Source organism: Eschscholzia californica, unplaced genomic scaffold, assembly GCF_041429995.1.
Source record: "Eschscholzia californica isolate CP2 unplaced genomic scaffold, dmEscCali1.0.p SCAF_3, whole genome shotgun sequence".
NCBI lineage: Eukaryota > Viridiplantae > Streptophyta > Magnoliopsida > Ranunculales > Papaveraceae > Eschscholzia > Eschscholzia californica.
Window position 1 is genome coordinate 6,566,067 of NW_028238420.1, and position 66,375 is coordinate 6,632,441.

At 37.0% G+C, this 66,375-nt stretch overlaps 1 protein-coding gene and 2 pseudogenes across 2 annotated transcripts; 1 reads left to right on the forward strand and 2 right to left on the reverse strand.

Annotated features, from left to right (window-relative positions):
* Positions 1-11,163: 11,163 nt before the first annotated feature.
* LOC147548026 (tetrahydroberberine oxidase pseudogene) lies at positions 11,164-18,170 on the reverse strand (annotated as a pseudogene).
* Positions 15,415-17,023, reverse strand: LOC147548027 (uncharacterized). Its single transcript, XM_086671215.1, has 2 exons — positions 15,959-17,023; positions 15,415-15,662 (listed from the first exon to the last, which is right to left on the reverse strand). The coding sequence occupies exons 1-2, from the start codon at positions 16,914-16,916 to the stop codon at positions 15,628-15,630; spliced, it is 993 nt and encodes a 330-aa protein (XP_086527341.1). The 5' UTR covers positions 16,917-17,023; the 3' UTR covers positions 15,415-15,627.
* A 22,349-nt stretch (positions 18,171-40,519) lies between the features above and the next one.
* On the forward strand, positions 40,520-42,253 carry LOC147548028 (tetrahydroberberine oxidase pseudogene; annotated as a pseudogene). The gene has a single exon (XR_015238581.1). The product of XR_015238581.1 is annotated as a tetrahydroberberine oxidase pseudogene (transcript).
* Positions 42,254-66,375: the final 24,122 nt, after the last annotated feature.

Consider the following 66,375-nt stretch of genomic DNA (forward strand, 5'->3'; position numbering starts at 1 on the left):
TGAATGGAGATGACCTAAATATTATATTCTTAGTTGTTAGAGTGTTCATTTCCAACGTGGGATTATTCTCACAGTAAGCTTCTGCTGATCTTTATGATGTTGTTTTAACTGGAGCTGGCTCGTCTCAAAAGCATGGCCAGTAATGCTACTACAGTTTCTTTGAACTACTACTCTCAACAAAAGAAATTGTTGTAAATTGATTATATTAATTAGTGTGTGATTTGAAAGTGTAGGTTCTAATAACCATTCAAGTGACTAGTTTGGTTTACTTGATTAGTTTGCAAGATTAAAATTATTAGGATCACCCGATCCATAGTCCACCCGATGACACACCATCAGCCGAGACCCACACAAGACTTGGTCAAATGGGAACAATAGTTGGATATGTATAGTTAAGATTTTATGTATATTTTGTTAACAATACTTAGGGTTTCTTGTATTACTATAAATACTTGTATTACCTTCACATGAAATGATAAGAGGGAATATTAAATATTCAAACTCATCTTGTTCATCCTCCTTCTGTCCCTCTCGGTTACTGTTCTCTCTCTTCTATCTCTCGGTTCACTATCACTAATCAAGAGGTTATCACCTCTCTTTATGGTATAAGAGCCTAAATCTCCATTTTTTTTTAACTCATGGCTGCCTCGGCTGACACTTCTTCTGGTACTACTTTACCACCTGTTTCCACTCAATCATCACCGGTGTTCGATGTCCACCATTCGGACTCACCAACCACTGTCCTCATCACCCCTCTCCTATCCGGAGATAACTACTCGTCTTGGGCTCGTGCCATGAAAATGGCTTTACGAGCAAAGGACAAACTTGGATTTGTTGATGGTACCATTCCTCAACCATCATCTCCTTCTGAACTTCATTCATGGAATCGCTGCAATCACCTTGTTGCGAATTGGTTAATGAACTCTGTATCTGAAGATATTCGCTCGTCCATTTTGTATGATAACAATGCAGCCGATATATGGCAAAATCTTCACGATCGCTATTTCCAGACTAATGCTCCGAAGATATTCCAATTGAAAAGAGATATCTCTTCCCTCAAACAAGAGGGATCCGATGTTTGATCATACTTTACTCATTTGAAAACATTACAGGATGAACTTTACTCTCTCATGGTCATCGAACCATGTATATGTGGTCACGGGAAGTCCATCTTGGACCGTTCAAATCAGGGACGTGCAATGGAGTTTCTCCAAGGATTGCATGATCGCTTCTCGGATATTCGTAGCCAGATTCTTTTGATGGACCCTTTCCCATCAATCTTACGTATCCACTCACTCGTGAAGCAAGAGGAGGTGCAACAAAACATTTCTGTTCCTCTTCCCGTAAGCAACGAAGCTGCTGCCCTCGCGGTTAGTCACCATGATGGTCATCCTTCTCGGTTTGACAAGTTTGAGAAACCGAGACCTAAACGAGCAAGACCTTACTGCGATCATTGCAAACAACATGGCCACCACATGTCCACGTGCTATCAGTTACATGGTTACCCGAATCAGCAAGGTCCTCGTACACGATCACGATCAAAACCCGAGAGTTTGCCTGCTTCTGTTTCAAATGAAACTAATCTCCAGCAGGTGCCTTTAGCAACTTCACTTACTCCAGACCAATATCAATCCCTCCTTACAATGTTGGACCAGCAAAAATAGACTGGAGGCACCTCCACTACAGGCACCAAGGCTCCATTCATTAACCTAGCAGGTATGACGTTTTCTTCTTCTTCTTGGGTGATAGATTCAGGAGCAGCGAAACACATTTGTGTTTCCCTTTCTCGTTTTTCAAATTATTCTAAAGCACCTCCCAATTACTTTGTTAAGTTACCCGATGGTTCACGTGTTCAAGTGCTTCACATTGGTTCTGTATTTTTTACTAATACGCTTTATCTCACAGAAGTATTACATATACCTTCGTTTCATTTTAATTTACTTTATGTTTCTCAATTATCTCGCTCACTTCATTGTACCGTGACGTTTGATTGTGGCCTTTGTGTCTTTCAGGACCGTACAACGAAAGTGACGATTGGACATGGTGATCTCTCTGACGGTCTTTACTTCCTTCGCACGGACAATCAAGTTTTTCAAGTTTCTAGCTTAGTTGATTCTAGTTCTAGCAATGTTTCTCTTAGTGTATGGCATTGGCGTCTAGGCCATCCATCCCTTTCTCGCTTTAAATATTTTAGTTCAAGGATTCCATGTATGAATTTTTTGAATTTTAATGATAATAAGACTCCGTGCGATATATGTCCTCGTTCAAAGCAAACTCGTTTACCCTTTACTTCTAGCACTTCTTCTTCTTCTCATTGTTTTGAACTTGTTCATGGTGATTTATGGGGACCCTTTTCGGTCCCGTCTACTTCGGGTTGTCGTTATTTTCTTACCCTAATAGACGACTACTCTCGTTGTACATGGTTGTTCTTATTACATTCCAAATCCGAAACCACTAAAGCACTCATTAATTTTTTTCACATATGTTAATACACAATTTCACACCACCGTTCAAAAATTTCGTTCCGATAATGGTTCGGAATTCGTAAATTCCAATTTTCAATCTTGGCTACTTGATCATGGAATCATACACCAAAAAAGTTGCCCGTATACTCCTCAACAAAATGGAGTAGTAGAACGGAAACATCGTCATATACTTGAAGTCGCACGATGTCTCCGTATTCAAGCCCATCTCCCTCTTTCTTTTTGGGGAGAATGTGTACTTACAGCAGTATATTTAATAAATAAACTTCCGACACCTATCTTTCATGGATTATCACCTCATGAACGTCTTTTAGGTTCTCCTCCGGATCTTTCTCATTTACGCGTTTTTGGTTGTTTGTGTTACGCACGTATCACATTACCAAAAACAAAAATGGACCCAAGGGCTTCACCCGGTCTCTTCATCGGTTACCCACACGGACAAAAAGGATACCGTATATTTGATCTCAAATCACATCGCATATTTGTTTCTCGAGATGTAGTGTTTAGGGAAAATTACTTTCCTCTTTCGTTTCCTGCCAACACTTCCTCACCTTCACCACCGCCACACATTCCATTCGTGTCCATTTCCGACGATGGATCTTTCGTTTTTCCCACACCTCAATCAACAAGGACTCGGTCTCCCCCACTTGCTTCTTCGCATCCAACTGACCTCATGCTTCCGCAACAGGAGGTGCCTATAACGCCTCCTACTGTCCTTCCGGGTGCGCCTTCAGATGACCCATCTCCGTCTCATTCTCTGTCGGAACCCACTCAATCTTCCCCTGGTTCATCAGCCGAGATACCTTTAGATCCGACTAAAGGCTCTACAGGTACCACCACTCTTGCCCGTCCACAACGAACCAGGAAACAACCGGACCACTTGCGTGATTACGTATGTTCCAGTTCTTCTTTTGTCGTATACCCTCTTGAACACACTTTTTCCATCAATTCCTATTCGGCTCCTCATAAGGCCTTATTAACTTCCATTCTTTCTTCTAGAGAACCTTCAAATTTCTCTGGAGCAATGACATCTCCTCATTGGCGTGAGGCAATGTCCAATGAAATTAAAGCATTAAAATCGAATAAAACGTGGTCCATTGTCCCATTACCTCCAGGAAAACGACCCATTGGCTGCAAATGGGTGTATAAGATAAAATTTAGGTCCGACGGTTCTATTGAGCGCTATAAGGCTCGTTTAGTTGCTAAGGGATACACTCAGATTGAGGGCCTCGACTATACTGACACTTTCGCTCCTGTCGCTAAACTAGTAAAGGTTAGGGTTCTATTATCAATTGCCACCATCAAGGGATGGTCCCTTCACCAACTAGACGTAAACAACGCTTTTCTTCAAGGCAATTTACATGAAGAAGTCTTCATGAAATTACCCCCTGGTTTTTCACGACAGGGGGAGTCATCTGTCTGTCGTCTCCATAAATCATTATATGGCCTTAAACAAGCCTCTAGACAATGGTTTTCTGAGTTTTCTTCTGTTCTCCTCCATAAAGGATTCAAACAATCCAAATCGGATTACTCTCTTTTCACCTTCACCTCTTCCACCACTTCTATTTTCGTCTTAGTATACGTGGATGATATCATTATTACAGGAAATAATGATTCAGCAATTTCCAAACTTAAAAGTTACCTCGACCACACCTTTTCTCTTAAAGACCTTGGTCCTCTTAAATATTTTTTGGGTATTGAGGTTTCTAGATCCTCTCATGGACTCTTTTTATGTCAACGGAAATACGCACTAGATATTCTCAAAGATTCTGGTTTAACTGCTTCCAAACCATCTCCTTTTCCTATGGAACAAAAACTCCGTCTCAAACCCACTGATGGGGATCCACTTCCAGATCCTTCTGTTTATCATCGTCTCATTGGTCGCCTTCTCTATCTAACTGTCACTCGACCTGACATTACTTTCGCAGTAAATAATTTGAGTCAATTCATGCAACATCCAATGACTACACATCTCGACGCTGCACATCGAATCCTTCGTTATATCAAAGGCTCCCTTGGTAACGGTATTTTTTTATCATCTTCCAATTCTCTTCACCTTACGGGATACTGTGATTCTGACTGGGCTAGTTGCCCTTCCACACGAAGATCAACTACTGGTTATTTTACCATGTTGGGCTCTAGTACCTTGTCCTGGAAATCTAAGAAACAACCGACAGTTTCGAGATCCTCTGCTGAAGCAGAATATCGTGCCTTAGCAGTACTATCTTGTGAGCTTCAATGGCTCAAATACCTTTTACTCGATTTCGTATTGATCACTCTCTTCCGATCACCGTCCATTGTGACAATAAAGCTGCACTCCACATCGCCGACAATCCTGTCTTCCATGAACGTACGAAGCATATTGAAATAGACTGCCATCTAGTTCGTGAGAAGATTAAAGACAACATCATTGCACCAAGATTTACACCTTCAGAAGATCAACTTGCGGACATATTTACCAAACCTCTTGGTGCAGATTCTTTCAAGAAGATTGTTGGCAAGTTAGGCGTTACATCCTTGCACGCTCCCACTTGAGGGGGAGTATTAGGATCACCCGATCCATAGTCCACCCGATGACACACCATCAGCCGAGACCCACACAAGACTTGGTCAAATGGGAAAAATAGTTGGATATGTATAGTTAAGATTTTATGTATATTTTGTTAACAATACTTAGGGTTTCTTGTATTGCTATAAATACTTGTATTACCTTCACATGAAATGATAAGAGGGCATATTAAATATTCAAACTCATCTTGTTCATCCTCCTTCTCTCCCTCTCAGTTATTGTTCTCTCTCTTCTATCTCTCGGTTCACTATCACTAATCAAGAGGTTATCACCTCTCTTTAAAAATATGTTTCCTTAATTAAGATGATTAGGTGTGAGAAATTTTATTCATCCCTCCATTTGGTCCCTCCCACAGCCCTCCGCCTGATGTGGCAACATATCATTTTTTTTTTATGAAAAGCAACATATCACTTGAGTGTGGAGTAAATGGAGAGAGAATGATAAGAGTACATGGTGCAGTGAGACGTCACCACATCAGACGGAGGTCGGGGAGGGACGAAATGGAAGGATGAATAATATTTTTGTTAGGGTGTAGCTTAGTTTGTGATTTTGTGAATATGTAGTGAGAGCACATTTCATCACATCTTTCAATTCTTCTCCAGGTTAACTTTTTGAAACATCCTATACATAGACAGAAGCATACTATCATTTACTCACTTGTGGGTTGTGCATTTTCAGTTTTGGTAATGGAACTTATTTAACTTGCCTATCTCATATTTGATATCTCATTCTATATCTTAAAGAAAACATGAATTCTTCTCCTTGCAGAAGAAAGCTGGATAAATTTGAGGCTGGAAGGGAACAACATATTCTACAAATGTATGGCCGATGATAATTTCGTTTAGTTTTGGTTATGTTCAAATTGTTCGAACTATACTGTTATTAGTTATATGTCAAGTTTGTGGTCATCTAACTCAAAACTAATTAGCAATGAGTAGAGAGTACTTAGACATTATATTATTGGTTGCTAAATAGCCGTTCTCCTATGTAGGACTATTCTCACACACTCCCTAGCGTGTGGCGTGGTTAACCTAGCACGTGTTTTTTAGGTGACGTGGAACATGTGTGGTCTTTAAGCCTATCACTTCTGGCCTTAGCTCTGATACCATGTTAAGTTTGTGGTCATCCAACTTAAACCCAATTGACAATGAGTGGAGAGGACCTAGACATTAAATTATTGATTGGTAGATAGCCCTTCTTCCATGCGAGACTATTCTCACAATATGTCTAGTAGTATTAGTAGTAATTACGTTTTTACATTATGGTTCTTCGTTTTCCTTGGAAGATCAAGTTTTTTTTAGCAAGGATTGTTCTTCTCCTCATATAGTTTCGTCATGGAACAAGACCATCCGGATGTTTATGTGAGCTTCGGGGACCACTCAGAAATCGGTCAAACTTTAGTTTTTTTTATGAAAGGAAATAACATTAAAAAAACAAACATACAAGGTCTCTAGTGTAAAACAGTAATGAACGAGGGTACAACATTCCAAATTTTCCTATGCCCAAATCTACGACCCCATTTCGCGAGCGCATCCGCCTGAGCATTGTAGTCTCTATGAACAAAGGTGAAGATGATGCCTCAGAATTTGTCTTTAAGGTTCATAACTTGTTGCATGATTTTAATGGATTGCCAATGAAGCCCTACACTTTTACCGTTGATGAAAAGGATTAATGCTTGATTGTCACTCTCTACATGAACGTTGGTGATGTTCAACTGAATAGCCCATAATATACCGGAGAGAATAGCCAAGCTTTTGCATTCTTCCGCGTTCTGGTATCGCACTGAGTCAGCTGCAGCTATGATAAAATTGGCCTCTTCATCTCGAATGATACATCCTATCCCGACCGGTTTAGTGAAAGTGGAAAATGAGGCGTCGACGTTTAACTTCAGGAATGGTGTCGATGGAGGTCTCCATGTTTGTTGCTTTGTTGTTACCCTGCATTTGTTAGTACTAATGGATTCAATATTGAGTGGAGTGGTCGAGGTATTGTTGATCCTCTCTATCATTTATCTCGGATTTTGCTTATTCGTGGAAAAGCAATTTTCACACCTTGCTTTCCAAATGAACCATAGTATTTTGGCGTATAGATTGGTAGTTTCTTCGTCTAAGGTTTTACATTGTTGTATCCATTGATTAACTGTAGTTAATTGATCCGTTCGAACCCGAAAGTGGAACCAAATTGCTTTCGCGAAAGTACAATGAAGCATCACATGGTCTAAAGTTTCGTTATCATTACAGATGATACAGGAGTAGGAGTTTCCAATAAATTTATCAATTTTTTCTTTAACTGGTAGACTATTCGTACAACATTTCCATAAAAATAGTTTGATGCGAGGGATCGTGTTCATGTTCCGGATAAAAAACCAATCGTTCTGGTCCTGCATAGAGTTAGCACTACCTGTTCTTAGTAAATTATACATAGATTTAGTTGCCAATAGAAAAATAAGCCAATTTTTTTTTATTTAGGTTATATTAGTATAAGGGCAAGTGAAGCCATACCAAGGAATCAAAGGAAAAGGAAGAACCGGAAGTGAAGAAGGACACACAAGAATAAATAAATTATATACATAGCTTATCAAGCAATTTAGATTCACAAAAAGGACAGTTCTAAGTTAATCATGTTTCAAGACAGGTAGCTAAACCTGAGTAAGTCTTCGAAGCTTCAATAATAAGAGAAATAAGATATTTGGAAAAAATGTAGTAGTTTTGATGAAGTGGAAAATGATATCTTTGTTCTTGAAGATGTTGAGTATAGCTGTATTACAAAGGTTGGTAAATAATACCTATATCGCTACAAAAATGAAGATTATTTCTGATGACACTAAACCGTCAAAAAAGAGCGAAACTCCATCATACAAAGTTATTTCCTACGGTTTGTTACCATCAGAAAGTCGTTGAAAATAAGGGCGAAGATAAGCTTTTTCCGACGAGTTTCAGCTGTCAATAATTGCGGTGGTATAAAATAGGGAAATCCTACTATTTCCGACAATACATGTAAGCAAAAACAGTGGGGTATATATTTCCGACGACATATATACCGCCGGAAATATATATATATATTTTAATTCGGATCTAGTTTCGTCGCTACAACAAGCATTATCGATCATACAAATTAAACCTGCTACGTTATAACAAAAACATCTGGTTTAGCATATTCCGGTATCAAAGAAAACGCCCAAATAACAACCAAGAATTAGTGTGTATATGAAGCGAAATAATAAAAGAAAAGAAGCTTAATTAGAGCAATGCACAAGACCCATTTGCACAGAGAGGAAAATAACACCAAAAAAGGCACATATACAAGTCAAGAAATCAACCTTCAATAGTTTTAGCACCTCATGGTAATTTATCAATCCAATCACGATAGTTATAGCTAATTGACTAAAAAGGTCATATTTAAACTTTCCAATTTTACCTCTTGTTTTTTGTTTTTCTTTATTTATTTCAGCTTTAGTTGTTTTTACTTTTCTTTTTGATTTTTTTGTTTTCATCTTCTTTCCTATCTCTCCTCGTAAGAAGACTTCCATTAATGGAGGTCTTCACGCAAAAAACCTAAATTGAAATTTCAAAGAAGCTGAAAGAATTTAGATGAAGAGATAAGAGAAGAAGAAGATATAACAGAAAAAATCAGTTACAGTAACAGAAAACAGAAAATAACAAACTTTCTTGTTTTCATTTTAGGTGGCTGCCTTTAGCAGAAGTAGAAGAATAGCTTGGGCTAGACTTTTATTGACGGGTTCTTTAGGTCTTGACCAGTCTTTAAATGTTGACCGTATAACAACTTAGTTGCCCTAATCTTTTCATATTATCTCTTCAGAAACCCTAGTTCTCACATCCCCCCTCAAACCGATCGTGATGAGGAACGAAATACTATCAGTTTGCTTCGAAATTTCTTGAAGAGATCTTCTGGGAGTCCTTTTGTGAATATATCAGCAAGTTCATCTGCAGTAGAGATGTGATTTACCAACACCGAGCCATTTGAAACCAAATCTCGAACATAGTGGAAGTCTACCTCGATGTGCTTTGTTCGTGCATGGAAGACGGGGTTGGAGACGAGATATTTCGCACTAATATTGTCACAAAAGAGAGATAAAAGGGACGATTCAGTGGGAAACGAAGTTCATGCATAAGATATGAAACCCATACTAACTCAGTAGTCGTGTTTGAGAGTGATTTATATTCTGGCTCTGTGGATGATTTAGCCACTGTGGCTTGTCTCTTCGAACTCCAAGAAATAAGATTGGATCCCAAAAAATACAGTAACCCCCAGTCGATTTTCTGGAATCAGGACATCCAACCCAATCTGAGTCAGGATACGCTGTGAGGGTTGTTAAATCACCAGTCGACAGTGTGATTCCTGACCCCCCATCGAACCTTTTAGATATCATAATATTTTCTTAACAACGATTAAGTAAGTTGTTGTTGGTTTATGCATGAACTGAGCTGTATAATTGACGGCAAAGGAAAATGGTCGAGTGAGAGTTAGCTACTGCAGAGCTCCAACCCGACTTCTGTACTCAGTGGGATTTGAAAGATCATCACCCTCTGTAAGTGAAACTCTTTTTCCACTTCATACTGGCAGCTTAGATGGCTTTGAATCTAAAAGATTGGCTCTTTGTAGTAGTTGTAATGTATATTTGTTTTGAGTGAGAAGTAGCTATCCCTTAGCAAGATTAGTAATTACTTCTACGCGCAAAAGGTATGCCAAAGGACCCAAGTCTTTCAACTTAAAGCTTCTGCTTAAGTCTTGTATAAGAGTTGAAATCTGAGATAATGAGTTGCGCCTGTTAGAATTAGATCATCAACATATAGTAGAAGTACCATTGTGGATGAGATTATGATGAAAAACAAACATTGAGTGGTCTGGCTTGCTCTTCTTAAAACCATATTCCAATAAAAAAGTTGCAAATATCTTGAACCAGGCCCTTGGAGCCTGTTTTAAGCCATATAAGGCCTTGTGTAAGTGACAAACAAGCTTTTCTTTGCCTGATTGAACAAAATCAGGTGGCTGAATCATGTAAACAGCTTCATCTAAGACCCCATGTAAAAAAGGCATTTGATACATCAAGTTGTTTTATATGGCATGATTTTGTGATTGCTATAATGAGAACCATCCTTATAGTATTTGCTTTAACAACTGGAAGGTTTCTTCATAATCTACCCCTTCTTGTTGATGGAAGCCCTTTTCCACAAGTCTGGCTTTATATCTTTCTATTGTGCCATCACTATTTTGCTTTAACTTGAACACCCACTTGCACCCAAGGACATTCATGTTGCTAGTATAAGGTACTAGAGACCATGTTTTATTATCAAGTAATGTTTGATATTCTTCATTCATGGCCTTAATCCATTCACTATGCTTTGCTGCCTTTTTATAAGTTGTTGGTTCAGTGGGTAGTTGTAGAATAGATAAATAAGCAACATTTAAAGTGTGAGGGATGAATAATGTGTCACAAAATCAGTGGGTAGTTGTTTACTTTTGATAATACCGTTTCTACCTCTTATTGTAATCTAAGTTGACTGTGAGGGATGTCATGATGCTAGCATTTGTTAGGGTCCGTGAGGCAGTTTGAACCTTGCCTCTTAACACATCCCTAACTAACGTTGTTCGCCTTTTGTATATAGGGACATGCTAGAGTGCGCAGCTCGGTGCCCAAAAGGGTGCCCAGCTGACGTGGAATTCACTAAAAGACAAAGTTTTTTCAAAGTTTCACTACGGTGGGGACCGCTTTTGTTTCTACATGAGGAAATTTGGGCATTTTACTGGGCATTCTAGCTGGGCACTCTATCATTTCCCTTGCATCACTTGCCATCCATAATTTCTGCAGAGAATGTTGAGGGCTTCGTTGCGGCAGTTAACAGTCACATCATTGCTATCAGTGAACCACGGCTCAACAAATTTTAAAACAAAAGACTGAAGTTAACGTCAAGATTTTGGAAAATACTGAAGTGAAAAAATTTCGAATTAGAAAAAGGCTAGCTAAAAGATGGATTAATTTCTTTGAAATTTTTTATATAGAGTTTGTGAATTGCATCAACGATAAATCTACGGCTGTTACAGCAAAATAAGAAAGGTCGGAATGAGTTAAACATTGTTTTATTTATTTTGCTAAAGAGGGGGAATGCTCTGCTCATTTCTGAAGTAGTTTTCTGGATCAAATTGTCTCTTAACCAAAGCCAATCTTCTAAAATTACTCTTGAAATACTTGTATCCCCAAGCACTAGCTTGTAGGTAGGTTGTGTTAGCACCTTCATTCTTACCCAAATCAAGATCTTTGTAGTTGACATAAGCAGCTCTTGGTGAACTTGTTACATATGGAGTCATGTACTTGTAAAGACTATTCATCCATTCTGTATGCTTTTTTGATGCTTCTGAACCTCCCTCTTTCCACTTCACAAGGTACTGTACCAAGGTTCCTTTTCTATGTGGAAATGCAATTTCGGTCTCTGAAATCTGTCCCATCTTCGCACCGGAAGGATCTATGATCACATACACATCATTTTCCATCAGCATTCTTTCCCAAAGTCCTTCCCATCCAGCTTTAGGAATGGGTTTCTCAATATAATCGGATTTTCCCTTGTAGAAGTTTGGGTCTGAGTTAGTTCTGTTGAGTAGAATCTCCGAAGGTTGATCCATCCGGTAAGTGGCGAAGTACACAACAGACTGAATCCAACTCATTTCAGTGCAGTCTGTCGCCGTTAAACCCAACTCAGGGAAGCTTTTCTCCATCAATTTGAGAAGGTCTTGAGTACTTCCAAGATACATAGAGTTGAATGAAGCTGCCACTGTTTTCTTGCCTGTTTTTTGATCTGAAACAATATTACTAACAATTCTTATGAATAGATCCTCATGAAGCTGACTCGAGATCGCTTGCCATTTTTGAACAAGTTTTGTTGCTCCTTGGCCTAAAGTTCGCTGTGGTGAAAATACTGTCACTTTCGGAGGAACTGAAACCAACTTGATTTTCCATGACAGGATGACTCCAAAACTTGCACCTCCACCTCCTCTGATGGCCCAGAACAGATTTTCTCCCATTAAGTTTCGCTTTAGGGTTCTGCCCTTAATGTCAATCAAGGTAGCATCAAGAATGTTATCAGAAGAAACATGTGAAGAGTATGAACTCTTACTGATATTGAGACCTAGATAACTTAGCTAATGAAACTAAAACTATGAATGTAAATAAAAGCTAAGAGACCATATGAGAGAACTTGTTCTCTGTTGTTGTATTTTCCATTAAGTGTAATGGGGTATATATAGGTTACATATTAGGGTTTATCAACAAACAACTAAAGAGATATACATGGAGAAAGAGATATATACAATCCTAACAAATTGGTTAAATTCAAATAAAGATCTTCATGATCTTCTTGGCGGGAAAGTGGAATGGAGGAGATGTGGGTCTCGGCTGTGTGCTGTCTCGGGTCTTCATGGGTCCGTCGTGCATGGCCCTTCATGGTCCAACGTGCATGGTGTGCATGGCCCTTAATACTCCCCCTCAAGTTGGAGCAGAAATCGAGATGATGCCCAACTTGCCAAGAGTTGTCTTAAAAGTGTCTGCACCAAGAGGTTTGGTGAAGATATCTGCAAGTTGGTTGGTAGTTGACACGAAACGGGGAGCGATAACCTTCGTCTTAATCTTTTCTCGAATAAAATGGCAATCGATCTCGATGTGTTTCGTTCTTTCATGAAAAACGGGATTGTCGGCAATATGTAGCGCAGCCTGATTGTCACAATAAACTGACATTGGAGATGAGTGATTGATTCCTAGATCACGAAGGAGATATTTCAACCATTGAAGTTCACATGTTAGGTTTGCCAAGGCACGATATTCTGCTTCAGCAGAAGATTTGGCAATAGTGTGCTGTTTCTTTGATTTCCAAGAAAGAGGACTGGAACCAAGCATGGTGAAATAACCGGTTGTGGATCGTCTGGTGGTGGGACAACCTGCCCAATCAGAGTCGCAATAACCTGAGATATGAAGAGAGCTATTTGCAGAAAGGAAAATGCCATGACCAATGGATCCTTTGAGATACCTGAGAATGCGATGAGCAGCGTCTAAATGGACAGAAGTGGGAGTTTGGAGGAACTGACTGAGATTGTTGACCGCAAAACTTATGTCAGGACGGGTAACAGTAAGATAGAGTAGGCGACCAATCAAACGACGATATATTGTCGGATCAGGTAGTGGTGTTCCATCTGTCGGACTGAGGCGAAGTTTCTGTTCCATCGGAAAAGAAGAAGGACGACAGGCAGATAGACCAGAGTCCATAATGATGTCTAGGGCATACTTTCTTTGGCATAAAAAAATACCCTTTGAGGAACGTGATACTTCAATACCAAGAAAGTATTGGAGACGTCCTAGATCCTTAAGGGAAAAGGTTTGATCAAGAAATAGCTTGAGTTTGGATATGTCATCATCATTAGTTCCTGTAATGATAATGTCGTCCACATAGACAAGGACATAGAGGGAAGCTGAAGGAGAATGATGTGTAAACAGGGAGTAGTCAGAGAGGGACTGTTTGAAACCTTTATGAAGAAGGACAGATGAGAATTTAGAAAACCATTGGCGCGAGGCCTGTTTGAGACCATATAATGATTTTTGAAGTCGACAAACTTTAGGTTCCCCTTTTGCAGAAAAACCAGGGGGAAGTTTCATAAAAACTTCTTCGTCAAGATCACCTTGAAGAAAAGCATTATTGACGTCCAACTGGTGGAGAGACCATCCTTTGATGGCAGCGAGAGATAAAAGAACTCTGACTGTGACTAGTTTTGCAACTGGTGCAAAAGTGTCATGAAAATCAAGGCCCTCGATCTGAGTATATCCTTTTGCAACTAGACGTGCTTTGTAACGCTCAATGGATCCATCAGATCGAAATTTTGTTTTGAACACCCATTTGCAACCAATGGGATGTTTACCAGGTGGTAGATCAACAATCGTCCAAGTATTATTGGATTCTAGAGCTAGAAGTTCTTTTGACATAGCATCTCGCCAATGTGGAGATTTGACTGCCTGAGAGTACGAAGTAGGTTCAGATGTAGATAAAATAGAGTTTAAAAAAATACGATGAGGTGGTGAAAAAGCATTGATGGAGAAATAGTTTGTAAGAGGATAGGGAACGGAGGGAGATGAAATATTGGTATTATTACAAATGAAGTCTTTGAAGTGAGCTGGTGGTCGTGTAATGCGTTGAGGTCGAGTGTGTGGCGTTATATTTTCCAGGCTCATTGAAGAAGGAGTGCTCACAGATTTATTTGCGGAAGGGGTGCCGATAGAACTCGTGACTGAGTTCGGCGGGAGAGATGGAGAGCCTGTTGGACTAACGTGAGCGCCCACAGAAAGATGAGGAGATGTCTCGGCTGTGTGCTCGGCTGAGGTGCCTGCAGAAGAACCGAGATGTGGTTCGGCTGGAGTGCCTACAGAAGATCCAGAAGCTGGTTCGGCTGGGGTGCCTGCAGAGAAATCAGAAGATGATTCTTTTAATGTTGGACGAAAATCAAAGGAACCATTGTCCGGAATGGAGACGAATGGATGACAACGAGACTCATGTGGAGTAATGGTGGATGAATTTGTGATAAATCGATTCTCATGAAATGAAACATCACGAGAGACGATGATCTTTCGAGAAGAAATGTCATAAATACGATAACCCTTTTGATTGGGAGGGTAACCAACAAAAATTCCCATCGAGGCTCGTGAATCAAGTTTAGTCTTGATGTGTGATGGTGGTCGACGGACGTAACAAATGCAACCGAACACCCGTAAATGGGAGAGGTCCGGTTGTGAACCTAATAATTTTTGGTGGGGAGAAAGACCACGTAAAAGAGGTGTTGGCAGTTTATTAATTAAATAAACTGCAGTGAGGACACATTCTCCCCAAAAAAGAAATGGGTAAACGTGCTTGAATCCGAAGAGAACGAGCCACTTCTAGTATGTGCCGATGTTTCCTCTCAACAATTCCGTTTTGTTGAGGAGTGTATGGGCAACTTGTTTGGTGAACGATGCCTTGGGATTGAAACCAAAGTTGAAGTTCATGATTTAAAAATTCCGTTCCATTATCGGAACGAAAAGTTTGAATTTGTGGTACCGGAATAGTACCATCTCCGGAGTTTATTTGAGAAATTTGTGTGTGAAATTGAGTGGTTACAAATTTAGAAAAATTCATTATAAAAGTTTTGGTATCTGATTTGTTAGATAGTAAGAATATCCATGTACAACGTGAGTAGTCGTCTACTAAAGTGAGAAAGTAGCGACATCCGGAGTGAGATGGTATGGAAAAGGGTCCCCACAGGTCGGCGTGGATAAGTTGAAAGGGTTTAGATGAAACAGAAGAACTAGATGAAAACGGTAATCTCGTTTGTTTGGATAAAGGACACACATCGCACGGTGTTTTATTAATTGAAATAAACTTTAAACAAGGAACAATAGATGTAAAATATTTAAAACGAGAGATGGACGGATGGCCTAAGCGCCAATGCCATAAACTAAATACATCTTTATTCGACCTAAGACTAGAAGAAACAGAAAAACAAATGCTCGGGTCCGTGCGATAGAAGTAGAGGCCATCGTGAAGATCACCAAGTCCAATCGTCTTGTTCGTGATGGGGTCCTGAAAGACACAAGAATGAGAACTAAAAGTTACTAAACAAGCAAGAGATTTAGTAATGACGGAAATTGATATTAAGTTAATCCTAAAATCAGGAATATGTAATACATCATGAAGTGAAAAATTAGTGTTAAAGAATACGGAACCAATATGTCGAACCCGAATACGAGATCCATCGGGTAATTTAACGAAATAATTTGGCGGAGCGACGGTAAATGTTGAAAAACGAGAGAGGGAGCAGCATATGTGTTTTGCCGCTCCCGAATCAATGACCCATGGTGGTGAGTTTGACCGTATACCTGTTAAATGAGACGAGGGATCCATGGTGTTAGCTATTGGGACAGAGGTGCCTGCAGAATTCTTTTCTTGTTGGTCCAGGAGGTTGATAAGGCCCTGGTATTGCTGCTGGGTCAGCGATGTGGCTGCTGGAGGCACCCCCACATCCTCTGTGGGTGCCGATAGAGAAGCGGCAAGGGGGGCTGTTCTTGGACGTGAACGGGCTTGAGAGCCATGATTTGGTGGGTACCCATGTAACTGATAGCAAGTGGCCTTTACGTGACCAAGGACCTTACAATGATCACAATAAGGGCGCTGCCTTTTTGGACGTGGACGGTCAGCCATGTCTGACCGAGAGTGGTCTGGCCGATAGTAGTCTGACCGAGAATGGTCAGATTGTCGAACAGCTAGAGCGGCAGCCTCGGTTCCAACATTTGTAGTAGCCATGATGCTTTGTTGCACCTCTTCTTGTTTAACAAGAGAGTGAATGCGCAAAATCGAAGGAAACGGATCCATTAAAAGGATTTGACTTCGGATTGCCGAGAAGCGATCATGGAGACCTTGAAGGAACTCCATAGCACGTTCCTGATTGGTGCGATCAAGAAGCAATTTTCCGTGTCCACAAATGCAAGGATCAACGGCCATGAGCGATTGAAGCTCGTCTTGGAGAGACTTAAGATTGGTGAAATAAGAAGACACATCTAAACCATCTTGCTTGAGAGTTGATATAGCTCTTTTCAATTGATAGACCTTAGGAGCATTCGTTTGGAAGTACCTATCGTGAAGGTTACGCCAAATGTCAGCCGCATTGTCATCATATAGGATCGAAGGTCGGATATCGGGTGCAACCGAGTTAAGGATCCAACTGCCAACAAGGTCATTGCACCTCTCCCACGAATGAAGATCAGCCGGGTTGGTTGGTTTCGAGATCGAACCATCAACAAAACCGAGCTTGTTCTTGGCTCGGAGGGCCATTTTCATGGCTCTCGACCAAGAAGAGTAGTTGTCCCCCGATAAAAGAGGAGTGATGAGGACGGTCGTGGGTGAGTCCGAATGATGGACATCGAATAATGGAGAGTTGAGTGGTGGAGAAGATGGGGTGTACTCGGATGAAGCTTCAATTGGTTCGGCCATGTAGTAAAACCGAGAGAGATATTAACCAAAACAGAAAAGAGAAAACCGAGAAGGATGCTTAATCGAAAAAATTGAAAAACAAAGAACTAAATGATAAACAAGGCTCTGATACCATGTGAAGAGTATGAACTCTTACTGATATTGAGACCTAGATAACTTAGCTAATGAAACTAAAACTATGAATGTAAATAAAAGCTAAGAGACCATATGAGAGAACTTGTTCTCTGTTGTTGTATTTTCCATTAAGTGTAATGGGGTATATATAGGTTACATATTAGGGTTTATCAACAAACAACTAAAGAGATATACATGGAGAAAGAGATATATACAATCCTAACAAATTGGTTAAATTCAAATAAAGATCTTCATGATCTTCTTGGCGGGAAAGTGGAATGGAGGAGATGTGGGTCTCGGCTGTGTGCTGTCTCGGGTCTTCATGGGTCCGTCGTGCATGGCCCTTCATGGTCCAACGTGCATGGTGTGCATGGCCCTTAATAAAACACCATATTTTCTTAGCAAAAACCCAACCCCACCTCCACTGAATTGACCACCAACACCAACTGTAGGACAATTCCCTGCAGGGAACCCAAGTGTTTTACTCTTCTCAGCAATTCTATAGTAAAGCTCGCCGAGAGTAGCACCAGCCTGGACCCACGCACTTCCATCTTTAACATCAACTGTGATTGATCGAAAATTTACAAGATCAACGATAACGAACGGGACAGCCGAGATTGAAGAGAGTCCTTCATAATCATGCCCTCCACTTCTTACTCTGATTTGTAAGCTATTTTTTCTACTACAGACCACAGTTGCTCTGATCTCTGATTCACTGAATGGAGTAACAATGAATTGAGGTTTGGGTGTTCTTGTGGATTCATACCTGAGAGTTTTATGATAAGAACTTAAGAGAGATGAATATGAAGATGTGTTTGGGGTGTGAATTTTGGTTATTGAGGTATTATTAAAGGTTGGAGAGTTGATATACATACACTGAAGAAATTTGTTTTGGAGTGATTGTGATGCACTAGTAGTAATCCATGTAGCTGAAAGGAGGAATAAAGTGAGTAATAGAAGGCCGTTTGAATAACTAGATGAACTCATTTTTGCTCTCTAATACAATGGTTATAGAGCTTTTTATAGGGGAGCAACAAGATAGGTGACTGATCAAGAAGACGAAGATCCTAGGGTTAACAAGATATTCAGAGTATGAAGATCCAGGTAATCTGGTTTCCTGCATTTAATATATTTCTTGTAATTATAATTAATTAGTAGGGTATATTAGTTATGTTACTAAGAGACAGATTTCATATTACTTTTTTTAACTCTTGCAATTTCGTTTGTTTCATTTCTTATAAATTATTATTTTATTTATAAGAAGAACACATTTTTATTGAGAGAGAGATTTCAATTTCCTTTTATTTGACCCTTACAATATCTTTTATTTTATTTTTTTCCTTAAATTAGTTATTTTGTTTCTAAGAAATACACAATTTTTGTTTTTAAATGAATTATTTTATTTCTAAGAAGGACTATACTTATAAATTTGGGGAGGGCTTCTAGACAATATCCTACATTAAAAAGAAAAATGTTTATCCCTTCTATTTTAGTACTAAGCTATATCCCGTGTCCTAGGGCGCGAACAGTTGTATCAACTAAATTTAATGATTTTCCATGTTGTTGTTTTTTTTTTAATTGTTCAGCGTGTGCCTTGAACCCTTGACCTCTAAGGTGGAAGATTATACCTCTTACCACTCCAACCAAGGGTTGTTGGCGATTTTCCATGTTTATTATTGCTATATTGTGGATACCTAAATTATTTGGTATTCTAGTTATTGTTTATTTTTTTTCTTTCCTTTTTTTTCCTTATATTAGTTATCTTATTGAGAGAGAGATTTTAATTATTATTTTTATCCTTGTAATATCTTTTATTTTATTTTTCTTAAATTAGTTATTTCATTTCTAAGAAGGATACAATCATTTTTTTTAAATAAGTTATTTTATTTCTAAGAAGTACTGTCTTTTAAATCTGGGAAGGGCTTTTAGAAAATATCCTTCATTAAACAAGGTTGTTTGTCCTTTATTTAGAAAAGATGTTTGTCCAGTCAGTATTTTTCCCTTCAGTTTTATTACTAGGGTATATCACGTGTCATTGGGCACGAACATTTTTATCAATCAAATTTAATGATTTTCTATATTTATTATTGTTATATTATGGATACTCTAATTATTTGGTATTCTGGTTATTGCATATTTTCTTATCTTTTCTTTTTTCTGAAATTAGTTATTTTATTGAGAGAGAGAAAGATTTCAATTTTTTTTTTAACCCTTGCAATATCTTTTATTTCCTTTATTCTTAAATTAGTTATTTTATTTCTAAGAAGGATACAGTTATTTTTTTTAAATAAGTTATTTAATTTCTAAGAAGTACTATCTTTTAAATTTTGGAATGGGCGTCTAGATGTTTCTCCCCGTCAATTTTTCCCTTCTGTTTTATTATATAGATATAGATATAGATATTATCTACTTTTCTAGTTTCGATTAAAAAAAAATTAAGAAGCTGGGATACCATAAGTCACTCTATGAATATGAGTTGCGTCCTAGAGTTTCATTCATCCTGACATGTCTGACCAGTGTAACGAATTAATCTGACAATTGTGGTGATTATTAATAAGTCTGTTAATTGTTTTTCTTGGATGTAAGTCGAGTTATGCAGGAAGATCTTCGATTGAATCACGTTAAATTATCGCGTCGGCTATTTTAACTTATGTATCCTATCTAATTATCACATAATTGTGAATTTAACTAGGAGTTGCTTTGTCTAGGTCCATCTTATTAGACTATTATTGTATATATATTTTTTAAATTCAAGTGAGGAAGTTATCATTCACTTATTCCGATATACATATCTATATATGTAGGATCGTGTAAATGTGCATTCTAGATTTCATTTTGTTAGGAAAAATAACCTAATTAACTTGTTCAGGAATATGAAGATAAACGATGTGAATGTAAAATCAGAGACACAAAGATTATTTAACGTGGCAAAAAAACCCCTCCAAACTAGAAGGTAAAAAATCACGGGACCTAGTCCAGAATATTCCACTATGATTAAATAATGGGTTACACAATTCTTCACCAAACTTATGGTGGATAAACCAATTCTTCAAGATGTGTAGAAACACTCTTGGATAACAACTTTTCACCAAAACTATGGTGGATAAACTGAACAAAGAAACAAAGAAATAAAAATCTCTTACTCCTTAGGATTTGTTCAAATCCTAAGTTACTAAAGGTTGAAGAAGATAACCACAAACTAAATTGCTTCACAAGATTAATAATCTTCTTTTCTTCAAACCAATATTCTTCTCTTTCAATCTCTCTTGAAAGAACCACTTCAGAAATCTCTCTTTCTCTGACTTCTCTTTGTTCTGGAAGTTGTTGTGTATAATCTCTTCCCTTTCATTCCCTTTTATAATGATAAATAAGGAGGTTTACCAATAGAATTAGGAATTCCTTTTTAGGCTTGAAAAAATAGAAGTTTCTATTTTTTCCCCAAACAAGGAATAAGGGAAATCCTATTCCAACTAGGAGTCCTGGAAGCATCTTTGGTCTTTATGGCATATGCCCAAACTTTCCTGGAAGCATCATCTATAAAAGTAACGAAATACAAAGCACCACCAAGTGTTTTGACTTTTAAAGGTCCACAAACGTCAGAATAAACGAGCTCCAAAACACTGGATTTTCTTTCAGATGCATTCCTTTGAAAGGAAACTCTGTGTTGCTTTCCTACTAAACAATGAGAGCAAGTACTGTTTAAATTTATATCTTTCATGTTCGGTAAGTCTTGTCGTTTAGCAAGGATTTAAAGTCCCTTCTCGCTCATGTGCCCGAGTCTTTTATGCCAAAGATCAGTGGAAGAATTTTTTTTTCAACTGCATTCAATTCTCCCTTACACAGTTTTACTTGAGTCCTGTATAAAGTACAACACTTCTTCCCCCTTGCTATCACCATTGACCCTTTTGTGAGCTTCCACTTTTCATCACCAAAGTGACTGTGATACCCTTCATCATCTAATACTCCGGTAGAGATTAGGTTATATCGAAGATCTGGTATATGCCTCACATTCTTCAGAATCAATGTACTCCCTGTGCTCGTCTCAATTTTCACTTCTCCAATTCCTATGATTTTTGAGAAACCTAAGTTTCCCATCCTGACTTTGCCAAGGTCACCAGTTCTGTAAGAGTTGAAGAATTCCTTACATGGAATAGCATGATACGAAGCACCTGAGTCAACCAACCATGTTGTTTCTGGTTCTGACTCAGCCATACTTAACCAAGTGTCTCCACAACCTGAGAGTAAGATAATGTCATCACCTGAGGCAACTGCCGCAACATTATCTTGTTTTTCATCATCCTTTTTATTTTCCTTCTTTGGTTTTCTGCAATCACTCTTGTAATGACTCATTTTTCCACAACCAAAACATCTAACTTCTTTCTTTGGTTTTGATCTCCCCCTTGACTTATCACGGTTATGAGGTTTTCTACTTTTACCTCTCCCCCGTCTTTCTGTAACAAGTGCCTCTGAATGAGACTCGTCTGACGATGATTTCCTTCTTGTTTCTTCATTCAACAAACTACCTGTTACGTGATTCATACGCATTATGCCATCAGGAGCAGAATTGCTAAGAGACACCACCAATGTCTCCCAACTATCTGGTAAAGAATTTAGAAGAAGTAAGGCCTGCAACTCATCATCCAAAACTAACTTCATTGCAGAAAGCTGATTTACTAGACTTTTCATCTCATTCAAGTGTTGAGCAATTGAGGTTCCTTTTTTATATTGTAATTTTGCTAGCTTTTTGAACAACTAAGCCTTTTTGGCAGCTGTCTTCTGATCATATAATTCTTCTTATTGTCGAATAAATCCAACAACCTTACGATCTAATACCTTCCAGTCTTATTCATCTATCTTCATCGGTTTTGTACCGTGATTTTCAATGGGTGCAGCTAGGTCTTTGCAGTATAACAAATCTTCCATTTTTGCTTTCCACATCAAGTAGTTTTCTCCATCTAAACTAATCATTCGATTAGTATTCACTTCCATATTTCTGAACAATAAATCCAACCTTAGCTCTGATACCACTTGTTAGGAAAAATAACGTAATTAACTTGTTCAAGAATATGAAGATAAACGATGTGAATGTAAAAGCAGAGACACAAAGATTATTTAACGTGGCAAAAAAACCCCTCCAAACTAGAAGGTAAAAAACCACGGGACCTAGTCCAGAAATCTTCCACTATGATTAAATAATGGGTTACACAATTCTTCACCAAACCTATGGTGGATAAACCAATTCTTCAAGATGTGTAGAAACACTCTTGGATAACAACTCTTCACCAAAACTATGGTGGATAAACTGAACAAAGAAACAAAGAAACAAAGAAATAAAAATCTCTTACTCCTTATGATTTGAATAAATCCTAGATTACTGAAGGTTGAAGAAGATAACCACAAACTAAATTGCTTCACAAGATTATTAATCTTCTTTCTTCAATTCAATATTCTTCTCTTTCAATCTCTCTTGAAATAACCACTTCAGAAATCTCTCTTTATCTGACTTCTCTTTGTTCTGGAAGTTGTTGTGTATAATCTCTTCTCTTGCATTCCCTTTTATAATGATAAATAAGGAAGTTTACTAATAGAAATAGGAATTCCTTTTTAGGCTTGAAAAAATAGAAGTCTAGTACCACTATTGACTATACCAACAACACCAGTGAAGTGGATTGGAAACCAATAGGAATGCACATCCCACGAATAAAACTTTTCTTCTCGAAATGTGACACAGGGGCCTTCCCAATTCGTCACGCCGCATAGGTAAAATATCGGAAACCAATACGAATGCACATCCTGCTTATGTATATAAACTATGGATCCGACTCTATTACATTGCTTCTTTGCCAAAAATATTTTATTCTACTTTTATATTATGTCTAACTATTATTTCATCTCTTGTAGAATGGATTATCTCATGGAAAGATGAGATAAAACAAAATAATCACAAATTGATCTCCCATTATGTTACAATCTTAAGGTTCATTTGGAAAGTTCGATGCGGTCGATGCTTTCAATGTTCAATTTACTCACCCAAACGAGCCATCGAACAAATTCAAGCATTCTCCAAATTAAGGACTATTCAAATTTCAACCAAAATTACTAGAAAACAATGTAAGTGGGCACCCGCAGTTTACCCGTTCGTTAAAGTTAAAATTAATGCATTTTTCACAAACAATAAAGAGAAGATTGGAATACAAACAATCATTCATGATCCTAACGCTAACTTCATTACAGCTAAAACAGTCAATCTCAAAGCTAGCACAAGCGAAGAAAGTGAAGCGAAAGCAATAATAGAAGGGATCAAATGGGCTTTAGAATAGAACTATAAGTTCATTTACATTGAAAGCGACAATCAAAATATCATTCACTGCTTAAACAACATGAAGACGACCATTCAATGGCAAACCATTTCCCACATCAAGCAAATTCAACAGCTTAGAACGCAATTCAACTGCACTCGATTCGCCTATATCTCTCGATCAAGAAACCGACATGAAGATGTGCTAGCTAAAATGGGAGATCACACACGCAAAATACTATATGAAATCAGAAATGCTATTTGGGGCGAAACCTCAAACCTACACAAAAGCTACCCAATGAGGTTACATGGCGGGTTTCACAATTCACGTAGGTTGGTTGAAGCGTTTAGAAACTTCGCACTTCAGTCCATGGTTCAAGCGTATTTTGACTCCAGTCTCTCCACCCCAAGAAGATCAAGACCGTTGATTCTTCCAACGGTCCGGATCATAAGAGAAAAACTCTCCCTCAAATGACTCTACCCTCTCTCTCTCTCTCTCGACACAACTGACTATTTTCTCTCTCTAAGAAACTCAACACCACTAATGCAAAACCAACCAAATTTTGGATTGAAGGATCAAGAAGCTGAATTCTGGCAACTATCCCTATTTCTTCCTTTTGGAAAAAATCTTAGGATTACTTGCAAATTGCATTGGAGAATACAAAGCCTTTGCATATGCTTCTATTTATTCAGAGTTATCTTCAAATCGAACACCATAACAAGAGGCCAAATACACCCAGATTAACCAATTTCTTTTGGTGCTAAATTCCAACTCAAAAATAGTTTTGGAAGCAGTAGTAATACTCACAATTGAAAACCCAGAAATTAATGCCTCAACAAGCCTATGTATAAAACCCTCTGAATTCGGAAACAACTTCACCAATTGGTTTATAAGAATCCAAGTTCCTTCTTAAGCTAATAGTAATTTCAAAATTCTTGGAAACTAGAGATGAATTCCAGAAAGAGGGAATGAGCGTTGGGCCCAAAACTGGGCCCAAAATATAAACCCAGTCCATTACTGGGTAAATATGCAAACCCAGTCCAAAGGGTCAGACACACACTGGAAATTACCGTGAACCCCTCGGTTTTCCATCAAATTTACGGAAGTTGCCACCCAGAAATTTACGGAATTGCCACTCTGAAAAATCACGGGATTCTCCACTCCGCGTTTTCTCTCTCTACTCTTTTACTTTCTCTCTCTAATTCTCTTTCCAGATTTATTTCTCTTTACTTATTTAACTAAATCCTAATTTCTCTCCTAATTTAACCAATTTCTAATAAATTTAGGACTTTTTCTCTCTCCAATTCCTATTCTATCTCCAATCTCAACAACTTCTTCTCCTTTTAAAATTGGGTTAATCCCGTTTTGGCCCCCGATTTGTGACCAACTGGCCGTTTTGGCCCCCAATTGTGTCCGGCAGTTCGTTTTGGCCCCAATTTCCTGTTTGGCCCCAACATATTTTTGTAAGCTTCTCCATTCTACCCTTATGGTAATTTTGTAAATTAAATGTATTTTCTTTCTCTTTGTCCACCTCACTAAGCAATTGCCACGTCATATTCGTCCACATAAGGTCGCCGGAAAATGTCGCCAGCGACATCATTTCCGGCGACCACCATTTTTTTTTTTTTTTTTTAACTTCTTCTTCTCCAACCATCTCCTTCTTCTTCTCCAACCATCTCCTTCCTTCTTCTTCTCTCTCTCTCCTTCCTCTTCTCTCTCTCTCTCCTTCTTCTTCTCTCTCTTCCCCTCTTCTCTCTCTCTCCCCCTCTTCTCTCTCTGTTAGGTTGGAGAAGAAGAAGGAGATGGTTGGAGAAGAAGTTAAAAAAAAAAAAAAAAAAAAAAAAATGGTGGTCGCCGGAAATGATGTCGCCGGCGACATTTTTCGGCGACCTTATGTGGACGAATATGACGTGGCAATTGCTTAGTGAGGTGGACAAAGAGAAAGAAAATACATTTAATTTACAAAATTGCCATAAGGGTAGAATGGAGAAGCTTACAAGAATATGTTGGGGCCAAACAGGAAATTGGGGCCAAAACGAACTGCCGGACACAATTGGGGGCCAAAACGGCCAGTTGGTCACAAATCGGGGGCCAAAACGGAATTAACCCTTTAAAATTCTCTCTCCAATCTCAACAAATATTTCTCTTTAAATTTCTCTCTCCAATTGTTTCAAAATTCTTTCTTTTTTTTTCGCTGATTTGTTTCTTATCTCAAATTTCGAATTTTTTCAGATTGGTTCAAATTTCGAATTTTTCCAGATTGGTTCAAATTTCTATTTTTAACTCCAACTTTTCATATTTATTAATTCAACCAATTCCTAATTTCTCTCAAATTTTAACCAATTTCTAACTAATTTCGATTTTTCTTGGTTATCTAGTAAACACTTTTGTAGTGAGAATTTTCTTGTATACCGGAAATTGTTTAATTTACTGGAAATTTCTTTTGTGTACTAGACATTTTTGTGTTGGAAAATTTCTGGTTTACCGGAAACTGTTTAATTTACTGGGCATTTTCACAAAGAATAGACACTTTTGTGCTAGGAATTTTCTGGTTTACAGTAAACTGTTTAATTTACTGGGAATTTGCTTGTGCACTAGACACCTTTGTAATACGAATTTTCTGGTTTATCGGAAACTGTTTAATTTACTGGGGATTTTCTTGTGTACTAGACACTTTTGTACTGCGAATTTTCTGGTTTACCAGAAACTGTTTAATTTACTAAGAATTTCTTGTGTACTAGACACTTTTGTGCTAGGAATTTTCTGGTTTACCAGAAACTGTTTAATTTACTGGGGATATTCTTGTGTACTAGACACTTTTCGAATTTCTCTTTAGATTTTTCCTATTTTCCCTCTCTCTAAATTTTATTCCTTTTTCATATTTTCTCTCCAGAATTTTCTCTCTCCAATCTTACTACTTTCTTTTTCTCAAAAAGATAGAGATGGCAAGAATATAAGAGGTGAGAATATAATCGATTTCGAAATATTTATATAGAGAGAAAAAATTTACAGAAAATTTACATATCTTCTTCCTCTGTTTTTCTAAAAAGAGAGAGATATTAGAAGTTAATAAAATTTTAGAAAGAGAGAGAGGAAGAAGATAATCAACTTCCTAAGATTAGTTTAGACAGAGAGGGGGAGAATTTTTAGAGAGAGAGGGAGGGATGCTTAATTTTCAAAAATCTGGCAGGAGGCTTAATTACTTTAGATGAAATCTTTCACAAATTTGGGCGGGAGGCTTAATTTTCGCCAAAACTTTATCTAAAATTTTCAAAATTTGAACGAAATAGGGAAGAATCTTCGGTTTTGAGAAGGTTTTAGAGAGAGAAACAAAGGAAACAGAGTATTTTGTGGGATTTAGAGATATTTATAAAGATTTTGAGAGATTTGGGGATTTAATTAACGTCAAATCCAGCCTGGGAATTAAATGCTCCCTCTCCATCACGCTGACAACACGTCAGAAAACAACAGGAAACAAGAGTGTTTCCATTGGAGGGGCAAAACAGGTATAATTTTTTTGAAAAACAGAAAACTCTTAGCTGTCCCTGACATTTGGACCTAAAACGCATTTCTGTCCGAGTTTGGGCTGAACGCATATTGATGGGGCAAAATTTGGACCATTCCTATTCCAGATTCTTTACTTATCCTCACTATGGGGTAGGTAAGAGCAACCCACCTTGAATCGATGAAGAGAGAGGGAAGAGCGACTCCATATTACATGATTGAATTTCAGTGAACTATCTGATTACTGAACAAGATTTCTTCTTTCCTTCAATTTTACTTTTTATGGCATAATAGGTTGTCATATTTTGTAATAGTGTGTCTTATTTTATAATAGTTGAACGTGGGCATCCTACCGAGAGCGTGAAAGCTCGTATAGGTCAAAGTCGAATGGCGGTTGATGAAAGCCAAGACCCTGTAGTTGCAGATCTTTCAGACCCTTATTCAGAAGGTTCGTCTGATCGATCCTTGTTGCAAGGATTCAAGAAACACATAAAATTCCAAATATGAACTAAACTGGTAAGTGTGGTGTGAATTAAGTTTGTGATTAAATATTCTTGTTATGTTATTTTTTTTATTTCTAGGATAGAGCAGATGCTGATACTACGCAGTCACGCTTTTGTTGTTCTTACTGTACTATTTTGATCCAAGAAATATATGATTAGAAGAAAGATCGAGAGGGCTCTTTTATTCAAGAAATGGTTAAGAGTACCGAACTGACTCACATTGCCAAATACTCTACCAGAAGTTGGATCAGATTTTAATTTCCGCATTTGTTGAGAGGTGGTACGAGGAGAAAAACAGTTTCGTAAGCGCCCCGAAAATATATCAAGGAGATGCGCCTATAGGTGTCGGGCTTGACCATGGAATTGACTGTAGTCAATCCTACAGGGAGACCCCTACAACAATTTAAAGAGGCGCCTATAAACGCACCTACACAACATTTACGCTCCAACCCCGTTGTTAGATGCTATGTTGGAAAAGTCAGCAAGGGGTACTAGTCGGCGGACCTAGGACTTTGATGGGAGCGCTCTTTTATTCAAGAAATGGTTAAGAGCACCGACCGACTCACATTGCCAAATACTCGTACCAGAAGTTGGATCGGATATTAATTTCTGCATTGGTTGAGAGGTGGTACGAGGAGTCAAACAATTTCGTAGGCGCTTCCGAAATTTATCAAAGAGATGCGCCTATAGATGTCGGGCTTGACCATGGAAATGACAGTAGTCAATCCTCGCGGGAGGCCCCTCCAGCAATTTAAAGAGGTTCCTATAAGCACACCAACACAACATTTATGCTCCACATCCGTTTTTAGATGCCATACTTACTCTATTTTTTCGGAAATGGTATTCATGGTCAATATAATGAATTTAAATGACAACGTGTAGTAGTGGTGTATCGAGATGACCACTCATTTTGTTAACGATGTCATATAAGACTTAACAACCCTCGAGTTGATTGTTCGTCTCAGTAGATTAATTATCTAGTCATATTATATACTAGGGTATAGCCCGTGCCTGTAAGGTACAAATTGTTTTATAAACATGATACGCGAGTAAAAATGAAATCATAATTAAATAAAATATTGAAATAAAAATATGTGTAGAATTTAGAGAATGATACGATTTTTATTAGAGGCAGAAGAAGAGATCGGTTAATGGAGAAATTTAAGAAAGTGGGTACTTGCTCCGACTTCACAAATCAAAATAATATCCTTATTTCAACTATTTTGAATTTAACATGTTTCTTATTTTTTGATAAAGTAAGGGTAAAAAAATTGAAGGGTAGTTTGAGGTGGTGAAAAAAGTCAATCTCTCATAATTTTTCACTATATTATTCTCTTTCACCCAAGATTTTCTTCTATACATATGGTGAGATAGATTAAATGTTTTTAAGACAATAGTTAAGATTTACAGATGATAATTGATTGTCGGAGATTTATAGATGCAAATTATGACATGACAAAAAAACCTATGTCATTTGTTATATAAATTTGGCACAAATATTAATGTTGGGGAACTAAATACTAATTAATATTATATTTATCTTGGGAGTAGACTGAGTAATATAACTACGTTCACCTTATACGGGTCTTATGTGTTTGCTATACAATAAATAGTTTAAGTCATAAATAAGAGAATTCTTTGTCATTATGGTCAAAGACAAAACCAAAATTTTAAGATCTAAAAATGTGATTATTTTTTTTAATTCTTTTGAGTAAAACACAACTATTATTAAATGACAAATTGTTCGGTTACAGGCACACACTCGCCAAGCGTGCGAAGGATTAATTTGTCACAAAGTTAACTGCCTAAGGGTTAAACCGCGAAAGTTCACGGTTGGGGGGAAACATGTTAGCGGCATACATATGTGCCACTTGATTAGAACCACGTCGTCAAAAGCTATATGAAACGTGGAAGGACAAACCCTTCACACCGTAACCTCTCCAGATCCACTATCAGGCACCACAGGATAATTGTGAAGATCACAACCCACGAGTGATACCGTGAGGAGAGAGATATAGCTTAGAGAGAGATAGGGCCGAGATAGGGAGAGAGGAAGAGAGATGGTAAAGAGAGAGCTCTTGGTAAATATTACTTGTATTAGATTAAACATCACTTTACATGTATTTATACACAAAGTAGAAATCCTAAAGCTATACAAACTAGGATATATATACAAAATACATGTGATAGTTATCTAATAACTATCCTAAAAACCTAATGCTTAACCGACTGGATCGAGGAAATCCATCCGGGTCAGGTAGCCCATATGACTACCCATAATACTCCCCCTTAAGTTGGAGCACGAATGGTAATGAGGCCCAACTTGCGACTATTTTCTATAATGGTTCAGCTCCAAGCGGCTTCGTAAGTATGTCTGCGAGTTGATCAGAAGTCGGCGTGTATTGAGGAAGAATAAGATTTGATTTGATTTTCTCACGAACTAAGTGACAGTCAATCTCGATATGTTTGGTACGTTCGTGAAATATCGGATTATCAGCAATATGCAAAGCTACCTTATTGTCACAATGCACAGGCATTGGATCAAGATGTGAAATCCCGAAATCATGTAAAAAAAACTTGAGCCATTGAAGCTCATAAGTCAAAGTGGCCAAAGCCCTGTACTCGACCTCAGCGGAAGAGCGAGCAACAGTATGTTGCTTTTTGGATTTCCAAGATGAGGGGCTAGATCTCAACATAGTAAAATAACCCGTAGTAGAACGGTGGGTGGAAGGACAACCTGCCCCGGTCCGAATCACAGTAACCGGATATCAGAAAAAAATTGGAAGCGGAAAAGAAGAGGCCTTTTCTGATGGAGCCCTTAAGATAACGAAGAATGCGATGAGCCGCATGTAGATGGACGTCCATTGGAGATTGTAGAAACTGACTTAAATTGTTAACTGCATAGCAGATGTCTGGTTGAGTTACTGTTAAATAAAGTAAACGACCAATGGGCAGCAATATGGGGAGGGATCGCCCAATGGACTGCCATCAGAACTGCTTAGTCGAGATTTTTGCTCCATTGGGAACTGCTTAGCCCTTTTGCTAAGCTCTGCTCTAGGGAATTATCTCTAGAAGAGTATGAGTGTGTAGGGATGTAGGTCCCATTAGTCTGTAATATAAGTACAGTAAGTAAATGAGGAAGAACAAAGGAGTGAGGAGCAGTTGTGGTCTGTGTTGTTGGGTGTTGGTTGTCATCCACGTCTGCTTGAGTGACTGGTCGGCTGGAGGTGCCGCCTGCTTCTGTCCTGGTTGACTGTTCCGGGGTTGTCGAACGAAGGATAGGCTAGTTAGGCATGTCCCGTGCTTCGTTAGTTCTTCAAGCTCGCTCTTCGGGATTCAACTTTGTCTGTCTAGGAGCAACTAGTCTTCAAAGTGGTACGGTTACAGACAACTCCGTGATTTTTTCCTGCAATAATTGATTCTTGGCTCTGACCAAGATGTTATCCTCTTCCAAAGCTCTGTATCGTTGCGTGTTCTCTTGCATTTGAGTTGTTAGCATTGCAAGTTAGGATGATACGCCGAGTGGAGTGTTAGTCATCTCTTGTGCCATCGGGATAAACTCAGTAACTAGTTGTGGGGCCCCTCCTTCTAGCGCCAAACTGTGAGGGTAAGAAATCGCAGGTCAAGAAGTCAGCGGAGACCGGGTCGTTGACCGGAAGTCGGACCTTCACCTGCTAATATTTTTGCGGGCATCGACCACGTCTTTGGGCTTAACCTGTGACAAAAGAGACAACAACACACGTGACCGTGAGGTCTCAAGGACACCGGGAGGGTGTCGGCCTAAGGAGGCTCCAGAGGTTCAACCCCTCCTTCTAGCGGCAAACTGTGACGGTAAGAAATCGCGGGTCAAGAAGTCAGCGGAGACCGGATCGTTAACCGATAGTCGAACCTTCACTTGTTAATATTTTTGCGGGCACCGACGATGTCTTTGGGCTTAACCTGTGACAAAAGAGACAACAACACACGTGACCATGAGGTCTCAAGGACACCGGGATGGTGTCGGTCTAAGGGGGCTCTGACGGTCAAGTCAGTAAGCTTGCAAGAGAAGTAATAAATACGTGGATATTACCCTTGGAATGTTACCATTGGTTGGATAATGGTCGGAGTTTAAGCACGACTGGTGGAGTGGTCGTAGCTCGCTCTCTACGGATTGACTGACTTGTTTGGAGAAAGATTGTGAAGTCTGCCTCGTGTATGAGACAACCCTGGAGAGATTTGCTTGTTCACGGGTATGTACCGTAAATAAATGGGAATCTTTAGGGTCCTGACCTTGTGTATAATCACGTGGGTGTTGTGGAAAGGAATGTCTGACCTCTAGAGAGATAAAGTGAGTAAATCTTTGTAGATAATCACGTGGGTGATGTAAGAAGGTCCTGACCTCTTAAAGTAGGCGAACCCTTGAAGAAAACGAACCCTTGATAAAGTAGGCAGACCCTTGGTAAAGTGGTTGTCAGGGGAGAGAAAATAGGTGCGTGCTTCCACAAGACCCTGTACTTGGTAAGATCTGGTACTTGAGAAGGCTTTGTATTCTCCGTGAACCGTACTCGTTAAGGTCCTGGACCTGAATATAAGACCGTGGTGATACTTAGGTGAGAGGAAGGGAACAGGACTATATGATGAAGCGAGACTCTAACAAAGAGCAAGACTCTATGAGAGAGAAAGTAGTGGGGTATATTCGTTGATTCTCTGATGATTGAGTGTTTAAGTCGGGAATTGGATGCCTTGTATGATCTTCCTCTCGGTCCTTTTATAGTGTTGGTGGTCGACCGTCACCTGGCGTGAGCTGTCGTCTTCAACATGTTAACGCATAGAGTTGTCACCATTAATACAGATATTGTAGCCCCTTAACGGATATATTCGATATCTTCAAGGACTATAACGTCTCCCAATAGATATACGAAGGAAAGTCTGCTGAGGAGGTGAGGGCGGACCTTTTTGTCCAGGGCTGGACACGCTTGCGTATTTTGACGTTGCTTTGGGGTACCCGAAGCTTAATGGGTCGGGCCCATTAGTTATTAATTTATGGGCTTGGTCACCGTGTAAGCCCATTAATTGTGGATTTTGGGGGCGTTCTTGGTGACGTATTTTGGCCCATACAATTACCAAGAAACTTTTAGTCTTGTTATCAAAATTCAGACAATAACAGTGGCCCTTACACTTGCAGTTACACATCAATAGCTCATTCATCAGTTTTAGGTGTCTAATGTTTTTCTACATGGAGATATGACTGAGGATGTTTATATGAAACAACCTCTTGGTTTTGAAGACCCTCAACATCCAGATGTGGTATGTCACTTGCACAAATCTCTACATAGGCTCAAGCAGACCCCAAAAGCATGGTTTACAAGGATAGCTCTTTATCTTCTACAATGGGGTTTTCCTGTAAGCTCTTTAGACACCTCCATGTTTGTTTATCATAAAGATGGCCATCTCTTAATCTTCCTCCTTTATGTAGATGAAATATCCTTACTGGATCAAGTGTGTCTTTGATGAAAAAATTGGTCACTGATCTTGGAAGGGAATTTGCTATGAAACAACTAGGGACTCGTGATTACTTCTTGGGTATAGAAATACAACACTGCTCTTCCTCCCTATTGCTAACTCAGTCAAAGAATATAACGGAGTTGTTAAATAAAGTTGAGTTCCTTGATTGCAAACCAAGTTTTGTACCTGTCTCCCATGGTTAGAGGTGTCCAAATTGGATGGGGTTCATATTGACAATCCATTGTTTTATAGGAGTCTAGTTGGAGGTTGATCAGAAATGAAAATGTCCCATCTGATTCTTTTAACTTTAGCATGTTAGTCTATTCGAGATGTTATTTCTATGAATTGTTAGTTTCTCTTACTCAGATGTCCTCTAAGGAATTGAGCGCGGAAACACATAAAAACGAGAGAAAGACAAACAAAAAGGTATTTTGGTCATTTGGAGATTCTGGTAGTTCTGACAAATTTTGATACGGATAAAAAGTAAAGTCGAAGACGAACCCGACAACGAAAACATAAGTTGAAACCGGTATCCGGATGAGCAAACTAGAGAAAGTCAAAGTTAGGATCAAAATCAATTGACCAAGTCAGTTAGTAGACAAGTGGTGCACAGGTGGGGACAAGATTTGACGGTATAGATTAGCTCGTCGTACACCGTTGGGTAAAATCAGGACCAATTCGGGATTCTGCTCAGCTTCTGCTCCAGTAATACTCGAAAGAATATACTATCGTAGTCCGCAACTGATCTAACAGACAATAATAACGGAGCGCACGTGAACCGCATCATGGAGGCGCGACAAAATTCTTTCGGCGTCACGTGAAGCATACTATCTTCTTAGCAGATAACCCACGATGATTCTCTCTTCCTCTCTGTCATCCTAACGTGAAATGGGAAGTTTTTTATTTTTGTAAAACACATAACATAGAGAGAGTAGTATATTTCCTCTTGATCTTCTCGACTAAAAGTTGGGAATAGAGGAGAGCTGGAGATTTACATAAATGGAAAGAGAGGGCTAGAGTATATTTCTAGAGAGAGTTGAATATTTTGGCTAAAAGGAAAACATGGAAGAGGAAATATTGGGGAGATCGACTAGAGAATCAGAGAGATCGAAAGAAATATTTTTTCAGAGAATTAAATGGAGTAGAGAGAGATTAGAGTGAGATTTTTAATAAAGAGAGGATTGAACCTGGTCTTGTTCTTCTTCTCAAGGAACAGAGGTGTTGGGATATGGAGTACCGTAGAGTTGGTAGCGGAATCTCAGACATCTAAAGTCTAACACTAGTATCCCCAGGATCTCATGCATAAGCTAATGATTATAATTAAGTTAACTAGTTTCAAGATTACTTTAATCGCTAGTTTTCCCTCAAACTTTTCCAATCACTTTTGAGAAGATCAAGAAATCCAATTTTAGCTCCTCTACTCGGGACACGGAGCAATCATCTTGATCTCCCACCTTGTTGTTAGCTAGAACTCCAATAATGGTTAGATTGAAGAAAACTTCTTCTTTGACTAGATAGATAGTATATTGGGAATTATCTTTCTTTCTCTACTTGATGTTGTAGAGCTAGAAAGGTTCCTAAGTCGCACACCTTATTCAAGTATCAAGAGGCATTATATAGAACCCTAAGTTAGATAACAACCCTAATTAGGTTTTCTAAAAGGCCCTTTTGAATAAGATTTAGGGAATAGTCAAATATAACAACTAGTTGATGTTTTCTCATTCCCTTTCTCTTGGACAACCACATCATGTCCCTCTTGGGAAGATCTGGCCAGCCCCTATAGACGCACACGGACAAGCATGGTTGGTCCTCTTTTGGGCCCAAATTTTCCTTTTGGTACCCCGAGCCAAATTCCCCTTCTTTGGGCCTTTTGTACTATCTTTGCATAAACTTCTTATAGGCCTTTTGGCCATATCTATGGGTCTTACCCATTCATATATGTCTCATCCCTCTAGTCATATCTTCCGATCAAGTTGACAATCTTTGGTGTAACCCGTTGTAGGACCCGGACGAAGTTAGTCGCGAATCGCTTCGTGATTCGACGATCGTAGTTCATTTCTAGCTAAACACTACGACCCCTAAATAATCAGGACTTGATGATGTTCTTCATCCATTGTCCTATCCGAAAAATTACTCGCGTTGCATCTTTGGTCAAAAAACATATCCTTCAAGGGGTTGGTCGACTCTCATTCTCGTAGAAAGTTTTAAAAAGAGATTGATATTGTTTCTCTTCTCTATATATACTCATCATCTTCTCTAAAACAGGATATCTTAGCTTCTACCAAACACAGAACTCCAATGGATTTGATTTGGCTTGGTTCCTCCTCTCTGGTCTTGAAAGAATTATTGTAGAGAGAAAGGGAGCTGGAGCAGGGGCTAAACTATCGCAAAAACATAACATCTTTTAGGAGATCGATTAGGGGACAGAAATGCAATGGAAAAGAAATTTCAGATAGTTCTTCATTTCTTTGTGAGAGAGGGTGAAGAGAGAGAAAGAGATAACAAGTAAGAAAACTATAGAGAGAAAAAAAAAAGAAACAGAGAGAGTTGCTACTAACACCATCAATGTTCATCATCAAGGGGGCTCTACTCATTGGGTGATCTCTTCCTTCATTCTTTTTGTTATCTTGATTTTGGAATGAACTCTTTATGATTACTTTTATATTGTCGATACTTTTAGAGATATGTTCATGAATTAATCAAATATTTAATCGCACCTCATTTTATTATTCACACTGGATAGTTGTTGTTAAATTAAGGATTATTTCCCAAAAGACCCCCTACTTTGTGACCAGCTTCCCGCGTAGCCCCCTACTTCATAGAAAATACCCAGATGGCCCATTTTGTCTGTTACCGTTAAATATCTGCTAACTCTCTCTCCTCCATCTCATCACCTCTCTCTACCACATCATCTCTCTCGGTACCTCATCATCTTCTCTGATAAGGTCGTCGCCCGGTCAAAATCTCCGGCGACCTTCATACCTATTTTTTTCCCTCTCTCTCTCTCTCTCCCCACCTTACTCTCTCTTCTCCGGTGACCTTCAAACATAAAAAAAATTTATCTCCTCCTTCTCTCTCTCTAAACACCCGGGAAACCCCTTCGTCGAAGAGGTCTGGTTCAACAGACCTCAAGCGAAGGGCTTTCCTTTGGCAGACTGTTTCGAGAGAAAGATGAATGAATTTTTTATTTATTTTATGTTTGAAGGTCGTCGGCTGAAAATTTGTCCCGCCAGCGGCCTTCTCTGGAGAAGAGAGAGGTGAGGTGGGGAAAGAGGGAGAGAGTAAAAAAATTAAGTATTGAAAGTAGCCGGAAATTTTGACTGGTCGACGACCTTATTAGAGAAGATGATAAGGTGGCGAGAGGGGTGACGTGGCAGAGAGAGGTGAAGTGGTAGAGAGAGGTGATGAGATGGAGGAAAGAGAGTTGACGGGCATTTAACGGTAATGGAAAAGGGGGTTATCTGGATATTTTTGATAAATTATGGGCTACGCGGGAAGCTGGTCACAAAGTAAGGTCCTTTTGGGAAATAACCCTTACATTAATTCTTCATTACTCATGCTGCAAGATTTGATATATCATGCTTAGATTGAAATCTTTGATGATCTATTTTTATTAGTTAATGAGTAATATTTGATTGGTTTATATTTAACAACAATGGTGAATAGATATTTACGATGTTTTGACGAAGAAATTTTCCGAACTTTAGATAGTTCATATCCTACAGGCTGAGTAATAGAAAAGAAATTTTTGATTAATTTGTTAAATGTCATCTTTAGAGTTGTTCCATGGGTGTATTCTAAAACCCTGGTCTTTCTCCCCCAAGTTTTCTTGTATCGTTAATATTTACCTTTTTTGTTTGTTTTAAGTATTTCAAAATCAAATCTCCAACCATTTAAAAAAAATATCAGGTTAGTTCTAAGTTTTAGAATAGGTTTGACATAGGCCCATTAGAGGTCTTCAATATGTTAATATGACTAGGTCAGACATTACATATGATGTCAATTATTTGGCTCAGTTTATACATCAGCTTAGATCATCTCACCTTGTCCCGCTGAAGAAAGTGCTTACATACTTGAAGGGTACTATAGGTGTTGGAATCACAATTTTTTCAGGTGATCTTTCTCCTCTATCTGTTTTTCAGATTCTGATTGGGGAAGCTCTAGAAGATCTACAGGTGGCTACTGTATTTTCCTTGGTTCTACTCTAGTTCGCTGGTCTTACAAGAAACAAAACATTGTGGTAAGGTCTTCTGCTGAAACTGAGTACAGCCCCTGTCCCTAGCCACATCGGAGTTGTTATAGATATCATACTTATTGAAGGAACTCCATGTTCACCTTAGGTTTCCCATAACTCTCTTTTGTGACAACATACAAGCTAAATATTTGGCATCAAATCCACTACTTCACGTTAGAACGAAACATGTTGAGATCAATTTTCATTTTCACGCAGATTTGGTAACTAAGCATACACTTCAGTTGCAATTTGTATCTTCTGATGAGAATTTTGTTAATATCTTCACCAAAGGAGTTCTCTTCTCCACTTTAGAGTTCATTCGAGACAAACTCACGCACTTTCTCCATTCGAAACATGTGTTTGAGAGAGGTTGTGAAAAAGAAGAACAAAATTGAAGAAGAATAGATGGAAGTCCTCTTAACAGAATTAACTACTTCATTGTAGGTTGCCGGTGCTGAGCTTCGTGTCAGGCTTCTCTGATGGTTATCTACTAAGGGGACTCACACATATGTGTGTAAGCCTCACATGTGTTGATTAGTTAGTTCATCTATTTTAGTTGTTAAAGATGTAACTAGCTTCTTTTGTCTCTCTCTATCTCTCTCTCTCTTTATGAATTCTAATATAAATAGAGAGAGATGAATGTAAGTAAATCAATCAATAAACATTAATTTTGACTAATATAGTTATGGTCGTAACCGTTCTTGTGACATATTCTTAATACCGGTGTTTTACTACACACGGAATGTCATCTTAACAGCGATAAAATAAAAAAACACAAAAGAAGGTCATTTCAGCATTTATGCAAGCTCAGAGAGGTATGATGAAAGGTTCTCACACTTTTGGGGCCCAATGAGAAAACAAACCTAAAGACAAAGACTCCTCTTATTTATGAACTTCGATTTTTTGGGGAAAAAAGTTTCTGAGGTACAAAACTTATATGGGTGGGAGAATAAAAAAAATATTCCAAACTGATTCTTTCTCATGTCACCGACAGAAGGTAGTCGGTCGATCTTTCTCTCTCTCCCAATCCCTCTTCTTGTCTTTCTCTATTCTCTCATAGTTCCGGTCCATCTAGAACCGGAATTTGCTTTGGTCATGTTTTTCTCTCTTTCTCTCTCTAGTGGTCTTATCTTTTACCTACAATTTGGATTCATTCGTTTACTTATTTGGTTGTGTTTTTTTGTTCTTTAGATAAGAGGCTCTCAGATTCCTCGAAAAGAAAGAAACGGGTAGTAGATCCAGTTGAAGAAACAGATGAAGAATTTGTCTGATTATATTTTTCATTCTTGTTGTTCTTCTCACTGGAACTAATGATTTCTCTCTCCAATTTTTGCTTCATTGGTGCCTTCTCGTGAGCTTTTGAAGATTCTTCTGTAGTTTAGAGTACCCAACAATTCCCTAACACACCAAATAAGATCTCTAATCTCAACCCATTTTCCTTATCTTCACTGTCTAACTCTTTTGTATTTTGAGCAAGAAGTTCTTCATGTTCTAGCTAAATCTATTTCAGTATTAGGGTTTGTTGGGGAAAACGGACGCTCAACCCGAGAAATATAAGGTTTCGCACACTTGTGTTAGTTGTGAGAAAAATATGTAGAATAGCGGTAGAAATAAGGAAGAACATAACGCAAATAAGGCAATGATTTTAACGCGGAAAACCTACTCAATATGAGAAGTGAAAAATCACCGGACAAGTAGTCCAATCTAAATTCACTATAATAAGCAATTGAGTTACAAACTACATCCTCCTTGTTCAATAGAACAACCCCCGAGACTCACACTCTAAAAGAATCAACCTCAAACACGAAGAAAGCCTCACAAGCAAGAGTAAAGCAACCCAAAAATATGCAGTCCCCAAAACGACCCTAAATTCACTAGGATTCTGGCCAGCAATTACCAATCTCGTCGTCCAAACACTAGATAAATAAGTCAGGAATACCTCTGAAAAAGTTTAGCTCAATCGGAGAAGATCTCGGAGTCGGATTTCCTGAACACCAACGACTGTACGTGTTGAAAATACTCAATCCCTAATGCAGACCTCGTCTCGACAGACCTCTTTCTCTCTCCTCTCTTTTCTCTTCTCTTGTCTATTTCTAATTGTGATATCTTTTTCTAAATTAGATTAAGGGTAGTATTTATAGACTCCCCATTAACCCTAATTTCGCTGACCCAAAGAAAACCAACTTTGGCCCGGATTCGAATTATTAAACCAAACCCAACTAAGTTTCCTACCACGAGGAAAACCCAACAGGATTTTTATGTGGTTTTACCTCCACCAGTAATATATAGAGAACTCTATGTTTTTAAGTAGATGAAGCTTAAAATGGAACAAATAACAAATGGTTTTTGGTGGAAGTCGTCGGAATTGATATTGGAGGTCGACGAGGTTAATGTTGGAGGTGGGACGGAAGATGGAGGAAGAAGAAACTGAAAGGACATTAAGAGTTGGTGATATTTGGAGGAAACAAAATATTTCAAAGATTGTTTATTTCTCCCAAAAATTAGTATCTCAAAAAATTTCTTTATTCTCAAAACATCAACCTAAATTATTTATACCAAACAAATATGACACACCTTAGGTCAAACATAGTTATGTTCCTAAGCCTCCTCCCACCATTTTCAACAACAACAAAAAAACCTACCTTCTATGATAAGCATGCCATTAATTATCTATTGCCCTAAACACTAATACTCGTATATGTTATAAGTGCTTGATTAATCTATCGAGATGGACGATCAACTCCAAGTTTTTTATCTGAAGTCATATAATGTCGATTACCACCATGACAACAAAAGATTTTATTGATACAGCATTATTACAATAATTATACGACAAATTTAATTTGTGTGATGGACGAATATTAAAATTGCAAAAAGAATACATACAATGAGTTGAAAATGAAAACAAAATATTTATCGAATAAATTAAATCTCTATTTAGTTTTTTTGTTGAAGAAATCTATATTTAGTTGATATCATACATTTGTATTTGGAAAGTATCCATGAGCATCCTGAAAAATTTATTGGCATGAGAGATGTAGTTAGAGAGGAAAATGAGAGAGGTATTCTTTAAATTCATTCTCCACGTGGAAGATCTTTGATTTGTTTCAACCAAAAAAAATGAATCTTGATTTAATTTTTAACTTATTTTATTAAATTATTGTTTGACTAAATGTGTAAATCAAATCTAAATAAAATAGTTTACTTGGATCCAATATTATTAATGCACTGTACTATTGACATAAATTATACTGTAGTTTATTTGAAGATGGCAAAACTCCAACTGATAATACCTCAATAACCAAGAAGCCTAAAATTCAAAAACACAAGAAAGCAAAAATGAGTTCATCTAGTTCTTCAAACTGCCTCCTATTACTCACTTTGTTCCTCCTTTCAGCTTCATGGATTACTACTACTTGTTCAAAATCAATCCAAAACAACAACTTTCTTGAGTGCATGTATACCAACTCTCCAACCTTTAATACCTCAAGAACCAAAATCCACACCCCAAATAAATCTTCATATTCATCTCATTTGAGTTCTTACCTTAAAACTCTCAGATTCCAATCCACAACAACACCCAAACCTCAAATCATTGTTACTCCATTCAGTGAATCAGAGATTAGAGGAACTGTGGTTTGTAGTAGGAAAAATAACTTACAAATCAGAGTAAGAAGTGGAGGGCATGACTATGAAGGACTCTCTTCAATCTCAACTTTCCCGTTCGTTATCGTTGATCTTGCACATTTTCGGTCAATCACAGTTGATGTTAAAGATGGAAGTGCATGGGTCCAAGCTGGGGCTACTATCGGCGAGCTTTACTATAGAATTGCTGAGAAGAGTAGAACACTTGGGTTCCCTGCAGGGACTTGTGCTACAGTTGGTGTTGGTGGTCAATTCAGTGGTGGTGGGGTTGGAACTTTGCTGAGAAAATATGGTGTTTCTGCTGATAATATTCTTGATGCTACCTTGATTAACATTAATGGCAGAACCTTAAATCGAAAATTAATGGGAGAAAATCTGTTTTGGGCCATCAGAGGGGGTGGTGGTGCAAGTTTTGGAGTCATACTCTCATGGAAAATCAAGTTGGTTTCAGTTCCCCCGAAAGTGACCGTATTTTCACCGCGCCGAACTTTAGGCCAAGGAGCAACAAAACTTGTTCAAAAATGGCAAGCGATCTCGAGTCAGCTTCATGAGGATCTATTCATAAGAGTTGTCAGTCAAATTGTTTCTGATAAAAAAACAGGGAAGAAAACAGTGGCAGCTTCATTCAACTCTATGTATCTTGGAAGTACTCAAGACCTTCTCAAGTTGATGGAGAAAAGCTTCCCTGAGTTGGGTTTAACGGCGGCAGACTGCACTGAAATGAGTTGGATTCAGTCTATCGTGTACTTCACCACTTACCAAATGGATCAACCTTTGGAGATTCTACTCAACAGAACTAACTCAGATCCAAATTTCTCCAAAGCAAAATCCGATTATATTGAGAAACCCATCCCTAAAGCTGGATGGAGAGGACTTTGGAAAAGAATGCTAAAGGAAAATGAAGTGTATGTGATCATCGATCCTTCGGGTGCAAAGATGGGACAGATTTCAGAGGCCAAAATTGCATTTCCACATAGAAAAGGAAACTTGGTCCAGTACATTGTGAAGTGGAAAGAGGGAGGTTCAGAAGCATCAAAAAAGCATATAAAGTGGATGAATAGTCTTTACAAGTACATGACTCCATATGTATCAAGTTCACCAAGAGCTGCTTATGTCAACTACAGAGATATTGATTTGGGTAAGAATGAAGCTGCTAACACAACCTATCTGCAAGCTAGCCTTTGGGGGAAAAAGTATTTTAAGAGTAATTTCAGAAGATTGGCTTTGGTTAAGAGACAGGTTGATCCAGAAAACTACTTTAGAAATGAGCAGAGCATACCCCCGCTTTAGCGAATAAAATAAAATCAAGCCATATGACTTGTGTAATAAGAGATGAGCTCATTGTTTTACAATTTGAAAGAAATGCTCAATTAAGTTGTTTTACATATTTTGTTTTCATTATCTTCATCTCATCCGTCCATTCGAGCTATTTTGTTTTAGTTTTATAGTTGGATCGGTCTCTATACAATTTAAATTTTGTGTACAACTTGAATTTGAAACCATTTAGTAAAGGGACAAATAGTGTGGACACATGAAATATTAAAAGAATACAGAATATATATACATCCTTGGGAGTCGGGACGACCGCGTAGCAAATAAACATTAGTAAAAGAAAAAGAATGTTAAAATCTCCAAGAGGAAACCCTTTCTTGCAGCCTCCCTTTCAAGATTTATGAAGAGGGGCGCCTCGGAACAAATACAAATATAAACTCCTTCCCACATACGTGAAGAGGATGAGCTTGAAATCTGAGAAATGATAGCAAGTGTTTCCCTCATTGGACCTTCTAGTAAGACTAGTATTTTGAGGGAGGCCCTAATGACGAGAGGAGGAAGAAAAGAAAAAATAGCGGAGTGGAGGGAGAAAAATTAACAAACAAGTTGAAGGACAGTTGGAAATTAAGTGAACATAGAGTTGACTTTATTACTAACAAAATTGTTAACTAGAGGACCAAATTGACATGTTGGATAATTTGGAGAACCAAAGTGAGAAGTTGGCCATTTTGGGGGCTAAGAGAAAATTACTCCTAAAAGAAAAAGATATAGAAGCTTCATAAAAGAATGATCCAAGTTGCTAAGTCTTAACCCTAACATTTGAACAAAAAAAACTTATCCATGACACTAATGTTAAATAAAAGAGGTGGACAAGTATATATATATAGACATCCAATGGAAGAGACCCACTCTTAATGGGTCTGCCCATACTTGGTTTAGATGTGTAAAATGGAAAAGACCCAAATTCTAGCCGGGATGGTCTTTCAGTGGGTCTGCCCATAGGTCTCTGTATCTCTATATATATCTACCACTCTATTGTGCAGAGAGAATAGTAGAGAGAGAGAAGACGGTCGTGGTGGTAGTGGTGGTGGTGGTGGTAGTCAGTAGAGACAATGTGAGGTGCGAAAAATCAAGCTGCAATAGAGAACCTGCTAATAGTACCAATATCCCAATGTTCAAAGAAGTTCTATAGGCACCGCCACTTTCATTTGTCCAACCTCAATACATTTGGTTCTTTAGGGCACTGACCCGGTTACAAGCATCTGCAACTTCACCACCTTTAGTGATTATGAAGATAAGAAGGCAAAGAAGAAGCAAGCAAGAAAGATTTTGAGAGAGGAAAAACTTTGAAGAAACAAAGGAATGATACATAGTTCATGCTAAAACAATTATTCGAAAATATTTATAATGTACCAGGCAAAGCAACACCTATATGCTCTCCGTAGTCTATTTTACGACATTCCATAGTACATTACCTAAATCAAATGTTCACCCCGGCTTTAAAGAACAAAAATAGTACGTCCCTATACAACCTCAAGCAGGGGGAATGTCGATTATTTTCTTCTGGACAAAGTTTTTTTTTTGAAATAATATGATTAAATGAGTTCAATAGAAAATCATACATCATATGGCCTAGATGCAGGACGAAATATGTCCATAACTGACATTCACCCTCATGTCCATACAAATTAATTTATAGGGCATTATTTATATCTTTGGTATTATTTTATAGATTTCCACCTCTACTGAGTATCGAACATATTAACTCAAGTTTTTCAGAGTAGATGCAATACCTCTGGGGAAAGGCCCAAGTACCCTCATATAGATCTTAAATTTGAGGTCTCCCTCAAGTTTTTGGGAGGAAATGCAATACCTTTGGGGCAAGGCCCAAGTACCTTCAGATAGATCTTAGATTTGAGGTCTCCCTCAAGTTTCTCGGAGGAGATATGCAATACCTTAGGCCTTTGGGACAAGGCCCAAACCCCAAGTGCCCTCATATAGATGTTAAATTTGAGGTCTCCCTCTATGATATGCATATAAACATTATGAATAACATGCACACTCTATTTCCCTTTAAGAAAAGAAAAAGGAAGGTTTTCTTATTGGAGCAACTATTTCAATTAATGAATGAATACATGGACATGTACTCCAGTAATTGTGTACCCCTCTAAACTTGCATCCGAAGTCTTGTGTTCGAGTTAGAGGGTGCGTAGTTTACCTTAAAGGGAAATTTAGGTTCATCTTGAGTTGGTTATAACGTATGGAACCTTTACTTCATGAGTCCACATTAAAGGTTTTAATAATACAAGGAGAGACAAGAAGATTGGGATGGAAAGATAGTCATATCGATCTCAATTGGACCTAAAAGGTCCCCCACAGGGAACTCTTCATTATCATCATAAGTATAGAGAGAAATAAAGGAACATATAGAGAAAAAGAGAAACATAAAATGATCCAAGTTGAAAGATAAAGCAATCTAAGAGGAGTTAGTGATTGATCTCTTATAGCTATAGTGAAAGGAGGGTATCTTTTTCTATGTGACAAATGTGAGCTTCAAATCAACAAAGTGACACAAAATACTGAACTTGTACTAGAACTTATTAGTATTGTGATATAATAAGGGAGATATCAGTAATAATGTGACAACCCAAATGTCTCATTCACTATTCAAGGTATTTGTGCCTTATTTTTCGAATTTTTTTATTAAAAACTCAAAAAGTCCAGCTCAGAATAATATTAAAAAAAACCCAAAATTTTGAAAACCCTCTACATCAAGTCCAAATATGGATCTCGAAGCACCTTTTTCCATCTGTAGGGCATATCATATTTTCATATTTCCACCTCTACTCTTCCATATATATAATCATTTATCTTTCCCTCTTGTATTAACTCTCTTTCTAAGGGGAGTCATTTCTCCCTCACTTTCTTTCTCTAAAATACGAGAGTAATATTTTGGTTTTTTAGTTTCATCTCATTTTTTCTCTCTCTAAAACAGATTTTTTTCTCAACCAAAAACTCCCTATTGTCATAACGAAAAACCCTTTTTTTCTCTCCAAACTTGATGATCGGGCATTGCACCCCGTCGGAAAATCTTGTCGGATCTGCTTCTCCTTGAAGGTACGTCTTCATCTTCTCTCTTCCACTTTTTTCAATGTATCTTATATCTTTTATCTTCAATAATCATCATCTATCTTCTTTAATGGAGGCTGAAAGAAGCTTCAAATCTGGTTTTAGGGTGTTTTCATAGTGTTCTAGAGCGATAAATATATAAATTTTAGATCTAGTTATTTGAAGCTCCATTGGTGAGGTTATTCTTGGTGTTTCTTTATCTTATAAGGTTCAATCTTCTTATGAAGTTTCTTGATTTTACTTCTAAACTATATAATTTCAAAACCAATACTGTGAAAAAACTTTACATACAATTTCTTTTTTCTAAGAAATCAAAAAGTATAATTTCAGATATATTTTTCGGTTTCTCTAGAATTACTTTTTTTGCGTATGTTGGTTTGTAACAGAAAAATTGGCTGGTGAGTAAAGCATTTTAAAATATGTTGTTAATACGATGTTAATGCACCGAGCAAACTCAAAATGCTTTACTTTTTTTTTTATAGACGTTACCATCATAAATCAGATTTTGTGTCTTCCAGAAATCGATTGGAGTTTTAAACACTTTTACGTATGTTTTAAGTACTTGTAAACATTTTTTGACATTTCCTATAGTGTTATTTACATAATGCTTAATTTTAAATATTTCGTCTTTTACGTTTTTCGACATTTATAAGCATTTAACAAATTGTCATGTGCATTCTCAGAAATGTCTTGTGCATTTTGTCTTTCCCGTAGGCATATAATATTGTGTTGATTCTTGTGAATTTTTGATGTAGTCGCAGCGGAATTAAAAGAAGAACGATGTAAATAAACGAAGAACGGTAAATAACTGTAAATAAACTAAACTTTATTAAACTTCAAGGGGGAATCTCTTCAATATATGAAATAAAGACAGACCAGACCTCCTTTTATAGGATATTAGACTTTCCTAGTTAGACTCAAACTGGACTTTCCTAAATAATAGAAATACTGAAATAATGCAACTTCCTAAACCTAGATTCATTATGAATCTTACTAAACTAGGACTCTTCCTAAAACTAATGACCTAGCCGACTAGGCTATAGGTCGAGAGGCTCGCGGGTTTACGGGCCCGGCCCGGATGCGCCTGCATAAGCTCCCCTTTCCCCAGAAGGTTTATCCCGAACCGTTTCGAAGAAGAAAACAAGTTAGTGCAACCGCAAATGATGAAATCTGTCATGGCGATCCGTAACTCCCACTTCGAACGATGTTTCCATTCAATGTGAAGGATACCAATTTGCAAGAAATCACCAACCATAATCTCATATTGCAATGAGTTTCGCACAATTAGTTCTAGTGAATAAACAACGTTCATTTCGCCATCTTCCCATGGTAGACTCAACCACTTAATAATCTTCAAGAAAGTGAGAAGTAATACGAGCAAATCTGAAGTAAGAGTAATTGTATCTAATTCCCACGATTCCTCGTCAAGAGCCAAAGTAGAAGCATAACCAAGTTCGATTAAGATATCGATCTGGAAACATGTAGCGTTGATATGATACTCAAAAACTACCTTCCCACGTTCATCTTCGTGAATTTTATAAACCCGAACTCAATAATCACGTGGAAATTTAGTTACATTCCGAGCCCACGTAGTACCAAAATTTATATTTTTGACAGAAGCTATTCTTTTTGTAGAAGGTATTGTAGAAAAATTACCTATCGCATGGATATTTCTAAGAAATACTTTATCGAACATGTTAGAGACGTGAATGATCAATCCCATCAATCTGAATACTTCAATAGAATTTGGTTTATCATGCATGAATCCACCCCAATACCGGAGCCATTGGCTTTCTTGTATCTATAAGATATAATTGACACTTACTAGCAACACAAAAATTAAAACCATCATATTTAAGCCTAAAAGTTTTTATCCTCTCACCAGGAACAATGTGTGTTGGTAGATCTTGTATCATAACAAAAGATGGTTGTTGAAGATAATCTCTATTTGACAGATTACCCATTAACGTAACCCATAAAACCGACCCTTGAAAGATATTTCCAAAAGGAGAAACAAAAGAAGCCGAAGATCGAGCTCGTGAAACTGTGAAGGCTCTTGGATCCCAAACAAAATAAAAAAATTTCTTCGTCGAGAGAAAAATCATGGTCTTCACTGAGCGAAGGAATGCCTTCTTTAGACGATAATCCAGAATAGAAACTGTACGATTGTTTTAGGGGTGTTGTGACCGAGCTTCTGTTATTAATATAGTGAGTACGTTTTTCTTCATGGTAGTTATAAATTAGCCTCAAATTTCCTTGCCCAACTTCTATGGTGACATATTTACTTCCCTTGGAAGTATACATGGTGGAACTGGCCAAAAAATTAAGCCAATACTTTGGAGCATCTTTCTGAGATTTACCCAAGTATGCCTTAGCATAATAATTTTCTAAGGGAAAGGAAGCGTTGACTAAGGGTAATATTTGGGACTTGATTACGTTGTCGCTTGAATTCCGAAAAGTAACTGAGCCACTGATAACTTTTTCTTCCTCCAAATTCGAAAGAATTTTGTTATGTTCAACGTAAACGTCTTTTTTAGTATCAATGGAAACATCTTCTTCTATTATTTCTTTGTAGTTGGAATCATCTTTTTCACAATCTCCTTCTTCAACTTCTTCATGATCAACTTCTTCAACTTCTTCGTATTCTTCTTTTTCTTCTTCATGATTGAAAGATAAAATTGACGAGGAATATGGTTGACATATTAATGTTCTGAGGTCGTCACACATATGTTGAATCTTAGCTAAATCGGATAGTAGCGATTGAACCGTTTCGGCAGAAGTCGGTTGTGGTGGCGGTGGTGGTGAATATGAAAGAGAAGATGATTATGTTGGTGGTGGCAGTGAATACGGTTGTATAAGAGGTGATGAATACGGTGGTGAATACGGCGGTGGTGTATAATGAGGGTACAGAGGTGGTGGTGGAGACAGTGGTGAATACGGTGGTGGTGGTTCTGAGGATGGTGCCGAATAATAATAAGATGAAGGAGATGGTGTATAACACACTGGTGGTGGTGGTGACGGTTGGTATGAACAAGGAGAAGATTGTGGTGTATAATTAGAGTATGGAGGTGGTGATGATTTTGGCGAATTTTGCATTGAATATGGTGTAGGAAAAATTTTATGATTCGAAACAAGGATGTCTTCTCCCGAAATTGCACATGCATCAAATAATTCGTCCGAACATGGTTTCTTATCATCACGAATAGAAGTTAGGTTTGATGAAGAAAATTTACTTCTTTCTCCTTCCTCGGTCATTGAGAGGATTTTGTTCATCTTGTCAAGAACTTCTTCTTCAATGTCATTGATCACGGAGATAGAATCAACTTCGGAGTACTGCCTTCTCGATTCAATCTTTGTTTCTAGATAAGATAAATATTCATCCAAAGGAAGAAAAACATACTTGAAGACAATTTTCAATGTAGTCCAATCATCAATGAATTTTTTCCCTTCGTCAATGAGTCTCCATTGCATTGCATTGAATTGTTCATAAATTTTTTTGGACATATGTTGTTCGACGACAAAAACCTCATCTTCGACATGTATATCTTGATTGATGAACCAATCCTCCATCTGTTAAATCCAAAACTCTATATGATATTGACCGTCGAATAGAGAGATTTTGGAAACGGTATTGATTTTTCCTTGATCTTTTCGATCAACATAAAATTGAGTTGTATCACGAATAGGATCCCAACATAAACGTGGAAAAAATTTCCAACATTCAAGAGGAGATGTATCCATAGATATTTTATTGTATTTTTTTTTTGTGAGAAAAAAATATTCCAGAATTTTGATGGCTATGAATACCACTTGATGTAGTCGCAGCGGAATTAAAAGAATAACGATGTAAATAAATGAAGAACGGTTGTAAATAAACTAAACTTTATTAAACTTCAAGGGGGTTTTCTCTTCAATATATGAAATAAAGACAGACTGGACCTCCTTTTATAGGATATTAGACTTTCCTAGTTAGACTCAAACTGGACTTTCCTAAATAATAGAAATACTGAAATAATGCAACTTCCTAAACCTAGATTCATTATGAATCTTACTAAACTAGGACTCTTCCTAAAACTAATGACCTAGCCGACTAGGCTATACGGTCGAGAGGCTCGCGGGTTTACGGGCCCGACCCGGATGCGCCTGCATCAATTTTTCTTCGTTATACAGACACAATCATGTTTTCGTGAATATTTTTTGTCGTGTTTTAAACATAAATATTAATTCTTAAATATTTTCGTTGCTATACTGACACAAATACATTAATTAGAACATTGTATCTTGTGTTTTTAACATAATGCTTAATTTCAATATTATGTCTCTTACATTTTCCCATATTTATAACCATCTAACAAGTTGTTGAGTGCATTCACACAAATGTCTTGTGCATATTTTTTTCCCGTAGGCATATAATTCTGTGTTGATTCCACTTGCAGATTCTATATCTATGAAAAAGGATTACGCAATTGATACTTCTCTAACGAAGGACAAAAAGCTTGTTTCTGAATCTTGGGGCAAGATATTTACTGCTTTTGATATAAAAAAATTTGTGGTTTCAAAGCTTTTGGAGAAGCTCTTGGTCGATATACAATGTTATGGTTCTCTAACATTTTCGATTCCGTACAAGTGTTGAAGATTTCGCTTATTTATTATGGTTATGTTGATAACACTACTACAAATGTTTTAAACATTTTTTTGTAATATAAACAACATTTGTATCATTCCAACACTGTCAGTATTCACTTTTTTCATTTAACGTGTCGCTTTATTTTTCTTCGTCACACAGACACAATTATGTTTTAGTGAACAGTTTTTGCAGTGTTGTAGTCATAAATCTTAATCCTTAAATGTTTTCGTGACTATACCAACACAAACACATCAATTAGAACATTGTCTCTAGTGTTAATAACATAATGCTTGATTCTTATATATTTTTTTCACTTCATATTAGTTTTTGAATTTCAAATATAATGTCTTTTACATATGAGCACATTTGTAAACATTTAACCAGTTGTCATATGCATTCACACAAATGTCTTGTGCATTTTATCTTTCCCGTAGACATATGATTTTGTTTTGATTCCACTTGCAGATTCTATATCTATGAAAAGGGACAGAGCAATTGATACTTCTCATAACAATAACAAAAGATTTGTTTCCGAATCTTGGAGCGAGATATTTACTGATATTGGTCAAACATTTCCCGGTGGTGTCAAAGCATTTCGAGAAGCTCTTGGGAGACATACAATCTCCACGAAGAACAATTTCAACCTTTTGATATTTCATCTTTACATTTTTCTATCTTCTTCATCAATGTTGGTTAGTGTTTAACCATCGAGAAAAAACAACATTTTGTAATATGTTCCCAACAAATAACTTTATGTTTAAAAATATTGAGAACAAATAAACATTTTATAATCTGTTCCCAACAATTAAAATTGTTATGAAAATTTTCTCATAACTAAAGTTATTTACAAAATCAAGGCACCAAACTTTTATACTAAAACATTTTACAAAATATTTATCTAATTACTACTTTTGCCACCAACATAGGTATAAGTGCAGACATAACTTCATTTTGAAACTCTATTCAAAACTAAAAATGTACATGACAAAAAATAAATATTTTGTAAAATGTTTTCAACGAATAACTTTATGTTTAAAAGTGTTGTGAAAAATTTATCAGAACTAAAGTTATTTACAAAATCAAGACATTTAATTTTTATACTAAAATATTTTACAAAATGCTTATTTAATTACTACTTTTGCCACTTACAGAGGTATAAGTGCGGACAAAACTCATTTGAAACTCTATTCAGATCTAAAAATGAACAGGAAAAATATCATCATTTTGTAATATGTTTCCAACAAATATAATTTAGCACAAACATTCGACTTAATGTTCATGAAACTAGACTCCATTTCAAGACAGTTTCTTTTGCCAAATCAACTGGCAATCTCAATGTACACTTGAACCGAACATAGCTAAGCACTTTTGTCTCCCTCATCAGCCACTATCCCCCTCTCATCCACTTTTTTTCGATTTGCTTGCAGTAGTAGGAACCTTCATTAAGACGTAAATAGTTATGTTAGTACAGTTCAAAACTTGTTTCAACATTATCAGGTACTTCGTAAACATTATAACCTCTGTCCACGTCTCACATCAGAATGTTCATAACATTTTGTAAAATGCTTAGCTCACTATTTAGTTTGCAACTAACACAGGTATAGGTGCAAACTTAAATTCTTTTTCAAACTCTATTCAGATATAAATAAATTAACAAAAAATCAACATTGTAGAATCTGTTCCAGGATTTGGTTTGCACCATCATAATAAGAATGTTCACTTCATCTCTTTGTTCTTGGATCTCACTTTTAAGATGTTCCAGCCAGGATTTTTCCTTGCATCGTCATCTTTACTCATGTTGTGTGATCAAGTTTTCTAGGATCTTTTGGTGTAAAGGAATAAAAGAAAAATAAGAAATCAACATATGAACACAACGAAAAAGTGGAAGACACCACTAAATCTGTGTTTTCATGTTTTTACATACTTATTTTTCTTCGATCTGTACAGTATTCCATCTTTTTCTCTCTATCTCTACATATATCTATTTCTCATATATACATATATATGTATATATAGATATGTAGATCTATTTAGGTTTAGGTTTAGGTTTAGGTTTTATGTATATGTATATCAATAAAAGTACTATATGGATGTATATCATTTATGTTCATCTCCTTATAGGAAAGAATCTGATTACTTTTGTGAATCTGATAAAAAAATTTGGTACTATTCTTTCTTGATTATTTTATGGCGACCGATACCCGGATATCCGTTACTCGAATTACCCGAGTATTTTGACGGGCTCGGACGGGATTTGAGCATAGCAAAGTTGTCAAATGCTCGCCCGAGTCCGCCCGGCTATCCTAATAGCCAAAAAAGAAATCTACCCGACCCGCCCGAGTCCGACTCATCTCCACTCGTGGGCGCCCATAACCGCCCGCTTCCCACCCCTAAGTCTGGGACGGTCTTCACATACCTCCTCCCCTGATTTGGTACAATCAAGATGAGTCCAAGATACCCGTGACGGATCGTGTAGGGAGATCTGATGATCAAGATGAATCCAAGATACTAGAAGATATAAAATATATGGAAGATATGAGACAGATCGAGATGAAGAGATCCGACGATCAAGCTGGATCAAAGATATATGAAGATCCATAGATATTTAGTTTCATGTATTTAGATACAAAAGAGGGTTATAAGAATTAATCGCCGAGTTATGTCTGACTAATGTAACCGATTAAACCCACGAGTTATGGTGATTGATATCAATGAAACAATTATGTGAAGTTTTAAAGGCAATATGTTTTTTGTTAAAAGAAATGCATTTTTCTCCCAAGCTTGTCAAAACACGTTGGTATGTTTAGAGGCAATTCCATCACTTTCTTCTGCGGCAAAGCTCGCTAGCAGGCAACCTCCGGCCGACAACCTAAGAAAAAAAAAATTCTCCCCACTTCTCTCTCTCTGGATGAGATGAACAATAGCAAGACCATTTATTCCTCTCTATACACTCTATTTCTCTCTCAATGAGATGAACAACAGTAAGACCAACATAAAAAAAGGAAGATAACCCTCCTCCTCCTTTCTATACTCTCTCTCTCGGTGAGATGAACAACAACAAAAACAAGGCCATCTCCTCCTCTTTATACTCTCCCTCTTTCTCTCACTCTTCCTCTCTCTGGATGAGATGAATAACAGCAAGACCAACCTAAAAAGGAAGATAAAAAACTAAGGCAGATTCAGGATCTAGGGTTCGACATTTATGTCCTAGAATTCGATTATGAAAGATGATTTTAGCTAGAAGTAAATTGATATGTCCAATAACAAGCTGGTGTTAGATTTTCTGTACAACTCCGGTCATTGTGTCAGCTTTCCGACCCAGGGGCGGCCCGGGCCCAAAGCAGCCAAACCGGCTGCTTTAAGTCCCAATTTAACAAGGGCCCCCAAAATATATTGTTGCTTACAGGCACCTCTTTTAGAAAGGAGAAAGCAGACCCAAGTGACTAAGGTTGTTAGAGCATCTCCAATGTAACACTCAATCTTAGAAACTCTGAGTGTCACCTAGGATTTTTAGAGTTTTTTCTTAAAACTCATCTCCAATGCAACACTCTATTTGGATCTCTAAGATGACGTGTCGAGAGTGGAATAGAGATATCTCAAGAGGACACTCTATTTCTAGAGTGTCCTCTTGAGATATCTCTAATTGTCCAACTCATCAATATTTGATTTTCAACCAATAGAAATCGAGTCTTCTATATTTTCTAAAATAACTAATTATTCATTGACAAAAATAAGTATGCCACATAAGTAAATAAGATAAGTTTAGAGTTTTGCATTGGAGGCAAAAAAATATTGAGGATCTCTATTAAGGCCACGTAGGAGTGAGAATCTCAATTGGAACTTGACACATAGGATGAATAGAGATTTTTATGAGTTTTGCATTGGAGATGCTCTTATTCATAGGAATGAGTCTTCCCCTCACGATTTTCTGTCTTTCCTCTCACGATTCCCATCTCCCTCTTTTCTATTTCTTATCTCATGAGTTCTGACTTCTCACCCCCCCCCCCCCCTCCCTCTTTTTTCTTTTAAATTTTTGTCTCTCACTCTATCATATTTTCTTTCTGTTTTTAATTTTCTTCTTTTTGATTTTCTTTTTGTCATTCATTCTTTGAGTTGAGTTTTAGCATTAGAAATATTGTTAAATAGATCGCTAGTATCTTATCGCCTTCTTATAATATATGTTGGTTTTCTAAAAACCTCTCTTAATATTATTTGTTTTAGATAAAAAAAAAGTTGGTAACTATTGTCGGTGTTACACTAGTTTTTTTAGTATCAAGCATTGTTTGTTTATTATATTGGTTTAGTCTTGTCTTTAAATAATAACATTATTTGATAACTATATACTTTAGATTTAATTTTTCTATATTTCGTCATAATTTTAGCATTGTTATTAAAGTATGGTATCCAAAAAATGCATTTACAATGATCATTGCATGCTAAAACAAACAGAAGAATAACAAATATAAGAGAAATTAAAAAATAATGTGAAGAATGTTTTTTTGGTAAATACTTAGCGAAAAAGTAATTTTGTGTTAGTACATTAAGGGTCTCATTTTTAGTTCCGCTTTAGACCTCTCATAGACTTGCGCGGGCCTTTCCGACCTTACCCACTATTTGAAAGTGCTTCACATCAACACAGTCATGGATTCAGTTCTGTAAGTTTTCAATGAACCCTTCAGATTTTATTTCCAATAATATCTTTCCTTGTTATACAACTTTGTATTTATAGAGATAGAGAAGAAAAGAAAACAAACTAAGTTTGTTAAGATTGTTATTCAAAACAGAAAACAGAAAATTTAGTTTGATTAACTAACTTGTCAACTAACTTTTCTTTGATAGTTGGAGAGTGCTCTTATCACAACTGAAGCTTGACCAGGCTGGGCTGTAATGGGCTGCATCCATTGACTTCTCCTTGACTATTGACTGAAGCCTTCTTGACTGTTGACTGATGTTGACCATATAAGAACTATGTAATCCCTAATTCCTCTTTTTACTCTTCGAATTGTAAACCCTAGTTTCTCTGGTTCTCTCAGCCCCCCTCAAACCGATGATGAAGAGAGGCGATGAAACATCAGTTTGTTGCGAAGAGTCTGAAAGAGATCAAGAGATAAACCCTTCGTGAATATATCTGCGAGCTGTTCTTGCGTGGGAATATGAAGGATCGTAACAGATCCACTCGGGACCAAATCTCGAACATAGTGGTAATCCACTTCAATATGTTTCATCCTTGCATGGAAAACCGGATTTGAAGCAAGGTATTTAGCACTGATATTATCACAAAATAGTGTGAAGGGTTTTCTTACATAGCAATGGAGTTCGTCCAACAGGTATGAGATCCAAACAACTTCTGTTGCCATAGTAGATAACGCCTTGTATTCAGCTTCTGTTGATGATTTTGCTACTGTTGCTTGTTTCTTAGAACTCCAAGAGACTAAGTTCGACCCTAGAAATATACAAAACCCTCCTGTGGACTTGCGAGAGTCTGGGCATCCAGCCCAATCAGAGTCTGAATAAGCAGTAATGGCAGTAAGATCAGTTGACCCAATACGAATTCCAGACCCTATGGAACCCTTAAGATACCTAAGTATCTTCTTTACAATCATCAGATGTGATGAAGTTGGCTTATGCATAAACTGAGCTGTGTAGTTCACAGCAAAAGAAATATCTGGCCTTGTAAGTGTGAGATACTGTAAAGCCCTAACCAAACTCCTATATTCTGTAGGATTTGAGAGTAACACACCATCATTGATAGAAACCCTTTGACCACTTGTCACTGGAGTCTTTGATGGCTTAGAATCCAAGAGATTTGCCTTGCTCAGCAATTCTAAAGTATACTTAGTCTGAGATAGAATCATATGAGTACTTGGTGTATCATAGGTAACCTCTAAACCTAAGAAGTAGGACAAGATACCCAAATCCTTCATCTTAAAAGTTGTACTTAAGTCTGAGATTAAAGTAGACATCATAGACTGTGAACTTCCTGTGAGTATTATGTCATCAACATATAATAGCAATATCATGGTGTCCTTTTGAGAATAAAGGACAAACATTGAGTGATCAGACCTACTTTTCTGAAACCCATAATCATATAGAAAAGTGGCAAACTTTGTATACCAAGCCCTAGGAGCCTGTTTGAGCCCATATAGAGCCTTATGTAATGAACACACATGGTTTTCTTTACCCTTTTCAACAAAACCAGGTGGTTGTATCATATAAACTGATTCTGTTAATGTCCCATGAAGGAAAGCATTTGAGACATCTAACTGCTTGATAGACCAGGACCTTGTGACAGCAATAGATAGAACAATTCTAATGGTATTTGCCTTTACAACAGGGCTAAAGGTCTCATCATAATCTATGCCCTCCATTTGATGAAAACCCTTGGCAACAAGTCTTGCCTTGTACCTCTCTATAGTCCCATCACTTTTCTGTTTCAATTTGAATACCCACTTGCATCCAAGTACATTCATTGTACTATCATATGGTACTAGAGACCAAGTTTTATTATTTTGAAGGGCCAAGTATTCATCATTCATAGCTTGTACCCATTCACTATGTTTTGATGCCTCCTTGTAAGTGGTTGGTTCAGTGGGTAGGTCTAGAAGAGCCAAATAGGCTAAATTTAAACTGTGAGGGGATGTAAAATGAGCAACAAAATCAGCAGGAAGCTGTTTTGGTTTGAGAATTCCATTTCTACCCCTAGTGACAATAATGTCTGACTGTTGAGGGAGTATTAGAACTATTGAGGTTGCTGGTGTACTAGTAGGTATACTAGAAATGCCCTCCTCATGTGAAGTCATACCCCTAACCACAGAACTTGCTGGTGAGCTAGTAGATAAACTAGATGTCCCAATTTCAGTGGCAACAGGAAATGAATTTTGTATAGGAGGTAGAGGAAGTGAAATAGGTTGCTCACTATGCTGATCACTACTAGACTGTAGTTTGGAGATGTTGGTGTAAGGGAAATTACCTTCATCAAAGACTACATGTCTGGAAATATATACTCTCTTTGACAAAGGGTCATAACACTTATACCCTTTATGTTCATTGCTATAACCAATAAAGACACATTCAATACTCTTTGGGCTGAGTTTGTCATGTCTTAATTCCCCTAAATGTGGATAGCAAGCACACCCAAAAGACTTTAAGAAATTGTAGTCAGGAGAGACATGAAATAGTTTCTCAAAGGGTGACAGACCCTCTAAAGTGGGAGCTGGTAATCTATTTATGATGTAGACAGCTGTATTAAATGCATCAAACCACAAAAATTTTGGTAAAGAGGAATGAAAAGATAGAGTGTTACCCAATTCAGTGATATGTCTATGTTTCCTCTCAGCTTTGCCATTTTGCTGAGGGGTATATGGGCAGGAACACCTGAATATAACTCCATTTGAATCCAAGAAGGTCCTGAAAACTCCTTGTTTAAGTTCTGGTGCTCCATCAGATTGAAAAATGACAATCTTCTGTTGTAAAAGATTCTCATTTGTTGACTTGAAATGTGTGAAACACTTTAAACTGTCTGATCTGAGTTTCATGGCATAAATCCAGCTATACTTGCTGAAATCATCTAGGAACAGAATGTAATACCTTGCTCCATTGGGAGTATTGATGGGTGCAGGTCCCCATATATCACAATGAATAAGATGCAAAGGTGTAGTAGTTGTTGATAGGGAGTTTGTAAAAGGAAGAGATTTACTCTTACCTAATTCACAAGACTTGCAAAACTTCCTATCATTTATATTTGATACTGCTATCTTGTTTTCAGTATGTAATTGCTTAATGACCCCATGATGAGAATGTGCAAGTCTAGTATGCCAGATATCATAAGAACTTACTGTTTGAGCTGCATGTACTTCAACTGATCTGTTCTTAAGAGAATTGTTATGAACTTCAATAGGATATAGATTATTTTGCATTGGCCCTGCAGCTAATACCTTTTTAGAGTTTATATCCTTAATTTGATATCCCCATGGCATAAATTCAACAGAACATGAGTTGTCCTTTGTGAACTTATAGATAGAAAGCAGATTTCTCTTCAATTTAGGGACATAAAGTACTTTGTTGAGGTTGAAATCATGAGTATTAGAAGTACATAGTGTGGATGAACCAGTACTAGTGATGGGTATAAAATTTCCACTACCCACCATCACTGCTTCACTCCCTTGATATGGTAAAGTAGATAAAAGATATCCTGAGGAATGAGTCATATGACTACTTGCCCCTGTGTCTGCTAGCCAGGAAGTGTCTTTTGAATCTATACTTATGCCATTTTCAGCAACATAACATTTCTCATTATCATAATTGTAAAAAGCATTTGATAGACAATCATGAAAAATATCATCTTCAGTGCATTCTTCAACAATAGCAGTATGGCATTCATGGAAAATATCATCAGAACTATCATTGTAAGCATAATCATATGTCACAGCATTGTTACATTCTGGTAATACTTCATCTTCATAGAAATAAGACTGTGGTTCAACAGTCTCAGTCTTAACCTCAGATACACAACCTTCTGGCTGAGATTGAGACTCTGTGTGATAGCCAGATTGAGTCTTATTTGGTGTATACCTAAAGAAACACACTCCAGCTGAGTGACCCCATCTTTTACATATGCCACATGGGACTGTAGAGAAGTCAAAATCTTCTGCCTTTTGGTTTTTGTGTTTGACATCAGTATTACTAGAAGATTTAGGAATAGAAGATGACCCATCTCTCTTATTGTAAGATGGATTCCTATAGTAAGTGGGAGAAGGTTTGTTTGAATGATTTGTTCTTCTAACATAATACACTTCTTGTTCCTGTTCCTTTGATAATAACCATTGTTCATGCATAGTGAGTCTTGATTTGAGTTGTGCTAAAGTAAGATGTTCATTGTTTGCTCTTAATGCAATTGTAAACTGATCATAATCAGAACTTAAGCCTTGAATAGCAATACGAACTAGTTCAGACTCACTTATCCTATCATGAACAGAAATGACAGAATCTGCTAGCATTTTCAATTCTCTTAGATAAACAGTAATGGAAGCAGAACCTTTCCTAATAGATTGTAATTTCCTTCTTAATTGGTCCTTTTTGGACTCAAGTCCCTCATTATGAGTAAGATTTATACAATCCCACATTTCTTTGGCAGAATTCAATCCATATGTATCATAGTAAACTGATTTAGAGAGAGTACTCTTAAGATAAGACCTTACAAAACTTTCTCTACTTCTCCAAAGTATGAAATCAGGGTTAATTTGTTCAACCCCATTAATAACCCTAAGTTGTGATGGTTCCTCAGTCAAACCAGTCACAAACCCTAGAAGATCATAGGTACCAAGCAAGGTCTCAACTTGGTCTTTCCACATTAGATAATTAGTATCATCTAACTTCTCAGTTATGAAGTTAGTAACAGCAGAAATAGGTGGGAGATTACCTTGATTTGCTGCTGCCATGGATAGATTGAAGAAAGTTGGAGACTTTGCACGAAAAAACAGTAAGTAACTAGATCTTTATACTAGTTTTCTTCAATTTTGATCAATAACTTTGATAAGAACAAATATCTTCTGAAACAAATTGATTTGTGTATGAATTTTAGAGATCTTCATCTTGAAATGATTGTAATTTTCTGAACATTTACTACTTTTCTCTTGATTTTGATGGTGATTTTGCGAGAAATGATCAATTGGCTGTTGAGTTCAATGAAAACCCTAGTTTTGGAAGGATCTAGCTGAATCTGATACCATGTAAGTTTTCAATGAACCCTTAAAATTTTATTTCCAATAATATCTTTCCTTGTTATACAACTTTGTATTTATAGAGATAGAGAAGAAAAGAAAACAAACTAAGTTTGTTAAGATTGTTATTCAAAACAGAAAACAGAAAAGTTAGTTTGATTAACTAACTTGTCAACTAACTTTTCTTTGATAGTTGGAGAGTGCTCTTATCACAACTGAAGCTTGACCAGGCTGGGCTGTAATGGGTTGCATCCATTGACTTCTCCTTGACTATTGACTGAAGCCTTCTTGAGTGTTGACTGATGTTGACCATATAAGAACTATGTAATCCCTAATTCCTCTTTTTACTCTTCGAATTGTAAACCCTAGTTTCTCTGGTTCTCTCAAGTTCCCCACTTTTGCAATTAATTCTTTATTAAACATTTCTGGAAGATCAAAAAGATAAACCCTATCCAAATCACAAACATTTTTTTCTTTTTTGAAAACAGAAGAAAGAGGGAGAGAGTATAGAGAAGAGGAAGAAGAGAAAGCTTTTTTTAGGTTAGGTCGCCCGCTGGAGAGTTAATGGCGTTAGGTCAAACTTTGATTCAGGCATTGCTTTTAAGCCCCCATTGTCTTTAACCAAACTAGAGATTGCTTTTAGCGAGATGACCTATAACAACTTAGAACATTGGCTTTCAAATCTCTCAACAATTATTTATTTCTCCGTGGATGTAGGTCGTGATTATCCGACTGAATCACGTTATATTATCTTGTCAATTATTTCAATGTCTATCTCCGATTATACATAATTGTAAATCTAACAATTTCTCCGACAATGAAATTACTCAATAGGCAACTATCTAATCCTTTCTCATCATCACTGAATTTGTGATTAAATATAGACTATAATTAAAAAAGATATTGTTTTGATCTAATCTACTTAATGTCGGAGAGTTTGAGATTCAATATTTGATTTAGAACTCAGATCCAATGGTTAGAACCGAATCCAGATGTTTGAGAAAACTGTGCTAGTACAGATCTAATGAATAAGATAATCCTGCGCCTGCTTTGCTTAATTGATTAAGTTCAGGTTCTTTAAACCTTAAATACTTTACTATTATTTTTTAAGAAGGAGAAAGTGTCTTTGTCAATGATACTCTTGCTTTGAGTTAAAGAACTCTAAATCTCTCTCTAATTATATTAAAAGATCCCCAACTCTCATCAAATGTTGCTTTAGATGAGATTTGGTTGCATACTTTTTTTAATTAACTTTTTAGAAAGAAGAGCCATGACAACCAACTCCATTGGTACTATATATATTTATCTAATTCTAATTTATTATACTTGTAGTTTAATTTTTCAATCCTATTTAGTATTTAATTAGCCTTATATTCTTGCATGCTGAAGCACTATACTAATCAGACATGTCAAAAAAGTACTAATCAGATGACACTTGCCGTCTTCCTATTGGCAATTTGGCATGGTAGGCTTAATAGTGTTTAATAACCTAATTATTGTAAGAGATTCTGAGGAATCTAATGGCTTTTTTTTTCCAAAGTTGTAGCAGGTTTTGCTCATTGTCCTGTCTATTGGACTCTCTTCCGCTTGATTTTTATACATGTAGTATGTAGATGGGAAAAAGACACACTAAATGCTTTAAGTGTACTTTAAATATTAGTTACCTTCTTTACTGTCTATTATTTACTCAAAAAAGTTATTGATCAATATTCATGTATTCTCACCTTGCAATGAAACACTTGCGAGTAAGGACGGAACCAGGATTCAAACGAGCCCGGACTAGTTTCATTAGCAAAAATATTATCGACACCTCCTTTACATATTAAAATTTAACCTGGCTCAAGCCCGTTCCATGTACCTCCACCCATGCTTGAGAGAGAGAGAGAGAGAGAGAGAGAGAGAGAGAGAGAGAGAGAGACGAACGGTGGTCTGCAGTCGCGGGAGTGGTCAGAATTTTTGGTCGTCGTCATACGCGAAGATCAGGTCTAAAACAAATAAGCATTTTGTTTGCCAATGTCTTTATGCCCTAAAATCGCTGCACAACACAGAAATAACTTTTAACTTTTTTTAACAAAGCATATGTTGATTGAAAGCTGCTGGTAAACTATAGCTTCAGCATCTCTTTTTTCCTTTTTTACTTTTTTTTTTAATTTATTTATACGTATCTAAGGCTTCTAAGGTCAGAAATATAAAAAGGTAAACTTTAGTCTTCATCTGTCTCATTCAAACCCCAAGTTGGCCAATGAGTTTTATTCTCTCCGTTCAGAAGTCTCATATTTTCGAATCTCTTAAGGTTAGGGTTCATTCTCTCCAGAGGCAATGGCATAATTGATGGCACGAAGAGTTGTCATTGCTTGCACTTCATCTAATACTTTACTCAAGATTAGGATACCCTTTTATCCAGGGTAATGGTATTTTTTTGTGTAAACCATCTTGCCACAACCCCCCAACCCCACCCTTATTGGTGATCAAGACTAACTGTTTGTTTGTTGCGTGGGAAAATCGGGTGACAAATGGATTTTCCTACAAAAACCATTTTTCTGTTGTTTGATTCAATCTAAAAAGTGTGAAACAAGTTTTCCGTGAGAACAAAAAAAGGTTGGAGAAAAGTCTGAAATTTTTCCCACCCTCCAAGTGGGAAAACAATTTTCACACCTCTCTACAAATTGTTATGTCTCTCTCTTCCTGAGTATCACACCTTGCTTTCTCTTTATTTACGTCGAGTGGACGAATTGGAAGGTCGGGTGCTTGAAACCTCCCACTTTGCAATTTATGTTTTCTTTCTTTATTTCCTACTTTGTTCCATCTGCAGATCCTCTTTTCTTCCAAACAAACCCTAAATTGGAAGATTTAATGGTTGAGTTAGTTTTGGGACTTAAATTGGGGAAATAGTAAAAATACCCCCTATTTTAGCAATTGGTGCCCCTTTTATATGTAAAGAGATTAATAACGGCGGGTGTTTTACAATTTTTCCTCAAATTTTCTTACCCCATACAAATGCTAAAAAACGTAACTTCATTTTCTTTTTTTTTTCTAACAAAGGAGGTGATCACCTTCGCCAGAATAACCAATTTAGTTTGAGAAAAAAACTCTACACTTGATCAACGGTTGGTTTGGGGGAAATCGGTTGTTCCAAATGAGAGGATGCTCCCTTTGCCGGAACAAAGAAAGATATATATATATATATATATATATATATACAGGGGCGTGGAAGAGGGGGTGCCATAGGTGCGACAGCAACGGGCCCCTCTCACACGACAAGAAAAATCGAAGAAATTGGGGCCCCCTCGAATAACTTATTTCGGTATAAATATTTAAAGGACTAAACCTTTATCATAACTTAGTTGTAGCTCATTTGGTAACCTCCTTGTTTTACAAACAAGAGGTCAAGAGTTCAAATCTCACTACCTTCATTTTTTTTCTTTTTTAAATATCAATTACAAATATATGCTTCTAGACTAATGATTCAAAGGAAGTTTAATAAGTATTGTGTTCGTCCTTTTTTTTTTCAAAAATGATTCTTGAAAATTTGTATAGAATTAAAATTAATGTTTTTTTATCTTGAAAAAAATAAATGGTTGGCAAGTTATTTTGTCATAAATATTTTTTTTAATTGTCTTAAATAGTTTGAAGCATCAAACATATTCAATTGTTATATTCATTCACATTCATCTAAAATATATCAAAAATGAATTTAGTAACCAAAGTAAATTTTTTTGGTTAACTATGATACGTATAAGAAATTTTTTCGTCTTATATTATCGAAGGGCCCCAAATAAAACTTCGCACCGAGCCCCGTTTTTCTCAGCCACGCCACTGTATATATATATATATATATATATATATATATATATATATATATAAGAGGGAGGTCAGAGAAATTTGGTCAAAACTCCTGTAAATTTTTTGTTTTGGTGAAAAATGATCAGTCAATTTTATTAATCTTCAACTCTCTATGTACTTTTTTAGTTTACAACAACTTATAACAACTTGTAACAGCTTTGCGAAAACTTTGCAACACTTGCAATAACTTCGCAACACCTGCAATAACTTTACAACACCTTACGACAGCTCTGCAACAACTTTACAAAAAATATTGGGGTTTTAACCAAACAAAATAAAAATTCTAAAAAAATATAACTTATCTTTTTAACTAAAAAAGTTTAAATTTGAGTCTTCGGTTCAATTTCTTGGAAGGAGAATTGGTGTTAGTAATCGGCAATGGTGGCGGTGTCCGAAAGTGGTTGTGGTGGTCGAAAGTAGTGGTTGAAAGAGGTAGTTTGTGGGAGGTTGTACCAGCACTTAGACGTGAAAGTGACAATGAAGATCAAAATATAAGAAAACAATTAGTTAATTTTTTACTCATACGCCGTATATAAAATTACTTCCTAAATCACTTCTTTTTTAATGAAGTATTTATGCCCTGAAATGTTCCGGGCTAAGTACTTTTCTCCAAACTCTACAGGAATTAGAGTTTGACAATTACACGGTTAAGACTAATATGACGTCCTAATAAGAGGTGCTAGACTATTCTAGACTACACTAACTGCCCAACCCTAGCCAGTGCTAGGTCTAAGCTAGTTTTGACCATGGCTCGAGACTTATTATGTTTGACCGAGCTAATATTATCGAAGCAATAAAAGAATAGTTTATGATATTCATAGATAAATATTATAATGGTGATTTTAAAAGAAAAGGACTAAGCCAATAACTTGACTTACATGTTCCATCATATATTTTATAAGAAATTTTTTATTGTTATTGTATCTACGTAAATTATAGGTGTTGGATGAAAGTTCAATTTACCCTAAGCAAATTTGGTCTTGGACACCAATATGGTACGAATATTCTTTTAAAATGAGAACAAGAAAAAAAAAAGTATTGTAAATTACCACCTAGTAAACCTCGCCTAATCAGTGCAAATCATTTTGGCTTCCTAGGTTTTATAAAAGTTAAGTGTGAAAGTGACTCTTGTTAAGTATAATTAAACCTTGGTCTTTGCCAATGCCACTCCCAATGCCAACTAATAATGAAAATAAGGACCATAAGAAGGATGAAATGCTTATCCTAAGCAATTCTAAAATATTAGTAATTGAGTTATTTCTCAAATGACTCTCACCTTTGGGACCAGCTTCCTGTCTAGCCTTCTAGATTAGCAAAAATACCCATATGACCTCTTTTTTCTATTATCTTTAACTGTCCGTTACTCTCACTCCTCTACCTCATTTCCTTTCTCTGCCAACTCACCTAAAACGCCACATCATCATCTTCTCCGGCAGGGGTCGCCTACCGGCGACCTTCAAATATTAAAAAAAAAAAATTTAACTTTTTTCTCTCTCCTCTCTCTCTCTACAAATTTTTTTCTTTTCCCTTTCTCTCTAGAACAGATCTAGAGAGAGGAGAACAGACCTGGTCTGTTCATGATGAACACGAACAGACCAGGTATGTTCGTGATCTACACGAACAAACAACCTCTCTCTCTAGATCTGTTCTAGAGAGAGAGAAAAAAAATTAGAGAGAGATAGGAGAGAGAACAAATAATAAAAAAATTTTATGTTTGAAGGTCGCCGACCGGCGAACCCTGTCGGAGAAGATGATGATGTGGCGTTTCAGGTGACTTGGCAGAGAGAGGAAATGAGGTGGAGGAGTGAGAATAACAGACGGTTAAAGATAACGGAAAAAGAGAGTCATATGAGTATTTTTGCTAATCTAGAGGGCCAGACAGAAGCTGGTCACAAAGTTGAGGGCCATTTGGAAAATAACCCTTGGTAATTTGAAAACTCAAGACTTTTGCCTCTAATTAGATAATTGACTATTTATTTATTATTTGCTCAACTAATATTTAGTATACTAGGAAAGCATATTGAGGAGTGATTAAGTACGTGAAACTCACATGAAAATCATCGTTAAATTAGTTTGCGTAAATTTTGAACCATGAAAGGTAAATATTAGGATTAAAAGATGGCATTTCAAGTGTTATAAATCTAATGCTAATTGTGTAGTCATAAGAGTACATGTTAGCCGGATACATAGTAATTATAATGTTGTTGTATTAATAAACGAGTAAACATATCTCAAAGAAGGACTTCTATACTGAGACTTAAACTTTTCTTCTTCTTTTTCGTTGACAAAAAAATCTAAATTTGATTACGTGGGCAGTGATCGTGTTTTTTTAAGAAATATAATTTGCATTTTATTTTTTATTTTACTTTTTTTTGTTGAATTTTCCTTTCATTAATTAGAATAAACGTTATTGCAACATTTATCAACTAACATACAAGGAACACTATTTCATTTCTTGCTTCTATTCTTCTTTCTTGCCCATTTTGCTAACTTGTCGGCTTGCGAGTTGAGTTCTCTTCTGGTGTATTTGAATTGGACTATCTCGAATTCTCTTCTGGTTTCTCGAATTCTTCGAATGTGGATCAGCAATTGCCAGTGCACCGTATTCCTTTTATTATGGATATGCTTGATGAGATTCATGTTGTCGCTTTCTATAATTATTGATTTGTAATTCTGTTCTTTCGCCCATACCATGTCATATAAGATAGCCATAGCTTCACTTTCTTCACTATTTCTAGCCCTCGAGGTTTGCACTTGAGCTTCTATAAATTTAGATTCTGCATTATGTGCGATTAAACTAATTCCAGTATTGGATGTTACATTAACAAAGGATGCATCAAATTTTAATGAAGGGGTTTGTTGGTGGTTGCCATTTTCCATGGGATTTTTGTTTATTTTCCTCTGGTTTTTTGCTGGATTTTGGAAATGTTTTG

What these genes read in the sequence shown, in the direction of transcription:
- LOC147548027 (XM_086671215.1), bottom strand. Translation starts at nt 16,916, where the DNA reads ATGAAAATGGCCCTCCGAGCCAAGAACAAGCTCGGTTTTGTTGATGGT. An exon ending in TCCCTCGTCTCATTTAACAG is followed by an intron (nt 15,663 to 15,958) that starts GTATACGGTCAA and finishes TGTGTCTTTCAG; the next exon opens with GACCCCATCACGAACAAGAC.